Consider the following 65367-nt stretch of genomic DNA (forward strand, 5'->3'; position numbering starts at 1 on the left):
AAAACTGATTCAGTTCTTTTTCCATAGCCAGAATCCAGTCCTTGTCTTGAAGAGCTTCATCAATTGACTTGGGTTCAATAAAGGACACCAATCCTTTCAGACTGAGCAAGGTCTCTTCAGAGGGTCTGAAGGCTGATCTGGTTCTGACTGGTTCATCTTTGTTACCCAGAATCAATTCCTTAGGATGAGCTGCAGTGATTCTGCTTTTCTTCTGAGATTGTGAATCAGAGGGATCAGCTTTTTCTGGTTCATCTTCCTCTGGCTCAGCTTCCTCTGGAGCTTTGCCTTTGTCAGAAACATTTATACTTAAATCTGCAAATTTCTCAATTAGCTTTGACTGATCAGAGTCAAGCTTATCATCAAATCTAACATGAATAGATTCTTCAATTGTTTTAGCATCAGTATTATAAAATCTGAAACCTTTAGATCGATCAGAATAACCAAGTAATAGACATTTAGAAGACTTAGCATCAAACTTATGCAATCTATCCTTAGTGTTAAGAACATAACAAACACAACCAAAAGGATGAAAATAAGAAATGTTGGGTCTTATTTTCTTCCACAATTCATAAGGAGTCTTATTCATAATTGGTCTCACAGAGATTCTGTTCTGAATGTAACATATTGTGTTTACTGCCTCTGCCCAAAAGTGCTTAGCCATGCCAGTTTCTTGGAGCATGGTTCTAGCCATCTCCTGAAGAGTTATGTTCTTCCTCTCAACAACTCCATTTTGTTGAGGAGTTCTGGGACAAGAGAAATCATGTGCAATTCCATAGGAATCAAACAGACTCTCAAACTTGTCATTCTCAAACTCTCCACCATGGTCACTCCTGACACGCACAATCCTACAAGCCTTCTCGTTTTGCACTTGGGCTATGAAGGTAGAGAACACAGAATGAGACTCATCCTTGCGGGTTAGAAATTTTACCCATGTCCAGCGGCTATAGTCGTCAACAATGATCATCCCATATCTCTTGCAACCTATAGACTCAGTTTTCACTGGTCCAAACAGGTCGATATGCAGAAGTTCCAACGGCCTTGAGGTAGAGACAACATTCTTTGCCTTAAAATGGACTTTTGTGAATTTGCCTTTCTAACATGCTTCACAAAGGGCATCTGAAGAGAACTTCAGAGTGGGTAAGCCCCTGACAAGGTTGAGCTTACTTAGCTGAGAAATCTTTCTCATACTGGCATGCCCTAACCGTCTATGCCATACCCATTGCTCTTCATTAACAGAAAGAGGGCACTTCACATTCTGAGATTCCAACTCAGATAATCTGATCTTATAAATGTTGTTCTTCGTCTTGCTGTTAAAAAGAACAGAGTCACCGATCTGACTTACAGCCCGACAGGACTTTTGATTGAAAATAACATCATAACCCTTGTCAGCTAATTGACTTATAGACAATAAGTTATGAGTTAATCCGTCTACCAATAAAACATTATCAATGCATGGACTTCTATCTACACAAATAGTACCAGTACCAACTATTTTACCCTTCTCGTTGCCACCAAAGCCAACTTTGCCTCCAGGCTTAAGTTTTAGCTCTTGGAACATACACCTTTCTCCCTTCATGTGACGCGAGCATCCACTGTCCAGATACCATGATTGGTGTTTCAGTGGAGCTATCAAGGATATCTGCAACATAGATAATCTTATCCTTAGGTACCCACTTTCTGGGTCCTCTCTTGTTAGTTCCCTCAGAGGTTTTGATCACCTTGGGTTTCTCAACATGATAGTGTAAAGGAATTTTTGCATGATATTTAGACATGGAGAAGGTTCCTTTTTTGAGAAGGGGGTTAGCAACTTTAACAGGTAATGGTTCAGGTAATATAGTACCAGAGGGTACAAAGAATTCATATAATGATTTAGCCTTAGGCATAGGAGGCTCATTTATATTAGGTCTAGAATAGCCAATGCCATGCATTCCATTTCTGCTTACGCCATAGATCATTGAAGCCATTAAGCTTTTGTCTACGCTTTTAGCCAGGAGTCTTTGAAATGATTTTTCATATTTAGATTCATGTTTACTATCAGAGGCATCACAAGCAATTATTTCTTCTAACTTAGCAATCTGGTTCTTAAGTACAGAGTTAGAATTCACTAAAGCATGATTATCATTTTTCAACTCAGAAATAATTTTCTCATGTTCAGAAGGAGTCTTAGAAGCAGCAGAGAAATCATTTGTCCACTTTTTATGCTTAGTCAATAAGGAGTTATACTTATCCATAATATCAGACAACGCATGTTTTAGTTCAGAGGTTGAGAAAGAAGCGGATACCTCATTTTCATCGTCTGAGTTAGGATCTTCTTCTGATGCTGAGTCAGAGTCAGTTGCTTCTTTTGACTCTGCTTCTTTGTCTTTGACAATAGCCATGAGTCCTTGGACTTCACCATCAGAGTCAACATCTTCTGACTCTGATTCGTCAAAAGTCACCATCAGACTTTTCTTTGTCTTGAAGTGCTTCTTTGGCTTCTTGTCCTTTTTCAGCTTTGGACAGTCACTTTTGTAGTGCCCTGATTCTTTGCACTCGAAACATGTGACTTCCTTGATTGAGGACTTCTTCTGGCCTGATGAGGATTCAGACTTTCCTTCGGCCTTTCCAGAGCCTCTGTACTTGCTCTACTTGTGCTTCCAGATGTGGTTGAGCCTTTTTGAGATCAGAGTCAGCTCATCTTCATCAGAATCTTCTGATGCTTCTTCAGATTCTTCTGCTTCAGCTTGGAGAGCTTTTGAATTCTCAGATTTAGCCTTCTCAGATTTGGATTTCAAGGCTATAAATTTCTTCCTCAGATCCTGCATCTCTGAGCGCTTCAGCTCATGACATTTCAGTATGCTCATGAGTTCTTCTAAACTCATATGCTCAACATCTCTTGTAAGCTCTATTGAAGTCACTAAAGGCATCCAGCTTTCAGGAAGACTTCTGATGACCCTTATGACATGATCTTTTGTAGTGTAGCTTTTGTTTAGAGGTCTTATTCCAGCTACAAGCAACAGAAATCTGGAAAACATGTCCTCAATGGACTCGTTAGGCTCCATGATGAAGGATTCATACTTCTGGATCAAAGACAGCGCCTTTGATTCTTTCACTTTCTTATTTCCTTCATGAGACATCTTCAAGGAATCAAAGATGCCCTTGGCAAACTCACGATCTGTAATCTTCTGGTACTCTTCATAGGAAATAGCTCTAAGAAGAATAGCTCTAGCTTTGTGGTGCTGTGAGTAGAGCTTCTTTTGCTCAGGAGTCATCTCTGATCTGGAGATCTTCTTGCCATCTGTATCAACTGGACGCTCATAGCCATCCACAATGATATCCCAGAGATCTGCATAGAAGCCCAGAAAGAAACTTTCTATTCTGTCTTTCCAATATTTGAACCTTTGACCATCGAACATGGGAGACTTTGCATTGTAGCCATCTTTTTGCGTTTCACTAGTGATAGCCATTTGTTTTTCACACCGGCCCGGATCACTAAACACTGTTAGGTGTGGTAATCAGAACTTGCGCTCTGATACCAATTGAATGTATGAAAAACGGTAGAAAGGGGGGGTTTGAATAACATTTTCAGAATAAAACTTCCACCTTAAGATTTTAGCAAATCTTTCGAGACACAAGTAAGGTGCTTAAGATAAGAGATTAGAAAAGCACACAAGGATTTTATCCTGGTTCACTTGATGAATCACTCAAGCTAGTCTAGTCCACCCGTTAAGGTGATTTCTTCCTTCCTAGAATGAAGGCAATCCACTAATCAGATAATTGTTACAACTGCACTTGAAACCTACAAGTGACTAACAATACACTGACTTAGCTCACACTAAGATTCACTCTCTTAGTCTTCTCTAGGATCCGATCAACCTTGATCTCCTAAAGGTAAACTAAACAACTGTTTAAGAAATATTGTTTACAAAGAAATTGCTTCTTAAAAGCTTGTAGTAAACACAATGAATTCAATGAAGAAAGAATGCTTAGAAGATTTGAATATAGCCAGCGCGTATGAGATTCTTGCAACCACATCTTTCAATCTTCAGCCTCTTTATATACTCCAAGGATTAGGGTTTGAACATTGCATGGGAATGCTACCGTTGGAGGGCAGATCTGGAATTTCTAGCTTCTGCTGTGGCTGAGAATGTTAGGTAGGTCGTCAGGATAGTACATTTGCTTTTGTACCTTGGATAGTGACTTGACCTTTAACCTTGTAGACTTCTGATCAGAGGAATGCTTCGTGTTGGAACTTGTGAAGCTTGTTGATCAGAGTCAGAGGGAAGCATGGATCCTCTGACCGTTGTATCTTCTGATTCTGAACTCAGAGGAGAAGTACTTGGTCTTCAGAGCCATTTTGCTTCTGGACTTCAGAGTCTTCACTTTTCAGCTTCTGGATCTTCAGAGTCTTCTACACCATCAGAACATCTGAACCTTCAGAGTGTCAGGGTTGTCAGAACGTCTGGATCTTCAGAACTTCAAGTGAGCTGAGTCCACATCAGAGCTTGATTGACTTTGGATCTTCTGAAGCTTTTCTACTATTCAGCTTGAACATAGAGATTGCGAAAGCGTTGCTTGGGTCACCCTTTAAGCACAGTGCTTCTGATTTGTGTGAGATTGTGTTAAGGTCAGAGCCTGTTAAGAGCACACTCAGAAAACACGTTAGAGTACCATAATTGTTCATACTAAAAAGTTAACTTGTAATCATCAAAATATAGAGTTGTACTACACGATCAAAACTTGATCTTACAAACCAATCCACTAATTTTCTTGGAGTCCCTGTAAGTCATTTCGGTGGTCTTAGGAATTGCTCCAAGCCTACAGAGGTGTGTTTTGGTTCCCTTTTGTTGGATAGTGGCGGATTTCTTGTCTTCATTTGGCTATATTTGAGAAATTGAAGATTGTAAACTGTCAAAGGCAGGGTCCTTTTGCTGTTGTTTTCGTTTTGTTGTTTAGCTGGGTGTGAATTAGAGATTGACTTATCACTATTTCTTGTGTTGGGCTCTCTCTAGTTCTGTCTTACTTGCTTCTTTTCCACTGTACATGGGTTGGGGCACCCCTTGTGCACCCATTTTACTGAAATAATTTCATTCACCAAACACTTTTATAGAGCTTTTAAGCTAGTCAAATAAGCTATAAGCTAGCTGAAATGGTATGCCAAACATAAGCTAGTCTTGAATTTTCTTAATACATGGTCCTTTTCCTTTTATAAGAGGCAAAAACTTAAATTACAATAAAATTCAGATTGCAAAAATCATTTGATGAAGCAAGCTAGGTTGTAACGAAATTATTATGTTTGGGTTCTATGTTGACAGACTACAACTAAAGGATGACTAGAGGCGGTCATTTTGCTCATTTAGCAGCAAAGTGGTTCAACAACTCACACCAGACTTGGCGCCACAAAGCAAACTACCTACGGTTATAAGCAACCGCCGGAACAGCCATCACTAGATGCGTCCAAAAAACTAACGGCTGCTTAAATTGCCATAAAACCAACTTTGTGATATGTTGTAATAGGTGCTACTTCATGACATCTAACACACACCACAAAGTAATTTATAGAACCACTATAAAAATATGTCCTATAGGAACTTGCATTCAGAATTTCTCTAATTAAAAATTCCAAATAAACTCAAACCTCTGGATTTAAAGAATTCTTCAGTGTAATGACACTATAGTGCCAACAAACAATTTAAGTTGTCTTTCTCATCTTCTCAGTTTGTAATGAATACACACTTTGACTAATTTTATCACATAACTTTTGGTTTCCAAATAGTTTTTTTGGGACTAGGTTGCCGTTTAGGTCGGCTGAGAAGGCAACGTAACAATTCTCTAATCAAGTGATTACTTGAGGAAGGGACTTTTTTCCTCAATGCAGGTTCCTAAGGCACTCCAAAAAGATCTTAATGATCTCTATTGAAGATTTTGTATTGAAATGGTGCCTACTAACTAAGGTGAGACGAAAACGGATAAAGAAAGACCTAAATCGGCTAAAAGTAAATGGCATACAAATACAACTGAATAAATAAAGTGTGGGAAAGGTGAATGGTTGGAAGACTATAAATGAATCCTAAAGGCTGAAAATTAAAGGCACTGAAATGTAAAGAAGAAAATAAATGCGGGAAATTTGTAGTTTGATTGATTGACGAGTAGATTTTCTGTAAAATGACATTTCCTCTATTTATAGAGACAAATTCGGCGAACCTACAACGTTTAATAACTCCCACCACTACTCGTCTTTACCGGCATAATTACATTTCATGGGGTGTTGAAAGTTTCTTCCTCTAATCAGCCTAGAAGCTTTGGTTAAGCCGAGCTTCTTGCTGCGGCTGGTTCTTCAAGTGTTAACCGCTTTCCCAATTTTCAAGGGACGAACCATTTGTTAAATTTTTTTGCTCGTATAGACCTTCTAGAACCTTTACAAAATATCTCCATTGTGAGTCTGAGGCCTATGTACCTCTCTCTGATCCTATTCAAGTTCAAACCTTTAGGCGATTTTTGTAAGACCCGGAATTAAATAGACTGTTTATTTATTTAATTTCCATTAATTATAGCAACGTGTACTATTTAATTAATTTTTTTTTTGAAAATGTAAGATATATTATTGATATAAAAGCCTGAGCCAAAACAGCAACATGCAAGGTACATGGTACAAGAGTCTGAGAAACAAAAACTCACCACCAACCCGCAAAATGGCAATAGCGTAATCCCAAGAAAGAGTCTCATAAAACATTTACTAGGAAAAATCCAATGAGATAAAAACCTAACAAGAAAAAAGAGTAACACAATCCTAGATAGCCATTTTGCAACTAAATACAATTATCAGACAACCCCTACTCTCAATAAAAAATCCAATGTCTCAGAGCAGGGTCAATCACAAAATTAATCCATCTTCAGAAATGGCAGACGCAAAATTTTCGTAATACAGGAAACAACACCAGCAAACAGCAACAACAACAGCACCATCAAACTGCATCAGCAACAGCAAATTAGAAACAGCAACAACAAAAAACAAACAAACAGCAGCAACAACCAACAACATCACCAGCAACATTAATAGTAACAACAACAACACCAACAGAAAATCCTATAGCAGGAAACAGAAACAGCAAATGGCATCCTTCAAAACGACCATTGCCTCATCAGACACCAACCAGCAATCCAAGCGACTCCGCAAACCATCATTGCGACCCGAATACCAAGTGAACTGTCCATTAACTAGAGGAAAATCAGATAAATTACTCTCATGCACAAACTGCTGAAAAGCTACATCACCAGCATCCAACGCCCCACCTGAGGAGAGTTCCGACCCCAACAAGACAGCATTAAAATCACCACCAATCCACCATGACTCAACACATGAGTTTTCAACGCCTCAAAACATAGCCTGCGCTCCGGAAAAGTACGAGGACCATAAACATTTCCCACCAAAATTGTATGTTCAAAGTTTGGAATTTGCACAGTCAAAAATATAAACCATGTGTCTGACACCACTACTGTCAGAACACGAATGGAGCTCTCCCGCCACAAACACGTAAGACCACCCGTTGACCCAACAGACTGAACTTCAACATGTCTCATATGCATACCTTGCGTCCAAATGTCAATAGTACGCTGTCGCTGTTCATTTAATTTTGTTTCCTGAAGCAACATAAGTTGCGGTTTCAAGTGCAAAACTGCTTTTTTCACAGCCTCCCTTTTCGTTGTTCCTCCTAACCCCCGCTCATTCCATGTAAGCCAAGGCCCTGGCCTGTTGATTGAGATGGGGGTGATTTTCACGAATCTAAGCTTCTAGACCTCTCATCATCAAAGCTTCTGATCCTCGTTGTTTTAGCCCCAACTGCTTTCCAATCAGCCAAGCTCTTTGCGCACGTGTTGTCACACCATCTTCTCCTGTCACAGGCTCATGAAATCCGCAAGCAATGATTGAGGTTTGTTTTTGATACCTTTTGGATGCCCCCGCTGTGAACTCTTCTTAGAAGAATTTGTATTTGAGGAAACCTCAACTACAGGCGACGCCGGATCAACATACTCCACGCACATAAGAGGCAAAGAAAGCTTTTGAGGCGTTTGAGGTGGATTATTTTCACACACAAGAGGGGGAGCTAAGGCACAAGGCTCTACTGTCGACAGTAAATAATATGGGGTTGGATTGGAGAGTCAAGTGAATATGCTGATATTACGAAAAAGTTGGGCATGAGGCACTGCACCTGATTTCGCTTGGTTACGTAGTATTTAAATGGTTCATCACCATTCATGATCATTTAAATCTTTCCTGGTGGTGGGATGGTTCATGGTTGAGGAAGCTTTCATAGAAAAGAAGAGGAGGTTGGACTTTGGAGCATTGGTTAGTGGAGACTATTAACCGTTATAAAATTATTACCTTTTTTTTCAAAAAAAAAACTTTGTTCTTTTTTATTTGCAAACATCACATTACCTTAACACAATGCTTGTTTGCACATAACTAAGGCCCAACCTCTGCTGTCAAGAATCAAGATACTCACTTTTAATACTGTGTATATTTTGTTTATCTTTAGGATTGATGGATATAAATTAGGAGATTGTGTTGTAAATTCCTTGGTGGGATTTCAAAAGTTGCTGACAAAGTTCTTAATGAATCAGATTCTCCTATTTATTCTGAAATCGCAAACCTTCTTATTCACTTATATTCACTTTGTAGGAAAAATTGGTATTCTTAGTTTCAAGAGATGTCTTTGCAATTCTGAGATTTAATTATGTCCTGCGTTGTACAAGAATAATATGAGAAAATCTACTTCAAATATGGTTACTGTTTAAAAATTGAGTTGTGGTTGAGGACAAAAATTGTGCACAAGCCTAAAAAAACACACAAATAAACTCATTAGAGACAAGGTACTAAAGGTACGATGGGTAGTTATAGAGTTAAAAAAAATAACTATACCCTGATGATGTAGAAAAAGTTGTGCAAGTTAATGTTTTCTTAGTTTCTAAATAATATTGTTTGAGAATTAATTTTGTTTAGTTAAAAGTATTGGATTTTCCATGCCTTTAATCTTGTTGATGTAGTATAGCTACACGTTCTTTTTGGTGTGATCCAAAATTGGAGGATCAACATATACTGAGGACGAGAGTGGGGACAAATTTTTTCATTTCATTCTTCCAGCTCCATGGCCCCAAATGGCAGCAGCAAAAAAACCTGACTATACACCTGTACGCGGCAACATGCTCCACCTGGTATGCGTGCTCCAATTGGCTTGGAATGGTGTCATCCGTGCTGCTTACACCGCGGGATCATCTCATGCAATTCTTCAACATTGGGGTCAAAAAGCACAACGAGCTGGAGAGTATGTGATTTGGATGGCGATTATGTACATTATTTGGCTTGCCTGAAACAAAGCTATTTTTAGTGGTGAAGAATTTGACAGAGGCCAAGTTTTGGAATTGGCACAACTGAAAGCATGGAAGTGGTTGAGAGCAAAAGCAGACGGGTTCAATTATTCCTGGTTTGAATGGCAACAGATACGGCCATGTGTATTCTGTCACTTTGATGAGAAGAAGGGCACTACGAGTTCTGTATGGTTTGAGGGGTGGCATTGCAAAGGCTATTGGTTTGGAAGTTCAAACGAAATTTACTGGCAACATGCATTTGGATGGCAAAGTTTGGTGGTGGTATATTATATCAGTCAAGGGTGCTATTCTTATGATTATTGGGACATGAGTAATGTATTCCTTATCAGACCATCATCATCACGGAATTTGGCTTGTGAGGTGTCATATATTCCATGTTTCTGAATTCTTGGTAGTTCCATGTGCACATGAGTCGTGGATGCCTCTTGCTGGATATGAGGTTGATTGAGCTGTACTACTTCATGACTATACTTTGTCTATTTGTATCAATGTGTCTTTTATTTTGGGGGTCCTCTTGGACGTTTATCCTGTGCTATCTAGTTTCCAAGTAGGTTTGTCAATTGTATTTTAGTTGTATTTTCTTTTTTCCTCTCATTTGTATTGGGTTGAAGTACCCTTTATGCTTCATTTCAATATATTCTTTGGCTTATAAAAAACCTCCATGATAGAGAAGTTTGGATATGTGAAGGCATTTAATCTCAGCCAAATTTCACGAGTGCGGATAATCTCGAAAACAATGCATGTTATCCCCAAGAATTTGAAAACACTGAGTGCAGACAAACTAGAAAACAATGCAAGTTTTCAAAACTTCAAATTTAATTTTTTTTTCTTTGAAGCAAATGATCACATCTATAGTGAAACATAAATTGGAATTTAAGTGAATATGATATATCTTTCATAATGGTTACAATTAAATATATTAGGATAGGTAATAAAAAAAAAGTAATCAAATCAGAATAGCACAAAACACATTATTTGGTAGAATGTAGTGGATATTGTAATGGAAAGGCAGTAGGATGACGGGAGGGCGACAACGACTCAAAAATGAGGCGACAAGAGTGGATTGGTCGTGGCACAATAATGGGGTGGCGGGGTGAGGTGGCAGAGGCATAACAATGGGGCGGCGTGAGTGGATCTACAACGACACAACAATGGAGCGACCAGAGTGGGGCAGTGGTTCAACAATGGGGTGGTGGGAGTGACGTGGATGGAGAGGGAGAGACTAAGAAAGTCAAATATGGTGGTCGATGGAGAGGGTAAAGGTTGTGGAGGAGGACGAACGAGGGCAGAACAAATAGCTTCGCTGGATGGAGGGTGACAATGAAGGAGGAGGACGGACATGGGCAACTCTTAGCGGTAGAAGAGGGTGATGAGGATAATGGGCAGACGAGGGAGAGGGGTGGAGGAGGAGGATGGGGACCATGAGAGCAAGGCGGCGAAAAGAAAATGGGCAGAGTAAGAAGAGATGAATTAGGAAAAACATGGAGAGGTCGGGAGCATGGGCAGATAAACATATGGATGTTAGCGTCGTCCAGGCCGACACTTATGTGCGATATCGTAAAATTGGTTTCAACTTGATGTATTACCATTTGTCAGAGTCGAGGCTAAGCCATGAAGCCCGTGTAATTGGCCATACACTAGCAGCATCGCGTTGGTCTAAGTCGACGCAACAATCAATGGCAAATTTAGCGTCACTTAAAAGTCGCCGCTACATATCCGCAAGTGAAAGCAATGTTGGTCGATCTCGCCAGTGCAAATTAGCATCGATTAGTCAAACTCAAAGTTCACACGGTATTTTTTTTCATTTTGAGTCGGTGTTGCGTTTGTTAAGCCTACGTTAGCGCAACATAATTAGCGTTGCTATTGGGATTGACGCTAAGTTTGGACATTAATATCATCGTTTCTTGTAGTGACTCAAAGTTCTTTGAACATGACATGTTTTTCCAAGCTATGTTTTACTGTTTGTTAAAACAAAATCTATACTTGAAAATTTGAGTTAGGTATAATATCTATTTTTTTATGGAAAAAAGAGGCATTCATTAAGAATTAATCGGAGTAATATCCGAGAGAATACAAGATTGGACACCCTGAGGAATACAATTATATCCCCATGTGTCAATGAAAATTTTACAAGAGAATGTGCAACATGTTTAAAACTAACTGAACTAAAACTAGGAACCAAAGCTAAAAGCTCATTCACCACAGCACCTCTGTAGGTAAGACTAGCAACTCCCGTGTTGATTTCTGCAATAATCCTGCTGCAATAAGACTCTACTGCAACGTGAGGAAGCTGCATAACCCTTGCCAATCTTAAACCTTCAAGAATTCCCATTGCCTCATCCATCTCTACTCCTTGTTGCATCAGAAATGACTTAATCACCACAACACGTCCACTTCCCATATGATCACGAAGGACAGCAGTCACACCCCACCTTCCCACATCCAAAGCAGCATCCGAGTTGATCTTTACCGTGCCCAACACCTCAGGTAACTTGGTCAAAACACAATTGATTACGAGCTCGCCAAGTATGGTAAAGAGTAGTGCAAACCATCTCTCACTACTACAGAAAAGGCCTTTCGTCACGGTTAAAACCGCCCATTCGTCACGGTTTAACCGTGACAATAGAAGGCGTGACAATTGCTCAATTGTCACGGTTAAAGGCGGAACCGTGACAATTGATACGCCTGTTATCACGGTTTGCAAAATGTAACCGTGGCAATAGAGGTCACCTATTGTCACGGTTACCTACTTAACCGTGACAATTGATTAGCCTGTTATCACGGTTTGTAAAGCGTAACCGTGACAATAGGTTCCCTCTATTGCCACGGTTCAGTAAATAACCGTGGCAATAGGTGGCCTCTATTGCCACGGTTATAACCGTGACAATAGGTCATACACCTGGTCTATGAAATTGATACAGAATTTTTGATTTTTTTTTTACCTGGTATGTGCATAAATTTTAGTACGTTTATATTGAAAAATAAATTGCATAAAATCACCAACATTCACATATTCTAGCCAAATTACTCAAATATTCCAACCTTGAATAAGAAAACAATACATTTACACTAATTTGTCCAAAACAATATTAATTGTTGTTGAGAACATACTCTCACAAGGAATTAAACCAAATAGCCCACACTAGCCAGTACAATACACTGCTTGAACCAAATATTCTAAAAAAACATGCAGTACAGTTCCATACCATAAGTAGCCCATACTCTCACAAAGAATTAAACCAAATAGCCCACACTAGGCAAAATTCTTTAACACATAAGTAGCCCACTCTTCTTTAATTTCATTTAGTTGATCCTCATCATAGAAGTCAAATTGACAATCAGAGAAGTACTGCAAAATGATGGTAAAAGTAACAAAATTTAGAGTCACACTTAAAAATAGGAAAAATTAAGAATTTAGTCAAAGTTCCATACCGCTTGTGGAATTGTAGATTTTTTGTGCGCAATTATCTCCTTTAGAAAGCTTAGTACATAGTTTAACCCGTGGCAATATATGACCTCTTTTGCCATGGTTTAACCCGCCCATTAGCCATAGTTTGTTATATATCCTTCTTCAATTAAGATGAGTGGATGCAATATTCTTTCTAATAAAGATGTAACTGAATTTCATCTAATTAGAAACCAAAAGATGTGACTGCAAGCTACTTCTATAAATCATTCCCTTAAATTTTGCAAGCTACTTCTATATGCATCTTATCTCAGGCTGTCATAGTGCAAGAATATAAAATGAAGCTATATGCTTTTTAACAAACATATGTGAAACAGGTCTATATCTCTATCCCTATTTCTAATGAAACATGAAATCAAAAATTAAAAGAGAAGGAAAGCAGTAATCACATGAAAACAAAAACCAATTTTGTGATCATAGGATTTGTATTTTGCTGTCACCAAAAACCATTTTTGCTTCCCCAAAAAAAAGCTTCAACCGCAGTCACTGCAATCATAACTCAGATGATTGAAAATGACATCACATTTTCAAAACCAATTGACAGCAACATAGTAAATATATTAATCTTTACTCAAAATTTCCATAACATATATAGAACACGCCTTTACAACAGATAAATATGAATCAGTCAAACCAAACATATTTTCCCACCAGTAAATTTCAAAATGATCTCATTCTCATGTACAATATTTCATGAAAAGTTTAGAAAGAGCAATGCAAACTACACATATAGACATAGTACTAACGGATTCATTAAGATTATCATAGGAATCTGCCATCGCTGTCCATTGCTGTAAATCAGGAGGTGTGGCGCGGCTGAAAAAATTGTAAAAAGTGAAGTAGAATGATGTTTCCCATTGTCACTATATTTTTGAAGAGGAAAACAAGTAAAAGACAAATTAAGAACTCACTTGAGTAAGTTAAGCTGCTGTAGAATTGAATGGTGAGCATTTTGACTCTGAAAATAGCAGTCAATCATGAAGAGAGTTAAACAAAATATAAACTTTATTACAGACTCACTCTAAGTAAAAGGGGAATGTGCCAAATGTTTGGTACATCATGGATATTCAGAATATTATCAACCTGTGAAAAAATATACAGAAAATATCAATCAATAATAAAACAATGCTTGGTACTCTGCAGCAGAGGCTGCCACATTCAAGCCAATGTACTTTTACTCAGAAGTTAAGATTTGTAGCTTCTAATTAGAAGTCATTATAGAGCATATCACAGTGGAAACAAACATGTTAATAGTCTGTCAACATGTATAATTATGTTTATTGGTAATTAAGGATACTACTTTGATTGTGCAGTTATACTACAGCAGGACTTGTTAATTTGTTATCTAGACCCGTTACATTTTATTACTTATCTAGGTGTAACTCAGCTTTATATAATTGATTGTTAATTAATCACTTCTTGATGAATGAAGAATGCTAATTTTGATAAGGTGCAGGGAAAACTCCAGTGTTTAGTACAGGATGTTGTATATGTTTCCAAAGCTTCTTTAATATTATATTGATCCTTGACATCTATATTCTAAATTTTATCTACATGTAGACATTTGAGGAAATCATTATATACAACTGCTGAAAAGTTAATCCGATATAATATTTTCTTTCTTTAGAATCAGTTATGTAAAGCAAAAGCTACTCACAAAAGCTTTTCCCTATAATTGATTCTGGTTTTAAAATCAATTGTAGAAGAATTATAAATCTTTAAATCCAAAGCTGTTAGTAAAGGGAAATGAAATCTGAAGAAGAAAAAAAGAGATCATTTTGGGGACCAACTAAAAAGAGAATAGCCAAGCTCAGTTCACCAACTAACTTTCTGGAACTTGGCAAACTGTGAGACTTTTCCTTGGTACTCTGCAGCAGAGGTTGCCATATTCAAGAACAAATATTTTAGCTACTAATATGTAACCAAGCCAGCAATTAAAATAAATGTAAAATTCTCCATTAAAATAATGACAAGTGGATTAGAACCTACGATGTCGGAGATTTTTTTGTTCTTTCACGACTCATCTAACTTATACTATCCAAGACCACCACAATCCCACTAATCACAAAATTTATGAAAATTAGCTTGGTAAAACTAGCATGACAGTAAGCTAAAACTAGCATTGTCAGTATGCTAAAACTAGCATTGATATAAGCATGGTAAAATTTATCATGTGGAACAATACCTCTTGAGCTAGATGATTGGTTTACAGTGCCCTTGACAACTTCAACCAGCTCTTTTAGTGCTTTAGCACGAACTTTTAGAGCCTCAGATTCTTCTGTTTGTTGTTTCTCCAAGAGCTCTATGCATTTATCCCCCACTGCTGATGCCAAATCACCCTATATATGAAAATCAGAGTAAACATGAATGATTCTGGCTAGTAGGCAAGTCAAGGGTTGATAGCAACCCTTGGATTGTTATTGCACCACCCTGCAGTTGTTGTATTATAACTCATAGGCAGGGCCAGAGCACTTACAGGAGCTAGAGCTAATGCCCTTAACATCAATAATGCACCAAATATATCCATTACAAAACCTGTCAGCCATGTTCATAGCATATGACCTTAATACCTGCAAACAAGATGGAAAAATAACCCAAAAGAGCAATGTTAATACTTAATCAAACAGTCACACCCTACCCACTTAGCTTCAATGCAAAAAAATGGAACTTTTACCCAATTTTTCATAACCCAAAACCCCACCCTCATGCATATGTACCCAATTTCACAATTCCAAAAACTTCAATAAAAGATGCGTATGTTAGTAATCATATAGTTTTCTTGAAAGGAGAGATTTTGAAGCTGGAATCAGATCATAGTGGTAAAAGGGGTAGCAGAAAGAAAGAAAAAAGCAGAAAAGAGAAAGGGGAAAATTGAAAATGAGAAACATGCCTTGAACTTGAAAGAGAAAGGGGGAAGAGTGATTATGCCTTTCTTCTGAAGGATCTTGCCTACCAACATGCCCCAACTCGAGAGGAATCCCAGCCTCAGAATATTGCCCCCAAGAATCGCCGACACAGCCTCTGTCTCGCCGAGGTTCTTCAAGGCCTGAGCCACCACCCAGGCTTCTCTGATTCATAGGGAAATTGGGCGTGGGTTCAACTTCAAGAGGCAACGGATCAAGAGGGAGAGTGGGAGGGAAGGAGAGGGAAACGAGAGAGGGTGAAATTTGCAGAGTGTTGCGCGATGCATGCAAGCAGGTTGAGCTTTAGGGTTTTGATGGAGAGAACAGATCGAGGGTGAAATTCGCAGAGATGGAGATAGCAGATCGATGGAGAGGCAAAAATTGCAGTGTCAGGCGAAGGGGAGAAGGGGAGGGTTTAGGGTTTCTCTGAAAATTTTGGAGTGTGTGGGAGGGAGTGGAAAAATGTTGGGGGATTATGAAAACTCAACCTATTGCCACGGTTCCCCCAAAAAATAATAAAATACTTCTCTCTAATGCCACGGTTCCGCCTAAAACCGTGGCAATTGAGCTATTGCCACGGTTCCGCCTATAACCGTGGCAATTGGGGCGTGGCAATAAGCTAATTCTGTAGTAATGTCTGCAACAAGTTTAGGGGCCGACAAGATAAGCTCCTCAAGCCAAGAAGACAGCGGCGCATCCAAATTTGAATCCCATACGAAACCCAACGGCGAACGGAACTATACTCGACGGTACCAGTCACAATCCCGAAAAGCATGTTCCAGCGTTTCATCCTCACACCGAGGACAATTTCGATCACAGTTCGCCCCTTTGTTCCACAGCCTGGTTCTCACCAGCACCACATGCTTCAAAATTCGCCAAGCTAAGTGAGCCACTCTTGGAAAAACCTCTAATTTCCACAGCTTCTTCCACAAAACCAATGATAGCGCGCGCTTCAGAATTAGAAGCGGCACTAGTAGCCCCCACTCACGAATACAATGATATGCAAAGCAAACCGTGAAAAGCCATTATCATTAGCTGCCCAAACAAGCTTATCATTCGTCTGTAAATTGAAGAGTGGCAAATCCAAGACCAAGATCTATGCAGCTTCAAAGGGGAGAAACAAACCATTAACCATTTCAGTACTCCAGCAACCTCTCGGTCAATAAGTTCAAAAACAGTGGAAACATCATGCATAGGTTGTCTCGGAGACCAAACCTTAAATCCATTATGAGCAGGCAGCCACCCATTTTCCCATAACATTAAAAGACTTGAACCTCCAGAAACCCATACCACCATCACATTTGGGTTGACACAGTGCATTCCAATTAACCCAGTGAATCTCCCGCTCACCCTGATTACTCCCCCACCAAAACCTACTAATCATGATCTCAATGTGATCACACAAGCCCACCGACAATGAAAAACACCCCATGATATAAGTAGGGATCGCTTGTACAATTGACTTAATAAAACCTCCCTCCAAGCACTAGATAAAAATTCCTCCTTCCACCCTTTCAACTTTTTCCACACTATTTCCTGATTGAAGTTGAAAACCTGTTGCTTGGATCTTCCCACAAAAGTTGGCAAACCTAAGTACTTGGAATGACTCTCCACCGCCTTAATTTGCAGCCTGCCCTGAAGGGCTAATTTCCTATCCTCAAGCACATTTCGGCTAAAAGAGAGTTCTGATTTGTCCAAGTAAATTAGTTGACCTGAGACCTGCTGGTAGACAGAAATACTCTGTACCATCACATCCGCCTCCTGAACATTTGCCTGAAAGAACACCAAGCTGTCATCTGCAGAAAAGAGATGTGAAATTTGTGGCACGCGCGCCCACCGCAATGCGAACACCATGAATAGCACCCCGCTCATGTGCATGAGTGATCAGGCCAGAAAAATTCTCTGCACAAAGAATAAACAGGTAGGGGGATAAGGGATCACCCTGGTGAAGTCCTCTAGTCGCTTGAAAATGCCTACCCGGTCTCCTATTAAGTAGCTCTGAGAAACTAGGTGTCGTCACACACCCCATAATTGTATCAATAAGGCGTAGAGGAAAGCCCATAGATGCCAAGACAGAATGCAGGAAGCTCCACTCAATGCGATCATAGGCCTTCGGCATATCAAGTTTGAGACCCACCACACCCTTCTTACCCCTCCCCTTCTTTCGCATGTAGTTAAAAGTGTCAAAAGCAATCAACGCATTGTCTGTAATCAATCTGCCCGGCACAAAAGCATTCTGAAAGGGATGGACAACATCTGGCAGCACAATCTTCATCATATTCGTAATTGTTTTCGTAACAATTTTGAAGAAAACATTGCACAAGGATATAGGCTGGAACTCGCTGGTATGCATAGGCTTCTTCATCTTCGGAATCAGGTAAAGAAATGTCTCATTATATATGCTAGGATCCTCCCCATCATTAAGCACCGCAAGTACAGTCCTCCTGATATTATCTCCAATAACTGGCCAGCACCTCTGATAAAAAAGCGCAGGTAACCCATCTGGTCCTGGTGCAGCAGTTGGTTTCATTTGCTTTAGCGCTGCCCAAACCTCCTCCCTACTAAAATCACCAGCTAACAACTCCCTCATCCCCACAGTAACATAATCCCTCACCACCTCACAAGCCTCCGTAGCATCCCTAGGATTTGAAGAGGTAAACAAAGACCCAAAGAAACCCGCCATAATCTCTACAATCTCCTCCTCCTTCTCAAACACAACACCCGCATCATTTTTAATTTTATCCACCCAATTCCTCTCCTTCCTCTGAGATGCTTTCACATGAAAGAAACTTGAATTTTTATCGCCATGTTGGAGCCATAAAGCTTGAGATCTCTATGCCCACCACACTTCCTCGCTCTCAAGCAAAACAGCTAGCTTATCCTCCAACAACTGAAGCCTGCGAATCACACCTTCTTCATCCTCTCGACCCACTAGCTGCTCCATCTCCTCTTTAGCCCGAACCTCAATTTAGCCCACCTAGCAAGTTCACCCAAGCATGTAGTAGCCTTACCATGCAGTTCCATTTGCAGCCTCTGCCAAACCTCACCAACCACCTCATCACAACCCTCATCCAGTCATCCCGGAGCCACACTTGCTCAAACCGCTGCACCCTTCTCCCTCTTCTCACCACATGCAGTCTAGGATTTAAACTCAACATAATAGCCATATGATCGGAACCAAAATGGGCTAAGTGCTAAACCTTGGCACAAGAGAAGCGCTCCATCCAAGACGCAGAGGCCAAAAAGCGGTCAAAATAAGCCATAATCGTCGTATCCTCATGGCCATTGCACCACGCAATAGCGGAACTATGTAGAGACAGGGGAGAGCCATGGCCCTCCCAAACTTTATACCTGTTTTTATATATGTACTTTTAATATGCATCCTATAACAAAATACTCAACGTGCCCCAGTGGTTAGTGCTATTCCCTATTACCTCTAGGAACCAGGTTCGAATCCTGGCCTATTATTATTTTTAATTATTTAAGATTTAACCAGTATATTTTTTGGTCTAGTATTTGACAGCTTAGACAATAGTATAGAAATTTAAAACTTGTTTATATACTTTTCTTTAAAAATTTATTTTAAATTTCATATACATCTTTTTACTTGTCATTAATTTTGATTATAATTTTTATACTATTAGCTATTAGTACATCTATCATACCAATTTAAAATGAATTGCATTGACATTTTTTTCTTTTCATAAAAAGTTTAGGAGTTTGAAATATTCCAATTTTAGAATTAAGAATTATATATTAATGCAATATGTTTAATTTTTACCATAAAATAAATCATGAGAAGTAAAAGAATAATTTTCAAAAAAAATAGTAAAAGAAATTTATTTCTTTCAAAAAAAAAGTCTTGTCAAAATAATTAAAAATAATGTTTAAAGGTAAAAAAAATATTGAGAATATTTTTTTTTTAATATAACAACATTTGAATGTGATGAATTTCTCTCAAATATTAATAACTAAGTAAAAAATACATTATGTTTTCAAATAAAAGAGTTGTGAGAACAGTTATAAAAATGTTATGTAAAGGTATAAGAATATAATTAAAATCACTATATTGTAATGGAAAAAGAAACCTAAATATTCATGTATAATCTTAATTTTTATGTTATAGTATATACATCAATTGGAATCTTATTTATTTTGGCCCCCTCAATTTTTATATCCTAGTTCCGCCACTGGCACCACGTGAACTGGTTCCCCTCATATCCCAAATCAAGAAGGCTACAGCGGTGTAAAGTTTCCCTAAAAAGTTCCATCAGTGCATAATTTAGATTAGCACCACCCCTCTTCTCATAGCCCGCAAGAATCAAATTTAAATCACCAAAGAGGACCCATTCACCTGGTTTTTGCCGAGCTGCTAAGTCCTACAGTAGTTGGCAGGTCAAGTGCTTCCGCAAAGCTTATGGGAAACCGTAAACACCCGTAGCTCTCCATTCTCTCCCACTTTCCCCTTCATGCGATATCGACAAATCTACATGATTCAAAGAAGTTGATAGCAGCGTAACATCCTAACCATCCTTCCAGAAACAAGCCAATCCACCCGATCTCTCCTTCCCCTCTCCACTATAGCTAACAAAAATTACATTTTTTAAATCTTTCACACCACGTAATCGGTTAATTTCAAAATCCTTTCTTCTAGTCTCCATCAGAAACAACAAAGAAGGACTATGGGAGTGTGGGGAAGCAATAAAATTGAACATTTTTATGAGAATTTGCTCTAACTAAAAACAAACCGATCTCAATACCGTTGTTTCTTAAATATCAATCAATATATATTAGAAAAGAAGAACTTTTATTAGGCTGATTTAGTGACGTGTCATTCTCACGTTAATTCTCGATGACGTATCATTCTCACGTTAATTCTCATAAAAAAATTACACGTGTCATTCTCAGGTTAATTCTCATAAAAAAAATACATTTTTAAATTTTAGATTTGATTAGGATTTAGTTTGTTTATTTGTTGATTTTATCTTAATTTATTTTTGATTTATTTTTAGAGTATTAATTAATTTTTATGACATTTTTATTGAATTTTCGGAATTTTAATTAATTTAGGATTTTATGAGTTTTTATTGTGATTTGCTAGATTTTGATAGTTTTTATCTATATTTATTTAGTATCTTTTTAAATTTTAGATTTGATTAGGATTTTTTAAAGGTAATTTTAAATCTGAATTTTTTTTCATAAAATATTAAAAATTTAAAAGATTGACCCTAATTATCTAAGATTTACCTAAATTAAATAAAAAACTAAAAATTCAATAAAAATACCTTAAAAATTAATTAATAAAAACTATCAAATTACAAGAAAAATTCATAAAATCCTTAATTAAATAAAAATTCAAAAATTCAATAAAAATAACATAAAATTTAATTAATACTCTAAAAATAAACTTTTTTTCACCTAAAATTTATTTTCATAACAAATCTTGAAAACGATTTTTTAAAGTTAATTTTAAATCTGAGAAACTTTTTCATAAAATATTAAAATCTTAAAAGATTTGCCTTAATTATCTAAGGTTTACCTAAATTACTCCTTACTAATACTGCATCAGCGTTCTCCTCCCCTACATGCCTCCACTGTGAATCGGTTGACATGGAGGGAAAATGAGGAAGATCACTCGAGTATACAACTTGCTTTATGTGGTACTGATAATTGTGTAAGTGTTTGACATAAATGTTTATGCTTCACTTTTTAAAGGTTAATTTTTGTTGCTGAATTTGATTGACTTAATTAGTGAGCACTATATTTGGCAGTGTTGATTCAATTCCTAAAAGCCATGGCCTTTAATTTTCTCTTAATTTTTTCATTGTTCCCTATTTTGTGATTGCTTTGTTTAATTTCATATATGCTTTAGTATTTGTTGATGGATTATGTGATGCTTCCATATCTCTTAAATAAACTAATGATGTGATGCTTCCTCTTATGCAACCCTTATTCTCAATGTACCTAATTGGCCAATTGATAGCAGACTTACATGCTTTTATCCATCCCATTGTAAATTTATTTAATTGCATCATTGTCTTCCAGTTTTGGCTGCCAAAACTTCATCTACAATGTCAGCATCATGAAAGAAGAGAAACTCTTTCAGAAGAAGGGACGTCCAACAAATTTGACACAGGATCCCAGTTAAGGAAATGATATTTAGGTAAGATACTTATTCATATGATTGCTTTCAATTCCAGATTTTGCTATTTTTCTTATTAATTAATAGTTTTTTTTGTTGTCAATTGTAAATCGCTTTTAGACATAGCTATAGTCTCTTTTATTTTGCTTTACTATCTCAATAGTGGAAGCTTTTTTTCAATTAGTACATGAGTTAAAATTCTAAATTTGCTTAACTAAAGGTCTGATTCTATTTAATTTTCAGGCAGCTTCCTATTTGGCTCAAGAATGTTTGGGGTTATGGTCCGGGAACTGCATCCTTATACCTGTCACATGCATGGGTATTAGTTGTACTCATAACTGCATCTTTATAAATCATAAGTTATATTTAGTTTGCCTTCATAACTGATACTTGAACTTTTGCTTAGTGAGAAGCAAGCCTTAACACAGTTAATGAGTTGAATGGAAAGGGAATGTGGGTAAGGAGAATGAATCATATAGCTATTGATTTGTGTTGATTTTGGATCTTAGAATTATGAATCTGATGTAAATAAGTAACTTTTCCAGCATGTGGTTCATTCTCCTTTTCGTCTCTATTTTGTTACTGCAATTCTTGATCTGATGTGGAATGGGGTTAGTATATAAGATTGGTGGCAGAATGAACAGTTCTGGGTTCATATAATGAGGATAGAGACTTTGCTGAGCTCTATAGACATCACTTCTCATCAAATCTTAGGTAAGAGAAGAAATTTATTATAGCCTTCACACATTCTGATTGCTTAGTATAAAAAGATTATTAACTCTTATCCGGGTTTTATGGGCTTGCATGTCTGCTACTCACCTTTTTTTGGTAATTCAATTGTTTTCCACTACCTAAACATTATTTCATTGTTCCTCTCAATATGTTTTGTCCATCTCACATGTGTAATGTAAGCTCTTACTTGGTTTGCAATTTGGTTTGTATTTTTCTTATAATAGATGCATCATATTGCACAATTTAAGATCATTCCCAATAATGTAGAGTAAAAGAAAGACATTGATGCTCCCAACTACCAAAGAAGAATGACGATGATTGATGATCTGTGATGGATTTGCAAGAAAAGGAGACTGAGTTCTACACCAAGGATAGTATAAAATGTGTTATTCTAAATACAATTAGTGGCTACTATACAACTCTAAGGGACCACACTTCTTGATAAATGGTGGCAAAAAAGAGCATGCAAAGATCAATGTTTGTTGTAATGATGTTTCAAGGTGTTTCCACCTATTTATAAGTAAATCCTTCTCCTATTTTGACACGTGTACACTGAAAATTTTAAAATCTTCTTTTTAACTTTAGAGATTTCTTTATGCATATGTAACGTGAGATATTGTTTTATATAAAAAGTATCATAATATTTTTTTTAAACAATCATTATATTCTAAACTAATTGATTGATATTGTGTTAAATTATAAATAAAATCAAATGAGATACCAACCGAATGCATTCAGTTATAAATGGAGAGGAGAAATTTCTGCACCAAAAATTTATTACTAAAACAAATCTATGTTGGCTTTTTAAAAATTTTAAATATGAGAAATTTTTTTATAAAATCTTCTTTTTAATTTTATAGATTTCTTTATGTATATGTAACATGAGATTTTGTTTTATATAAAAAGTATCATTATATTTTTTTAAACAATCATTATATTCTAGACTAATTGATTGATATTATGTTAAATTTCAAATAAATCAAATGAGATACTAACCGAATGCATTCAGTTATAACTCTATATTCTAGACTAATTGATTGATATTATGTTAAATTTCAAATAAATCAAATTAGATTAAGTGAGAACTCTCTTTACTGTGAGAAATGTAAACGACTAATACTAATCCTTAGATTAAAAATTTTAAGATTCAAGCTTCACTTTAACTACCTTTAATAAAAAAAGCTTCACTAATCATGTGAGACTCGAATCCTTATTCACCGGCGTCTTTGTGCTCCTATCTCTCACAACACCTTATTTTCCTTTTCGTTGCAATTGGTGTGTGTGCACGCGCACACGTGTGTTAATCCTTTTAATCAACGTGACAATGATTCAAGAAATTTCTAAACACGAAAGGCTCAAAGCATATGACTGATCAGATCTATAGAGAATGATCAATTGAAATTTTAAAACGATTTTTAATATGATAGATTTTTGGCTTAAACCTCATATTAGTCCCTGTCTTTGTGTCGCCGTCTGAGGTAGGTCTCTGACCGGAAAAATTTGTGGAATAAGTCCTCTATTTTGTAAATCGTCTGGAGCAAGTCCTCCCCGGAGTCTGGAGCTCCGACAAGTGATGATATGGCTTGCTGACTGTATTAATGAGGCTTACGTGGATTTAAAAAATAAATAGATAATATTAATTATTAATTAAAAATAAATAAAAAATCTAATTAAGCATTAATTAAAAAATAAGTATTAATTACACCAACTTTTTTGACAGTAATTACAACAACTTGATTTCAAAAAAAAAAAAATTACAACAACTTAGTCTTAATTTAAAAAACAAACAAGAACCCACTGGAATTTCATTGAAGCTACTTGAAATTCACACACTAGTATCCATACAAAATGCAACTACGGGAAATTCACACACCCACTCATGTCTCAACAATATAAAATCCATACAATATCAATATAGAACTCACAATCAAAGATTAATTCATTGAAGCCTAATTCATTTACCATAAAGGAATCCCACACCCACCCACGTATTAGCCTAATTAGAAATTTTAACTTTAAGAACCCAACCGAACTGGAAACTACAGCAAGCCACTACTGGGACAGTACTGGGCAAACAAGGACGACCAGCAACACCAATTGAAGAGGGATTTCAACCCAGAAACCTCAAATCCCCTTTCAACCTAGAAACCCCAAACCAAAACCCTAACCCAAAAACCCCAAACCCAAATTTCTGGTTCTTCTTCAATCTGAGAGAGGAAAAGGAACGACTTCGGAGCTCCCTGGTGTTGGTGCGAGGCCGAAGAAACCATGGAAGAAGAAACTCAGATCCAAACCCTCTTCTCCTTCTCCTTCTTAGATCCAAACTCAGATCCATGCCGAAGAAACCATCGCGAACCTCGTTCTCTGTTCCTCTCTCACCCTCTTTTGCTTCTCTCTTCTCCTTGGGTTGTTTTTTTTATTTCTTCTCCCCTTTCTGTTGTTGGATTGAGGTTGGGGTTGAGGTTGGTGGTGGGGTTGAGGGTGGGGAGTGGGATGTAACGCCCCGATTTCTCGAGTGTCACACAGTAAACCAAACATCACCATTTTTGTAAAGAATTTTCATCGTTCCATTATTAATCTTGAATTAATGACAGAAGTTCATTTATTGCGAAACTCTTGAAACTTTACGAAATAAATTTGCGGAATAAATAAGAAATGCATTCCTGAAAAAAATAACTCGTAATTAAAAGAAACCATAATTCAAGTACATAAATGAACCCTTGGGCTAAAGCCCTACATCAAAAGAAATCCCTGAAAATAAAGACTGATAAAAGATAGCTCAGCACTACGAAACACTCAACCCCCAACAAGGCAACATCAGTCACTCGTCGAGCCAACCGCACTATCTCTGGCGCTTCTTCTCAGGAGCCCTGACCTCTGGTGCATCTCCATTTCCCTCCGTCTCGACATCCCCAGGTGCATCAGCTACTGTAACGTACCGTGGGACAAAGTCCTCCATAGGCTTAGTAGGAGCTGGAAGGGACTCTGGAGGCGGAGCTGGAAAATCGCCAATGCGTGCCCACCAATCTGGTGCCCCGAACGCCCGTGAAGAACCCTCCTCTCCTACAACCCACTGTGGAGAGTTCGAGCACGAACCCTCATCTCCTGGATGCAAGAAGCGACATGGTGCGAAGGGCATCTTGACCTTGCCCCATTCCATGATCTGTGTCTCGACGACGTTCCCGTGCCGGTCACGTCCCGTGATCGTAGCGCTGCCGACATAAAGGCGATGTACCTTGGCAGAGTCGGTCTGCCAGGCATTGTCCTTGTGCTGATCATGTAAGTCTATCGTCCACGAGGTCACTGCGCTCTTGACCTTCACCATCTGGCCCCCCCCAGAATAACACATAAACAAATAACAGGGTCAGATCTCATGTTCTCATATAAACATTCACATATCCATATAATTCTCATAAATAACAAGATATAATAAGCATAATCTTTAGGTTATATCTCAGTTAGTCACCTAAGTTCAGTTAGGCTAGCAACCTCACCATTCACACAACCACCTCAACACCAATGGCCAATATCACGATCATCCGCAGATGATCAATTCTCGGAGGGGACACACCGTACAACCCTCGATCATGTGGGGGACACACCGTATGTAACGCCCCGATTTCTCGAGTGTCACACAGTAACCAAACATCACCATTTTCGTAAAGAATTTTCGCCGTTCAATTATAAATCTTGACTTAATGACAAAAGTTCAATTATTACGAAGCTCTTGAAAACTTTACTATAAAAATCTGCGGAATAAATAAGACATGTTTCCTGAATAAAATAACTCATAAAGAAACGGAACCATAATCAAATACATAAATGAATCCTTGGGCTAGAGCCCTATGTCAACAATACATCAAAAACCGGAAAACAAAACTGATAAAGATAGTTCAACACCACGAACACTCAACCCCCAGCATGGCGATATCAGTCACTCGTCGAGCCAGCCGCACTGTCTCTGGCGCTTCTTCACTGGAGCCCTGACCTCCGGTGCATCTCCACGCCCCTCCGTCTCGGCATCCCTAGGTACATCAGCTGCTGCAACATGTCGTGGAGTAAAGTCCTCCATAGGCTCAGCAGGGACTGGAAGGGACTCGAGAGACGGAACTGGAAAGTCACCAAGGCGTGCCCACCAATCGGGTGCCCCGAGCGCCCGTGAAGAAACCTCCCCTCCAGCAATCCTCTGTGGAGAGTTCGAGCACGAACCCTCGTCTCCTGGATGTAAGAAGCGACAAGGTACAAAGGGCATCTTGACCTTGCCCCACTCCATGCTCTGAGTCTCGACGACGTTCCCGTGCCGGTCACGTCCTGTGATCGTAGCGCTGCCGACGTAGATGCAACGTGCCTTGGCAGAGTCGGACTGCCAAGCGTTGTCGTTATGCTGGTCAGGTAAGTCTATCGTCCATGAGATCACTGTACTCTTGGTCTTCATCATCTGCCCCCCCCCCCAGAATAACACATAAACAAACAACAGGGTCAGATCTCATGTTCTCAAATAACATCCACATATCCAGGTAATACTCATAAATAACAAGGTACAATAAGCATAAACTTGTAGATATACATATAAGTTCTGCATTGTATCAAATCTCTAATACAATTCAATCATCAATACCTCAACAAATATAGTTAGAGTGCATGATATGTCAATGCAACGTCAATTAAGAGGGTTCCGGAGGAAATAGGCTGGGCACGATCGAGTCGGTCCTAACACTGGCATTGTGTCGACCATAACCCTCGGGTGTCACTTACAACCTTGACATAGTCGGATCAGTCCTAACCCTGCGAGTCGACTTTTCCCTCCGCTATGCCTGACATCAACAGGTCGATCCTAACCACACAGTCGATCATATCCCCCATCGAATGGCCGAGTTACCCGAAGGCATGCTGTACCCGAAGGTATATACTGTACCCGAAGGTATATAGATATACTGTACCCGAAGGTATATACTGTACCCGAAGGTATATAGATATACTGTACCCGAAGGTATATAGATATACTGTAAATATATACTGTACCCGAAGGTATATAGATATACTGTACCCGAAGGTATATACTGTACCCGAAGGTATATAGATATACTGTACCCGAAGGTATATACTGTACCCGAAGGTATATGTCGATTCGGCGACAAAAGACAATTAATTATGAAAGGAGTGCGATCACCCTTGATGACTTCTTGAGTCATCTGACTCATCAAATCTCGATGGTCAAAAACTGCTCCGACCCAAACTCAAAACAACCCAAGAGTTAGTGTCGGTCAATACAACACAACTCCACCAACAAGAATACACGAGGGTCTAGTGTCGGTCAATACAACACAGCCCAAACAAAACCCAGAGTCTGTGCCGGTCAATACAACACGACTCGAACAACACTACCAGGAGTACTAGAGTACTCGGTGACTTTCAATCATCACCATAGCCCACCTTGATGGCTTTCCCAATTCCAAACTCTCCAAACCCACAACATAAGTCGACTTTTCCCCGCCTTTCATAAATATTTTTTCCCTTCAGTTCTCCTATGCTTAAACGTTAATAAAAATGATTTCAATTCAAATTAGTCAAATTATGAGTTTATTTCTCAAAGTCTAAGTTTCCCAAGTCTTTATTTTTCGAAAGCTCTATCATTCTAAGTTTCCAAAAAATCAACCACCCAAAATACATTTCCCGGGGAAAGTCTAGGAATTCCAACGAATCCTAACAAATGGCTAAGTCTCAAACCCCACATTCGGACTTGCCTAGGGTTGTTCATCCAACCCGAAATGTCAAAGATCACCAGATCAATGAACCTCCACTCCGAAGTTGCGTCGAAACGCTCAATTCAACACATCATCAATATCATAAGTTATGAAAACAATCATAACAATAAATCATCATCATAAACAACATCAGATAAAGCATAAGTCGAATTTATCGACGCCTATCATGCAATCATAGCTAAATATAGCAAGTTGCCCTAACCTCGAGCTGTTCCAGCTTCGCAAACAAAGTTCTCCTCAAACAATTGCTCTGAGTATTCCAAAGTTCCTTCAACTGAACCTCGGAGGAAAACAAAGCAGAAACCAAACAAAATCGATTAGTTCGATCGCAAAACAATACATAAACGATAGACAAAGCATTAAAGCTTCAGAATACGACAATCGAGTACGAAAGGACAAGTTTTCGAAAACGAAAAACTCCCCCTAAAGGTAATAACCCACGGCCTCAAAGGAAAAAGGGCTTCGACTCTTTTTCTTCGATCAAATCAATTCACAAGGTAGTTTTAGGGTAAAACTAAGGCAAAGAAACTGTCAGAACAATTTTCGGACAATCGGGCCGAAATACGACTATCCAGGGGCATTTTGGTCCAAAATAAAGGCTCAAAACTTCAAAGTTATCAGTTCTGAAAACAAATTTGACAGCAATGATCCTCATGACATCCGTGACAACAAATCCTAAAGGCACGAAGTCAGATTAAGTCTTTTCGACAATAAAGTTTCGAAATGTGAGACAAAAAGGGTTTTGAAACAGTTTTTCAGATCCTGGACAACTGGATCACAATCAGCGTTTACTGACAGAGGTTTTAGACTCAGGGGAACGTAAGGAACATAACCCAACCAAGAAATCGAAGAAATCGGACCATTTTAGAAAAAGCTCAAAACTGTGAGCACAGAAACGACTTCAGAAACGCAACAGAAACAACAATCAGAGGTAGGTATCATGTTAGTTACCTCGATACCTAGAAGTAGGGACGAACTGCACGAAGATTGGTCAAGTTTTCGCGAAAATCTCCTCCCCCCTTGCTCTCCACGAAATTCAGCCACAAAAGGAAGAAAATGAAGGAATTTTTGCTTTTTGAGCTATTTATAGGCAGGCGAAATCGCGGGAAAATGAAAATTTCGCGATTCCGATTTTTGCAGCACGATCACCATGGAATTCTAAGAGAGATTCTGGCGTCAGAATTCCAGAACTCAAAACAAATATCTAAGATTTGGGAAAAACGATATCCAAAACGCCAAAAGCGGTGTAAGTTAGTCTGTCCCGAAAAACTACTTTTTGCTGTGATGCTCAGACGACAAAACTTCCAACAGAAGAAAGATTGGAAATGTCGAAACAAGTCTGGCAACGCGGACGGAATCTTCGTTAGATGTCCTGAATAGAAAAAGTCTTCATCCTTCGCTCAAAACTAAGGTTTCGAAGCAAAGAAATTAGCGTCGGCGGACATCCGAAAAGTTAAACCTATCGTGCGTACAGTCCAGAGTTCCGAAATGAAACGCTGGTCGATGGAAAAATAAAGAGAAACTTTAAATTTTCCAAGAGTTCGAAATCTCCCTTAAAACGTTGCTTTAAGAGCGAAATAGCCTATTCTGGACATGCTCGCCATAAGGCAGGTGTGCAGACGACTCGCACTAGCTCCGAAAGAAACAACGCCACATTCCTCGAGCAATTCCTGAACTTTCTTCTTCATTAATCTTTCTCAAATATCAAACTTCTGTCACGCTTACACTGATTCCACGCGTGAGTCGGAAATTAACTTGTTCCGAAAATCCGGGTCTTACAACGGTGGCAACGGTGGACTACCCAGTTACGGTGCCGGAGGCGTTACAACTTACAATTTTTGAAAGAGGCGGGATATGGGGTGCAAGAGTTAATGGGATTAAAGTGCTTTGAAAATTTGTTAGAAACGGAAGAAGCATTGATGAAACAACAGGAAGAAACTAACGTCATGGGACGTGATTTCAATTTGCAATTTTGGAAACCAAATAATTGGGTCTTAGTAAATGCTTTTAATTCACGCTACTGGCAGGGAGATAGTGTTGCCGGAAATTGGGGGCGTAAGTTTTGGAATTGGAATGATAATATGCTGAAAAATTCCAATTCAAATTCTCTGGTGGTGAGGCAATTTTTGAAGAAAGGGACCCATGATGCAAATGAGGATACTGAGGTGGTTTTAAACAAAGCTTTAGTGACAAGGGCTCACGTTTTTAATTATGATGGTGTGATTCAAAGCATGTTGAATGAAAGGAGATTTTCATTACGTCAAATAAAAGCGGTGGCAAGATTAAAGGGGACAAATCGGATCACGGAAGTTGTAGAACCTGTAATTGAGGAGGGCTTGATTCAACAGACCGCCAGTGAGAGGGAAAGAAACAACAGTGACGTAAAAGACTTTGACAACGCAGAGAAGGATGGAGTAAATGTTGCTAATGATTTGTTGTTTGATGAGCTGATAACAGTGGATCAAAGAGAAAGAAAAAAAGGTCCAAAAAAATACAAAGAACCAAAGCTCGAGAACCAGAGGAAAGGAAGGTTAAGAGGAAGCGAGGGAGACCAAAGGGAAGTAAAAACAAGCCTAAGGTTGCGGTAACTCCTGAGTTCGCTTGGGATGACGATGATGGTTTTGTCCTGGACCTTAAAACAAGAGCAAAGGAGACTTGGCAGTTAGGTAAGGAGTTGGGTTTGGTGTTTAGAGGGGACGAAGAGGTGGCAATACAGGGACTTCAAGATCAAATCGCAAAGAACCATCCCCATCTGGCAAAACACTGACTTAAGATGGGGGCACCATGTATTCACGGAATGGCATGGCAGATTGTTTGGCAAAAAGGGGGAGGGAGAGAAATATTGCTTTTATGGAGTAGGATTGAAGAGGTCGCGTAGTTGATGTTTTCTGAAAAATAGGGGTGTTACGTTGCAGCTATCTTTCCCTCTGGGTCTTTGACAGTTATTGAATTTTTGGTTTCGGTGACATTACTTATGGTGCATGGGATTGATACCATGGGCTCTGCTAGGAGATGGGGGAGTATTTTGATTATTGGCGTGCTGGTGCAGGGGAGTGTATACCTCTTTTGGGTGTTATAATTTTAGCTTCTGGTGCTTTTAATTCAAGCCATTGGTTTAGTTCTTTTACCTTCGTGATTGCAGGGGAGAGTTTTAATCCAAATTGGTTTGACAAGGTTTTGTTTTGGGAATTAAAGGTTCAAGGTTGCAGGAAGGATTGTTGTATTCGAATGCAGGGGTCTTGACTACATGGAGGAAGTCTGTTGGGATATGCTAATTTGGTGTAATAGTGTGCTAGAAGGAAATGTATTGGGCATAGTACTGAGGGGTTACTAGTTTTGTGGTTTTTATGTTTTGATATGATATTGATATTAGATTGTGGGTTGTGTGGTTCCCTTAGGTTTAATAGAGTTTTAAGTACTCTTTTTCCTTCACTAGGATTTTTTCCCATTGGGTTTTTCCTAGTAAGGTTTTAATGAGGCACATTCTCTATGTTTTGGCCTTAACGATGGGTTTGGGAGATGATTTTGTAGGGACTTAATAGAGAGGGTTGTCCTCATGCTTTCTTTCCATTTAATAATATTCTTCTGTTTTCAAAAAAAAAAATATCCATATCTGTAATAATAGGAAATTCCAATTCTTAAATGTTGTATAATTTTTTAAATATTATAAATTGAATTAAAATTTCAAATTATAAAATTTTCCTTTAAATAAATATATAAACAAGCCTTTTTCATATGCACCTAAAACAAGCCTTTAAATACATATTATACTTTTAAGAAAATTCAGTTCCACTCTTTTTTAAATCTTTTCACAGTATTAATATTTAGAAAACATAGTAAATAATAATTTTTATTTAAAATCTTACAGTATATCAAAACCAAAAAAATATTTAAGTATAAAAGGTGTTTAAATTTTACTTAATAAGTTAAAAAAATTAACTAAATTTATAGTCATACATTTTACTTTAAAATATATGTTCTCTTTTTTTTTTCAAAAACTGAATATATATTATTGAAAGGAATATTACATGAGAACAAACCCTCTCATGAAATGGGTCATTTTCAATCCAAATATAGACAAATAGAAAAATGGCTTATTTCCCATATTACCAAAAGAAATCATGAAAAATGGCAACAGAGAGGAAGGCGCAGAATTTTGGAACATTTTACGCAGATTCACAACCCTCACTTAAGAAATGGATCATTGGGGATTGCATGAGAAACTTTCACTCTCCTTAGGGAAGTCAATGACCTCGACACTTCAGGCATTTTCGCCATTGCTAGAGCTCTTCCCATTAGGCCCTCTTGCACTCTTCACCTTCTGTGCATCCTTCTCAAGAAATATGCGATACACAACCCAATTTGATATCTAGATTTGAGTCACAAAGTTTAGCAGTCATATGATATTGGTGATGAGTAAAACAAAACGATCATAAGAACTCAAAAAGACAATACTCTAAACCGACTCAATTTTGGAAACAATCATTGTTCTATTCTTTTTTTTTACCTTAGATTGTTTAGCTACTAACACAAGGCGGAACTCATGCATCACCCATTTGGTCATCTTAGCTGAGGCTCCTTGCAACTCCCAGAAAATTAATGTAACACCCCGAATTCCAGGTGTCACTTTAGTAACCAAAAATAAACTTTAGGCGGAAAACAGGTAATTTTTTTTTGTTTTTGTTTTCTTTCCTTTAAATCAAAGTGATAAGAAAGTAAAGACAAACCCCAACAACTAACTAACCGATATACAACATATATACATGTACAGCCTCAGCTGCACTCCATGTCACGCGCACTCGCAGTGACTCCAAAGCAGTGTGCCCGTAGGCAAATATATACAGACCCAGAAGTGTAAGTGAGAAAATTATAATTACAAACCACTAGGAGAAAGTCGGCCTCAATATGGCCTAAGCAAAGACCCCTATGGTCCGACTGACTCACTGTGATCCCTCCGTAAGAGAACCACACAAAAAGCCATGCGTCGGGAACCTACCCTGTCCCAAAAGCAAAACGAATCAGAGCTATTACAGTAACAACCAACTCCAAAAGACTCTAACCACCCATACCCCATACTACTATCATCGACCCTCCCTCGATCAGGCATGAAGTCCGGGTCCTCGTCGAAAGCTTCAGTAATAGTCGTTCCGCTCCGGGTCTTTCCCGCACAACAAATCATCACGAACCGGCTGACAGACGCCTGGCAGCAGGCCGACCGCCCAAACACAAACATACAAACAAAGCCAAGGCGCTAGGGTCAACTTACAGAATACAATAGATATACAATCAACTTGTGATAAAGGGGATATATACATATGTTGTATATATATACATATAAGTTATGTATTGCCTACTCTAAGGTATATACATAGCATGTTCTCGAATCTCCTACACAGTTCAATCATTAATACCTAACGATGTTCATCAACATCAAATCATCATAATCTCAACATAGGGAGTTAGGTGATAAGGTGAGTCAAACAATGTATCGTCCTCCCAACACACACGTATCCAACTAAACCAATGTTCCCTGTCGTTGCCCTAGGGTAAACGACGATGAAATCTCACGCTTCCATGAAGTCTCACGCTTCAATGGGGTCTTACGCTTTCACGAAGTCTCACGCTTCAGTGAAATCTCACACATTCACGAAGTCTCACGCTTCAGTGAAGTTTCGCGCCTTCACGAAGTCTCACGCTTCAGTGAAGTTGCACGCCTCCGCAAAGTCTCCCGCTTCAGCGAAGGTTCCCGTCTCCACGAGGTCTCCCGCCTCAGTGAAGTTTCTGCTTTCACGAAGTCTCACGCCTCAGTGAAGCTTACTCACTTTCACGAAGTCTCACGCTTCAGTGAAGTTCCATGCTTTCACGAAGTCTCACGCCTCAGTGAAGCTTCCCGTTCTTCACTATGGATGGGCCATTCCCGTTATCCATCCTGGATGAACCATTCCCGTTATTCATCCTTGGTGAACCATTCCCGTTATTCACCATGATATGCACAGGTGAACCATTCCCGTTATTCACCCGATTGATGCAATATGGTTAGCCAAACAACGAATCGCCCTTACCACGAAAGTGTGTAGCTCACAACCCAATCTCAACAAACCCATGAGTTAGTGTCGGTCAATACAACACAACTCGGAGTAAGTGTCGGTCAATACAACACAACTCCATCCACAGAATACACAAGGGTCTAGTGTCGGTCAATACAACACCGCCCAAACAACAAGAGCACTAGGTGTCGGTCAATACAACACGGCTCCACAACACTCCCCAAGAGTACTAAAGTACTCGGTGACTTCAATCATCACCATAGCTCACCTTAGTGGCTTTCCCCAATTCCGATAACTCTCCAAACCCACAACAAAGGTCGACTTTTCCCCGTCTTTCGTAAATGTTTTCCCCTTTAGTTCTCCTATAACTATTCATTTAGTAAAAACGTTTCGAATTGAATTAGTCAGGTTATGAGTTTATTTCTCAAAATATAGGTTTCCCAAGTGTTTAGTTTACAAAATTCTATTCATTCTAGGTTTTCCGAAAACCAACCACCCAAAAGAAGTTTCCCGGGGAAAGTCTAAGTAAACCAACGAATCCCAATAAATGGCTAAGTCCCAAACCCCTCGTTTGAACTTGCCTAGGGTTGCTCATCCAACCCGAAACATCAAAGATCACCAGATCAATGAATCTCCACTCCGAAGTCGTGTCAAAACGCACAATCCAACAAAGCACAACATCACAACATCAGTTCATCAACATAATCAACATCAAAGTAAAGCATAAGTCGAATTGATCGACGCCTATCATGCATTCATAGCTAATATATAGTAAGTTGCCCTAACCTCGAGCTGATCCAGCTTCGAAATCAAGGTTGTCCTCAAACAGTTGCTCTGAATATTCCAAAGTTCCTTCAACTGAACCTCGGAGAAAAACAAAGCAGAATTCAAACAAAATCGATTAGTTCGATCGCAAAACAATACATAAACGATAGACAAAGCATCAAAGCTTCAGAATACGACAAACGGGTACGAAAGGACAAGTTTTCGAAACCGAAAAACTCCCCCCCCCCCCTTAGGAAAAACCCACGGCCATAAGGAGAAAAGGGCTTCGGCTCTTTTTCTTCGATCAAATCAGTTTACAAGGTAGTTTTAGGGTAAAACTAAGGCAAAGAAACTGTCAGAACAATTTTCGGACAATCGGGTCGAAATACGACTACGCAGGGGCATTTTGGTCCAAAATAAAGGCTCAAAACTTCAAAGTTATCAGTTCTGAAAACAAATTTGACAGCAACGATCCTCATGACATCCGTGACAACAAATCCTAAAGGCACGAAGTCAGATTATAGCTTTTCGACAATAAAGTTTCGAAATGTGAGACAAAAGAGTTTTGAGTCAATTTTTCAGATACTGGACAACTGAATCGCAATCAGAGTTTACTGACAGAGGTTTTAGACTCAGGGGAACATAAGGAACATAACCCAAGCGAGAAATCAGAGAAATCGGACAATTTTAGAAAAAGCTCAAAACTGTGAGCACAGAAACGACTTCAGAAACGCAACAGAAACAACAATCAGAGGTAGGAATCGTGTTAGTTACCTTGATACCTAGAAGTAGGGACGAACTGCACGAAGATTGGTCAAGATTTCGCGAAAATTCCTCTTCTCCCTTGCTCTCCAAACTCGCGGCCCTTTGAGGAAAGAAATGAGAGGATTTGTCTTTTTCGCGCTATTTATAGGCGGGCGAAATCGCGGGAAAATGAAAATTTCGCGATTCCGATTTTTGCAGCACGTTCACCGAGAAATTCTAAGAGAGATTCTGGCGTCAGAATTCCAGAACTCAAAACAAATATCTATGATATGGGAAAAACGATATCGAAAAACTCAAAAGCGGTGTCGGTTAATCTGCCCCGAAAAACTACTTTTTGCTGTGATGCTCAAACGACAAAACTTCCAACAGAAGAAAGATTGGAAATGTCGAAACAAGTCTGGCAACACGGACGGAATCTTCGTTAGAAGTCCCGAATAGAAAAAGTCTTCATCCATTGCTCGAAAATAGGGTTTCGAAGCAAAGAAATTAGCGTCGGCGGACATCCGAAAAGTGAAACCTATCGTGCGTACAGTCCAGAGTTCCGAAATGAAACGCTGGTCGATGGAAAAATAAAGAGAAACTTTAAATTTTCCGAGAGTTCGAAATCTCACTCAAAACGTTGCTTTAAGAGCGAAATAGCCTATTCTGGACACGCTCGCCATAAGGCAGGTGTGCAGACGACTCGCACTAGCTCCGAAAGAAACAACGCCACATTCCTCGAGCAATTCCTGAACTTTCTTTTTCATTAATCTTTCTCAAATATCAAACTCCTGTCACGCTTACACTGATTCCACGCGTGAGTCGGAAATTAACTTGTTCCGAAAATCCGGGTCTTACAATACTCCTCTCCAAAAAGAAAGTTTCGTCCTCGAAACTCAGAGTTCTGAGAAAGTCCGGAATACAGTTCCTCGATCTTATCTTCCAATTCTCATGTAGTAGTGCCTGTGTCATTGTTCCTCATAACCCTTACTTAAGCAATCTGTTTTGCCCTTGATTGTTCCACGCTTCTATCCCCACTGCTAACTGTCGGCGTCTCAAAAGACAAAACATCATTCAACCTCATGTCATCTGACTCGATTACTTGCGTCGGACCTCTGCTTGAAATGATACCGGTTGGCATTCCGTGCAGTCGCACCATCTTAGCCACTTACTTCTTTACTTTCGGTCGTCCGAAATTCTTCTTAAACTCGGTGCCTCTCTGTCATCTTAAAGTAAATACTCAACTCGTCCTCGTGATCTTCATCTACAGTCCAAAACTCCACTTGTCCGTTCGATAACTCCTAGACGAAATATTGCGTTGGAATCTAATAGTCCATTAACGTCACATCCAACTTCGTAACTATCATCACTCGCACAATGAAATCAATCTCCTACTTAGTCACCATTCGAATTAAAAAACGACTTATGTCCTTATTTCTTGTCCTTCACTAATCTTATCCTCTTCAACATCAAGTTATCAACAACTTATAAGATAATCCTCTTCTTAATATCTAACAATCCATTATTATCGTCTTCTTCCTTAGAACTTCCCTCACTCAAACCTATTTACACTTACTGAAATCCCTAACACTTCGCACCAATCGAGACTTATCCTCTAGAAGATTAAATCATAACTATACCTCAAGGGACTTAACTAGCCATCTTATCATCCGATCCTTCAACATTCTGAGATTTAACTCTTACCGTAACCGCTAACACCACCAAATCTCTTATGTGTACAGGAATCTCAGCTCTCTAGGACAACCTTAGCCCTAGGATTCTTATTCAACTTTAGCAAAATTCACTTGTTACCCGTAATGTGCACCATCAAAATCCATAACAAAGTTTCATTCCCTCTTAGACTCCGAGGAACTTGTCCAAACATAACAACTTCAAGTATTCATCTTAATACTAACACTTTCCTTTTTGTCACTCCATCACCATCTCGTCACTCAACTTCTTAATCTCTCAATCAAATTCTGACAAACTTCGAGTCCTACACACCTTAGACAGACATTCATAGATTTAAAACCTAAACCTTCACCAAGTTTGGTCCTCTAATGACCTTTAATCCTTCAATACTTCTTAAATGAATATCAGTTTCTTAAAAACTATAACTCCTTCACTTACCCAAACGACCTGACCAGTGTCGTCATGCTTTCACATCCACAACTTATTATGCTAACATCATTCAAATCTTATCACATGGTCATTATGTCCGCAACCTCATAATCAACATCAATCGATCACCAACCTTAACACTCCACACAACCCAGAATTCCCTTACTTCAAGATCTCTCTTATACTACACCTCAATGGTCTTCACCCGAAACTCACCTTCTGGTCTTTAATCTTCTAAGATTCAACTCCTATTGTCACACCTACAACCATAAGATCTCCTACTCGTACGTGATTCTCGGCTCTCAAGATTCAATCTTAACCCTAAGATTTCAATCCAACTTAGTATATCTCACTTAGTAATCTCAGCATATTTCTTTGGAATCCATATCAACAACCTCAAGTATTCAACTTATGCTAAAACTTTCTTTCTCCAACTTAATCATTAATTCAACACTTTTCAAGCGAAAATTCATCTCTTAAGACTATAATGTCTCCACATATTAATCAAACGCTTAGCAAAACTTATTCCTCGAACTCGACTATAACAATCTAGTTCAGAGCTAATTCTTCTCAATCTCGCTACCATCAAGGTATCATCTAAAACATGATTAAATCCAACTTATTTAGTCTCTAACAACTCCCCTCAGCAATCACATAACCTATGACTTCATAACTTCCGAGAAACTACTTAATACTTTTCCAGCACTAAATCTCTTGACTTGGTCTACCTCTACTTGGAGTAATCACACGAACTAACCAATCAATGTCTATACGACACTCATCGACTTCCACAGATTCAAATCTTAATCTTTTACAATCAAATGCTTAACACGAACTTTCCTCCCAAATCCGACTAATCCTCAATCAATTCAAATTCATCTTACCCGTCCTTCTATCAAAGTCCATAACCAGCTGTGATTCCGAATATCACCCCCTCAATATTAGGTGGATCAGGCCTAATACATCGAAGGTGGAAATTTAGAAAAACCCACTGGAACAGTCAATGAGTTCCTATCCTCCAGTAGTCACAAATATCCTGATACTAAATCCTTTAATGATCCCGCTACGGAACTACACACCCTCAACATGACACGTATACTACCCATACGGAATCTCCCTAAGATTCGTTCTTCAGCTACTAGCTTCCTCATAATCGCATCGGTGGAAGACTACTTTCTAAACTTAGTGTGTTATTCTAAACCTCGTGTAACTTCTATAGTTAAAACACGAGCGGCAGTCAAATAAATTCTTAGTAGGTGTAATAACTGTAAGGTCAAAGCTCAAACAGTATAACTAAGTTAGGTGTGTTGCACATTCTACGAGAGTAATGATGAGCATGTTGTACTAGAATGAGAAAGAATAGTTAGAAGGTTACCATCGTTCTTGCACTCACCTCTGGCTAACCCCTCAGCTCCTTCACCGTCCATGATATAAACCCTTCCTCTAGCAGCAGGGCGCTTTCCCCTTGCAGCATTGACAGACGGCTCCGCCTTGGGTGCCCTACACTGACTAGCGTTGTGCCCCGGTTGGTTGCAGTTGAAACACTTGGGCCTCGGTTCTGAGCACGCACTTGCATAGTGTCCCAACTTTCCACACCTGAAGCATTTCACATCTTGGATTGCAATCTGGTTTCCCGTTCCTCCAGCAGCAGCCGTAACCATAGGCTTGTACGATCCTGGGGTAAACCTTTCCCCCACAGGACGCTGATAAGGCTTCTTCATCTGAAACTTTCCTTTTCCTTGATAGCTCCGGGAACTCGACCTCATTGGTCCCCCAGTTCCAGCCCGGTCCATCCTCCTATTCTTCATCAGTTCCACCTCGGTGGCCTTCTCAACCAAAGCTTAAAACCTCATAATCCCCAACGGTCTCACTGAGTCCTCAATGTCAGCTCTCAGTCCCCTCACAAAGCGCTTGCACATATAGGGTTCATCAACCTGATCACGGAAAAATCGGAAGTGTTTGGCCAAAGATTCTAACTTAGCAGCATATTCCGGAATAGTCATGCTCCCTTGACGAAGAGTCAGAAACTGCGACTCACGCTCGTCACGAGCACTATCAGGAAAATACTTCTCCAGAAAGGCGGCACGAAAAGAATCCCAGTTCACCTCAACATGGTTTGCCTCCATCATCCCTCTGGTGCCCCTCCACCAGTACTCAGCATCGCCCAGTAGTAGATAAGTTGCCAGGCCCACCTTAGCCCCTCCACTAGTCTGTAGTACTTCGAAAATCTTCTCTACCTCTTGGATCCAGAGATCCGCCTCGTCCGGGTAAGTCCCGCCCGTGAACTTGGGTGGATTCTGTCTTCTGAAATCATTCAATCCCCTGTTCTGGTCCAGGGCTGCTTCTCTCTGAAGCCGGTATAGCTCGCGTGCATCCTTAGTAGCACGCCTATGTGCATTGTCATTCGTCTGTACAGTCATAGCTTGGACCAAAGTGGCCACCATCTCAGCAAGTTGGTTCGCGTTCACCATGTTCTGTATTCGTTTAGCAAACAGTCAGTACCAATCATAAGATAGTATTATGCATAACTATACAATATGATTAGGTAGCAACTTCAATCAATCAAAGCGAAGATCGCTTGGCAGACAATCAATTTTTTTACTCTTTGCAGAGTCACACAACCTAGCACAGAAGACCTATTCCCCAAGGACTCCCAAAAGACTCGACTAGGCTCTGATACCACAATGTAACACCCCGAATTCCAGGTGTCACTTTAGTAACCAAAAATAAACTTTAGGCGGAAAACAGGTAATTTTTTTTTTTTTGTTTTCTTTCCTTTAAATCAAAGTGATAAGAAAGTAAAGACAAACCCCAACAACTAACTAACCGATATACAACATATATACATGTACAGCCTCAGCTGCACTCCATGTCACGCGCACTCGCAGTGACTCCAAAGCAGTGTGCCCGTAGGCAAATATATACAGACCCAGAAGTGTAAGTGAGAAAATTATAATTACAAACCACTAGGAGAAAGTCGGCCTCAATATGGCCTAAGCAAAGACCCCTATGGTCCGACTGACTCACTGTGATCCCTCCGTAAGAGAACCACACAAAAAGCCATGCGTCGGGAACCTACCCTGTCCCAAAAGCAAAACGAATCAGAGCTATTACAGTAACAACCAACTCCAAAAGACTCTAACCACCCATACCCCATACTACTATCATCGACCCTCCCTCGATCAGGCATGAAGTCCGGGTCCTCGTCGAAAGCTTCAGTAATAGTCGTTCCGCTCCGGGTCTTTCCCGCACAACAAATCATCACGAACCGGCTGACAGACGCCTGGCAGCAGGCCGACCGCCCAAACACAAACATACAAACAAAGCCAAGGCGCTAGGGTCAACTTACAGAATACAATAGATATACAATCAACTTGTGATAAAGGGGATATATACATATGTTGTATATATATACATATAAGTTATGTATTGCCTACTCTAAGGTATATACATAGCATGTTCTCGAATCTCCTACACAGTTCAATCATTAATACCTAACGATGTTCATCAACATCAAATCATCATAATCTCAACATAGGGAGTTAGGTGATAAGGTGAGTCAAACAATGTATCGTCCTCCCAACACACACGTATCCAACTAAACCAATGTTCCCTGTCGTTGCCCTAGGGTAAACGACGATGAAATCTCACGCTTCCATGAAGTCTCACGCTTCAATGGGGTCTTACGCTTTCACGAAGTCTCACGCTTCAGTGAAATCTCACACATTCACGAAGTCTCACGCTTCAGTGAAGTTTCGCGCCTTCACGAAGTCTCACGCTTCAGTGAAGTTGCACGCCTCCGCAAAGTCTCCCGCTTCAGCGAAGGTTCCCGTCTCCACGAGGTCTCCCGCCTCAGTGAAGTTTCTGCTTTCACGAAGTCTCACGCCTCAGTGAAGCTTACTCACTTTCACGAAGTCTCACGCTTCAGTGAAGTTCCATGCTTTCACGAAGTCTCACGCCTCAGTGAAGCTTCCCGTTCTTCACTATGGATGGGCCATTCCCGTTATCCATCCTGGATGAACCATTCCCGTTATTCATCCTTGGTGAACCATTCCCGTTATTCACCATGATATGCACAGGTGAACCATTCCCGTTATTCACCCGATTGATGCAATATGGTTAGCCAAACAACGAATCGCCCTTACCACGAAAGTGTGTAGCTCACAACCCAATCTCAACAAACCCATGAGTTAGTGTCGGTCAATACAACACAACTCGGAGTAAGTGTCGGTCAATACAACACAACTCCATCCACAGAATACACAAGGGTCTAGTGTCGGTCAATACAACACCGCCCAAACAACAAGAGCACTAGGTTTCGGTCAATACAACACGGCTCCACAACACTCCCCAAGAGTACTAAAGTACTCGGTGACTTCAATCATCACCATAGCTCACCTTAGTGGCTTTCTCCAATTCCGATAACTCTCCAAACCCACAACAAAGGTCGACTTTTCCCCGTCTTTCGTAAATGTTTTCCCCTTTAGTTCTCCTATAACTATTCATTTAGTAAAAACGTTTCGAATTGAATTAGTCAGGTTATGAGTTTATTTCTCAAAATATAGGTTTCCCAAGTCTTTAGTTTACAAAATTCTATTCATTCTAGGTTTTCCGAAAACCAACCACCCAAAAGAAGTTTCCCGGGGAAAGTCTAAGTAAACCAACGAATCCCAATAAATGGCTAAGTCCCAAACCCCTCGTTTGAACTTGCCTAGGGTTGCTCATCCAACCCGAAACATCAAAGATCACCAGATCAATGAATCTCCACTCCGAAGTCGCGTCAAAACGCACTATCCAACAAAGCACAACATCACAACATCAGTTCATCAACATAATCAACATCAAAGTAAAGCATAAGTCGAATTGATCGACGCCTATCATGCATTCATAGCTAATATATAGTAAGTTGCCCTAACCTCGAGCTGATCCAGCCTCGAAATCAAGGTTGTCCTCAAACAGTTGCTCTGAATATTCCAAAGTTCCTTCAACTGAACCTCGGAGAAAAACAAAGCAGAATTCAAACAAAATCGATTAGTTCGATCGCAAAACAATACATAAACGATAGACAAAGCATCAAAGCTTCAGAATACGACAAACGGGTACGAAAGGACAAGTTTTCGAAACCGAAAAACTCCCCCCCCTTAGGAAAAACCCACGGCCATAAGGAGAAAAGGGCTTCGGCTCTTTTTCTTCGATCAAATCAGTTTACAAGGTAGTTTTAGGGTAAAACTAAGGCAAAGAAACTGTCAGAACAATTTTCGGACAATCGGGTCGAAATACGACTACGCAGGGGCATTTTGGTCCAAAATAAAGGCTCAAAACTTCAAAGTTATCAGTTCTGAAAACAAATTTGACAGCAACGATCCTCATGACATCCGTGACAACAAATCCTAAAGGCACGAAGTCAGATTATAGCTTTTCGACAATAAAGTTTCGAAATGTGAGACAAAAGAGTTTTGAGTCAATTTTTCAGATCCTGGACAACTGAATCGCAATCAGAGTTTACTGACAGAGGTTTTAGACTCAGGGGAACATAAGGAACATAACCCAAGCGAGAAATCAGAGAAATCGGACAATTTTAGAAAAAGCTCAAAACTGTGAGCACAGAAACGACTTCAGAAACGCAACAGAAATAACAATCAGAGGTAGGAATCGTGTTAGTTACCTTGATACCTAGAAGTAGAGACGAACTGCACGAAGATTGGTCAAGATTTCGCGAAAATTCCTCTTCTCCCTTGCTCTCCAAACTCGCGGCCCTTTGAGGAAAGAAATGAGAGGATTTGTCTTTTTCGCGCTATTTATAGGCGGGCGAAATCGCGGGAAAATGAAAATTTCGCGATTCCGATTTTTGCAGCACGTTCACCGAGAAATTCTAAGAGAGATTCTGGCGTCAGAATTCCAGAACTCAAAACAAATATCTATGATATGGGAAAAACGATATCGAAAAACTCAAAAGCGGTGTCGGTTAATCTGCCCCGAAAAACTACTTTTTGCTGTGATGCTCAAACGACAAAACTTCCAACAGAAGAAAGATTGGAAATGTCGAAACAAGTCTGGCAACGCGGACGGAATCTTCGTTAGAAGTCCCGAATAGAAAAAGTCTTCATCCATTGCTCGAAAATAGGGTTTCGAAGCAAAGAAATTAGCGTCGGCGGACATCCGAAAAGTGAAACCTATCGTGCGTACAGTCCAGAGTTCCGAAATGAAACGCTGGTCGATGGAAAAATAAAGAGAAACTTTAAATTTTCCGAGAGTTCGAAATCTCACTCAAAACGTTGCTTTAAGAGCGAAATAGCCTATTCTTGACACGCTCGCCATAAGGCAGGTGTGCAGACGACTCGCACTAGCTCCGAAAGAAACAACGCCACATTCCTCGAGCAATTCCTGAACTTTCTTTTTCATTAATCTTTCTCAAATATCAAACTCCTGTCACGCTTACACTGATTCCACGCGTGAGTCGGAAATTAACTTGTTCCGAAAATCCGGGTCTTACAATACTCCCCTCCAAAAAGAAAGTTTCGTCCTCGAAACTCAGAGTTCTGAGAAAGTCCGGAATACAGTTCCTCGATCTTATCTTCCAATTCTCATGTAGTAGTGCCTGTGTCATTGTTCCTCATAACCCTTACTTAAGCAATCTGTTTTGCCCTTGATTGTTCCACGCTTCTATCCCCACTGCTAACTGTCGGCGTCTCAAAAGACAAAACATCATTCAACCTCATGTCGTCTGACTCGATTACTTGCGTCGGACCTCTGCTTGAAATGATACCGGTTGGCATTCCGTGCAGTCGCACCATCTTAGCCACTTACTTCTTTACTTTCGGTCGTCCGAAATTCTTCTTAAACTCGGTGCCTCTCTGTCATCTTAAAGTAAATACTCAACTCGTCCTCGTGATCTTCATCTACAGTCCAAAACTCCACTTGTCCGTTCGATAACTCCTAGACGAAATATTGCGTTGGAATCTAATAGTCCATTAACGTCACATCCAACTTCGTAACTATCATCACTCGCACAATGAAATCAATCTCCTACTTAGTCACCATTCGAATTAAAAAACGACTTATGTCCTTATTTCTTGTCCTTCACTAATCTTATCCCCTTCAACATCAAGTTATCAACAACTTATAAGATAATCCTCTTCTTAATATCTAACAATCCATTATTATCGTCTTCTTCCTTAGAACTTCCCTCACTCAAACCTATTTACACTTACTGAAATCCCTAACACTTCGCACCAATCGAGACTTATCCTCTAGAAGATTAAATCATAACTATACCTCAAGGGACTTAACTAGCCATCTTATCATCCGATCCTTCAACATTCTGAGATTTAACTCTTACCGTAACCGCTAACACCACCAAATCTCTTATGTGTACAAGAATCTCAGCTCTCTAGGACAACCTTAGCCCTAGGATTCTTATTCAACTTTAGCAAAATTCACTTGTTACCCGTAATGTGCACCATCAAAATCCATAACAAAGTTTCATTCCCTCTTAGACTCCGAGGAACTTGTCCAAACATAACAACTTCAAGTATTCATCTTAATACTAACACTTTCCTTTTTGTCACTCCATCACCATCTCGTCACTCAACTTCTTAATCTCTCAATCAAATTCTGACAAACTTCGAGTCCTACACACCTTAGACAGACATTCATAGATTTAAAACCTAAACCTTCACCAAGTTTGGTCCTCTAATGACCTTTAATCCTTCAATACTTCTTAAATGAATATCAGTTTCTTAAAAACTATAACTCCTTCACTTACCCAAACGACCTGACCAGTGTCGTCATGCTTTCACATCCACAACTTATTATGCTAACATCATTCAAATCTTATCACATGGTCATTATGTCCGCAACCTCATAATCAACATCAATCGATCACCAACCTTAACACTCCACACAACCCAGAATTCCCTTACTTCAAGATCTCTCTTATACTACACCTCAATGGTCTTCACCCGAAACTCACCTTCAGGTCTTTAATCTTCTAAGATTCAACTCCTATTGTCACACCTACAACCATAAGATCTCCTACTCGTACGTGATTCTCGGCTCTCAAGATTCAATCTTAACCCTAAGATTTCAATCCAACTTAGTATATCTCACTTAGTAATCTCAGCATATTTCTTTGGAATCCATATCAACAACCTCAAGTATTCAACTTATGCTAAAACTTTCTTTCTCCAACTTAATCATTAATTCAACACTTTTCAAGCGAAAATTCATCTCTTAAGACTATAATGTCTCCACATATTAATCAAACGCTTAGCAAAACTTATTCCTCGAACTCGACTATAACAATCTAGTTCAGAGCTAATTCTTCTCAATCTCGCTACCATCAAGGTATCATCTAAAACATGATTAAATCCAACTTATTTAGTCTCTAACAACTCCCCTCAGCAATCACATAACCTATGACTTCATAACTTCCGAGAAACTACTTAATACTTTTCCAGCACTAAATCTCTTGACTTGGTCTACCTCTACTTGGAGTAATCACACGAACTAACCAATCAATGTCTATACGACACTCATCGACTTCCACAGATTCAAATCTTAATCTTTTACAATCAAATGCTTAACACGAACTTTCCTCCCAAATCCGACTAATCCTCAATCAATTCAAATTCATCTTACCCGTCCTTCTATCAAAGTCCATAACCAGCTGTGATTCCGAATATCACCCCCTCAATATTAGGTGGATCAGGCCTAATACATCGAAGGTGGAAATTTAGAAAAACCCACTGGAACAGTCAATGAGTTCCTATCCTCCAGTAGTCACAAATATCCTGATACTAAATCCTTTAATGATCCCGCTACGGAACTACACACCCTCAACATGACACGTATACTACCCATACGGAATCTCCCTAAGATTCGTTCTTCAGCTACTAGCTTCCTCATAATCGCATCGGTGGAAGACTACTTTCTAAACTTAGTGTGTTATTCTAAACCTCGTGTAACTTCTATAGTTAAAACACGAGCGGCAGTCAAATAAATTCTTAGTAGGTGTAATAACTGTAAGGTCAAAGCTCAAACAGTATAACTAAGTTAGGTGTGTTGCACATTCTACGAGAGTAATGATGAGCATGTTGTACTAGAATGAGAAAGAATAGTTAGAAGGTTACCATCGTTCTTGCACTCACCTCTGGCTAACCCCTCAGCTCCTTCACCGTCCATGATATAAACCCTTCCTCTAGCAGCAGGGCGCTTTCCCCTTGCAGCATTGACAGACGGCTCCGCCTTGGGTGCCCTACACTGACTAGCGTTGTGCCCCGGTTGGTTGCAGTTGAAACACTTGGGCCTCGGTTCTGAGCACGCACTTGCATAGTGTCCCAACTTTCCACACCTGAAGCATTTCACATCTTGGATTGCAATCTGGTTTCCCGTTCCTCCAGCAGCAGCCGTAACCATAGGCTTGTACGATCCTGGGGTAAACCTTTCCCCCACAGGACGCTGATAAGGCTTCTTCATCTGAAACTTTCCTTTTCCTTGATAGCTCCGGGAACTCGACCTCATTGGTCCCCCAGTTCCAGCCCGGTCCATCCTCCTATTCTTCATCAGTTCCACCTCGGTGGCCTTCTCAACCAAAGCTTGAAACCTCATAATCCCCAACGGTCTCACTGAGTCCTCAATGTCAGCTCTCAGTCCCCTCACAAAGCGCTTGCACATATAGGGTTCATCAACCTGATCACGGAAAAATCGGAAGTGTTTGGCCAAAGATTCTAACTTAGCAGCATATTCCGGAATAGTCATGCTCCCTTGACGAAGAGTCAGAAACTGCGACTCACGCTCGTCACGAGCACTATCAGGAAAATACTTCTCCAGAAAGGCGGCACGAAAAGAATCCCAGTTCACCTCAACATGGTTTGCCTCCATCATCCCTCTGGTGCCCCTCCACCAGTACTCAGCATCGCTCAGTAGTAGATAAGTTGCCAGGCCCACCTTAGCCCCTCCACTAGTCTGTAGTACTTCGAAAATCTTCTCTACCTCTTGGATCCAGAGATCCGCCTCGTCCGGGTCAGTCCCGCCCGTGAACTTGGGTGGATTCTGTCTTCTGAAATCATTCAATCCCCTGTTCTGGTCCAGGGCTGCTTCTCTCTGAAGCCGGTATAGCTCGCGTGCATCCTTAGTAGCACGCCTATGTGCATTGTCATTCGTCTGTACAGTCATAGCTTGGACCAAAGTGGCCACCATCTCAGCAAGTTGGTTCGCGTTCACCATGTTCTGTATTCGTTTAGCAAACAGTCAGTACCAATCATAAGATAGTATTATGCATAACTATACAATATGATTAGGTAGCAACTTCAATCAATTAAAGCGAAGATCGCTTGGCAGACAATCAATTTTTTTACTCTTTGCAGAGTCACACAACCTAGCACAGAAGACCTATTCCCCAAGGACTCCCAAAAGACTCGACTAGGCTCTGATACCACAATGTAACACCCCGAATTCCAGGTGTCACTTTAGTAACCAAAAATAAACTTTAGGCGGAAAACAGGTAATTTTTTTTTTTTTGTTTTCTTTCCTTTAAATCAAAGTGATAAGAAAGTAAAGACAAACCCCAACAACTAACTAACCGATATACAACATATATACATGTACAGCCTCAGCTGCACTCCATGTCACGCGCACTCGCAGTGACTCCAAAGCAGTGTGCCCGTAGGCAAATATATACAGACCCAGAAGTGTAAGTGAGAAAATTATAATTTCAAACCACTAGGAGAAAGTCGGCCTCAATATGGCCTAAGCAAAGACCCCTATGGTCCGACTGACTCACTGTGATCCCTCCGTAAGAGAACCACACAAAAAGCCATGCGTCGGGAACCTACCCTGTCCCAAAAGCAAAACGAATCAGAGCTATTACAGTAACAACCAACTCCAAAAGACTCTAACCACCCATACCCCATACTACTATCATCGACCCTCCCTCGATCAGGCATGAAGTCCGGGTCCTCGTCGAAAGCTTCAGTAATAGTCGTTCCGCTCCGGGTCTTTCCCGCACAACAAATCATCACGAACCGGCTGACAGACGCCTGGCAGCAGGCCGACCGCCCAAACACAAACATACAAACAAAGCCAAGGCGCTAGGGTCAACTTACAGAATACAATAGATATACAATCAACTTGTGATAAAGGGGATATATACATATGTTGTATATATATACATATAAGTTATGTATTGCCTACTCTAAGGTATATACATAGCATGTTCTCGAATCTCCTACACAGTTCAATCATTAATACCTAACGATGTTCATCAACATCAAATCATCATAATCTCAACATAGGGAGTTAGGTGATAAGGTGAGTCAAACAATGTATCGTCCTCCCAACACACACGTATCCAACTAAACCAATGTTCCCTGTCGTTGCCCTAGGGTAAACGACGATGAAATCTCACGCTTCCATGAAGTCTCACGCTTCAATGGGGTCTTACGCTTTCACGAAGTCTCACGCTTCAGTGAAATCTCACACATTCACGAAGTCTCACGCTTCAGTGAAGTTTCGCGCCTTCACGAAGTCTCACGCTTCAGTGAAGTTGCACGCCTCCGCAAAGTCTCCCGCTTCAGCGAAGGTTCCCGTCTCCACGAGGTCTCCCGCCTCAGTGAAGTTTCTGCTTTCACGAAGTCTCACGCCTCAGTGAAGCTTACTCACTTTCACGAAGTCTCACGCTTCAGTGAAGTTCCATGCTTTCACGAAGTCTCACGCCTCAGTGAAGCTTCCCGTTCTTCACTATGGATGGGCCATTCCTGTTATCCATCCTGGATGAACCATTCCCGTTATTCATCCTTGGTGAACCATTCCCGTTATTCACCATGATATGCACAGGTGAACCATTCCCGTTATTCACCCGATTGATGCAATATGGTTAGCCAAACAACGAATCGCCCTTACCACGAAAGTGTGTAGCTCACAACCCAATCTCAACAAACCCATGAGTTAGTGTCGGTCAATACAACACAACTCGGAGTAAGTGTCGGTCAATACAACACAACTCCATCCACAGAATACACAAGGGTCTAGTGTCGGTCAATACAACACCGCCCAAACAACAAGAGCACTAGGTGTCGGTCAATACAACACGGCTCCACAACACTCCCCAAGAGTACTAAAGTACTCGGTGACTTCAATCATCACCATAGCTCACCTTAGTGGCTTTCCCCAATTCCGATAACTCTCCAAACCCACAACAAAGGTCGACTTTTCCCCGTCTTTCGTAAATGTTTTCCCCTTTAGTTCTCCTATAACTATTCATTTAGTAAAAACGTTTCGAATTGAATTAGTCAGGTTATGAGTTTATTTCTCAAAATATAGGTTTCCCAAGTCTTTAGTTTACAAAATTCTATTCATTCTAGGTTTTCCGAAAACCAACCACCCAAAAGAAGTTTCCCGGGGAAAGTCTAAGTAAACCAACGAATCCCAATAAATGGCTAAGTCCCAAACCCCTCGTTTGAACTTGCCTAGGGTTGCTCATCCAACCCGAAACATCAAAGATCACCAGATCAATGAATCTCCACTCCGAAGTCGCGTCAAAACGCACAATCCAACAAAGCACAACATCACAACATCAGTTCATCAACATAATCAACATCAAAGTAAAGCATAAGTCGAATTGATCGACGCCTATCATGCATTCATAGCTAATATATAGTAAGTTGCCCTAACCTCGAGTTGATCCAGCTTCGAAATCAAGGTTGTCCTCAAACAGTTGCTCTGAATATTCCAAAGTTCCTTCAACTGAACCTCGGAGAAAAACAAAGCAGAATTCAAACAAAATCGATTAGTTCGATCGCAAAACAATACATAAACGATAGACAAAGCATCAAAGCTTCAGAATACGACAAACGGGTACGAAAGGACAAGTTTTCGAAACCGAAAAACTCCCCCCCCTTAGGAAAAACCCACGGCCATAAGGAGAAAAGGGCTTCGGCTCTTTTTCTTCGATCAAATCAGTTTACAAGGTAGTTTTAGGGTAAAACTAAGGCAAAGAAACTGTCAGAACAATTTTCGGACAATCGGGTCGAAATACGACTACGCAGGGGCATTTTGGTCCAAAATAAAGGCTCAAAACTTCAAAGTTATCAGTTCTGAAAACAAATTTGACAGCAACGATCCTCATGACATCCGTGACAACAAATCCTAAAGGCACGAAGTCAGATTATAGCTTTTCGACAATAAAGTTTCGAAATGTGAGACAAAAGAGTTTTGAGTCAATTTTTCAGATACTGGACAACTGAATCGCAATCAGAGTTTACTGACAGAGGTTTTAGACTCAGGGGAACATAAGGAACATAACCCAAGCGAGAAATCAGAGAAATCGGACAATTTTAGAAAAAGCTCAAAACTGTGAGCACAGAAACGACTTCAGAAACGCAACAGAAACAACAATCAGAGGTAGGAATCGTGTTAGTTACCTTGATACCTAGAAGTAGGGACGAACTGCACGAAGATTGGTCAAGATTTCGCGAAAATTCCTCTTCTCCCTTGCTCTCCAAACTCGCGGCCCTTTGAGGAAAGAAATGAGATGATTTTGCTTTTTCGCGCTATTTATAGGCGGGCGAAATCGCGGGAAAATGAAAATTTCGCGATTCCGATTTTTGCAGCACGTTCACCGAGAAATTCTAAGAGAGATTCTGGCGTCAGAATTCCAGAACTCAAAACAAATATCTATGATATGGGAAAAACGATATCGAAAAACTCAAAAGCGGTGTCGGTTAATCTGCCCCGAAAAACTACTTTTTGCTGTGATGCTCAAACGACAAAACTTCCAACAGAAGAAAGATTGGAAATGTCGAAACAAGTCTGGCAGCGCGGACGGAATCTTCGTTAGAAGTCCCGAATAGAAAAAGTCTTCATCCATTGCTCGAAAATAGGGTTTCGAAGCAAAGAAATTAGCGTCGGCGGACATCCGAAAAGTGAAACCTATCGTGCGTACAGTCCAGAGTTCCGAAATGAAACGCTGGTCGATGGAAAAATAAAGAGAAACTTTAAATTTTCCGAGAGTTCGAAATCTCACTCAAAACGTTGCTTTAAGAGCGAAATAGCCTATTCTGGACACGCTCGCCATAAGGCAGGTGTGCAGACGACTCGCACTAGCTCCGAAAGAAACAACGCCACATTCCTCGAGCAATTCCTGAACTTTCTTTTTCATTAATCTTTCTCAAATATCAAACTCCTGTCACGCTTACACTGATTCCACGCGTGAGTCGGAAATTAACTTGTTCCGAAAATCCGGGTCTTACAATTAAAGTGTTCTTCTTTCCAATCACCTCATTGTTTTGACGGATAGGAATGCATTTTCCTTTCTCCACAACCTTCCATTGACCACTCCCTGCAATTCTTATGTCAAGGCTTTCTAGGTCACGACCCATAGTGTTGTAGAAGAAGCACTTCCTTTCGTTGAAAATATTTCCATCTACAAAGATACGCAAACCCAAATTAAATTTAAAACACCATATTTGTTCAATTCCCACTTGTCAACAACACTTAAACATTTCCTGGGACATGGAAAAATTGAATTAAAATTGAATTTTCTATGATAAAAACAATGCTCTCCAACTAGTACAAAAGCCACAAAAAATTAAATGGATATTTTGAAAAATAGAGAGAATTCAAAAAAGTAAAAATTTATTGACCTCCTCCAGGTAACCCCCATGGCTCTGTCTGAAACACATTGAAATTTGGGATTATTTGAACAGGAAGAGGTTGAGCGAAGGCCCTCCTCTTCAGGTAGAAATTCACAAGAACCTCATCAGTGGGATCAAACTTGTAACCAGGTAGCAACCGAACACTCCCATCCTTGTCACAAGTTATGAGGGCCTCCATCTCAAATGACGTCATCGCAAGTGTGTGAAACTCTCTAAATGGATTAGTGTAGTAAACTTGTGCGGCTAGAACATCAATTTATAGCTACAAGATATGCATTGCCATCCGTGTTTGTGTGTGTGTGAGAGAGAGAGAGGTTTAGGGTTTAGGGAAAGGAAGTGACAAAGCACTATTCGAGCACTTTAGTCATGTAAGTGAGGGCATTTTATAGGGGAAATTATTTTATGCACATCCTAAAGGGGAATGAGTCAAATGCTTTGAATGATAATGAATAATTTTTTTTGACGGGATAATAAATAATTATAAAAAATACTGTAGTTAAAAAATTTATAATAATAAATGCTAAATTTAGAGAACTTCTACTTTTTATTTCCTTATCATTTTCCTTAATAGATTAAGTCATATTATGGCCTTCAACTTTTTAAAGTATATAAAATAGCACTTATGTTAACCTTTAGAAGAGTATGTTTGTTGACAAGCACATTACAAGAGTAATGAGAATGTATATGAATAGTCAAAATAATTTTATTTCATCAATAGGAATCCAAAATGTAACTTTTCTAATTGAACATACGTAATTTATTTATGATGAAAGGATAAAAAAAATTATTGAGAATTACTATTTAAAATATAGTTATTATATAACTCCAATTCATTATACCTTAATACTTTCTAAAATATAATTTTTCTAATAGTAATTAAATTTTAAGTTATTGAATCGATAAAAATTCTTCAATTCCAAACTTTTCTAATTGAACATATGTAATTTATTCTTTCAAAAAAAAAATATGTAATTTATTTATGATGAAAGGATAAAAACAATTATTGAGAATTACTATTTAAAATATAGTTATTACATAACTCCAATTCATTATACATTAATACTTTCTAAAATATAATTTTTTTGATAATAATTAAATTTCAAGTTATTGAATTGAATAAAAATTCTTCAATTGCATAATTTCAATATAGTGGCCCATTAAATGGAAATAATTGTGGAGTGGCCATATTCTTTTGGGGTTCAATTATTTCCTTGTATTGGCTTTAGTAGTTTTCTGTTTTATTAAGTACTAGTACTTTTTACCCGTGCGATGCACGGGGATATTCATTTTTATTTAATTTGTGTGTTTATATGATTTTTGCGTTAATTTCTTAAATATATTTTGTATTAATATATAATTTTTATATTAGAATTTTTAAGTTTTGTTTTGTGATAAATGTGTTTTTTTTTTTGTCGTAGCATGGTGATGGGTTTAGTGTGTATGTGGTGTCTTATCTCCATTGAGACGACACACCACACACTTTTAACTTGTCTTGTTTTACAATCCTTGTCATTTGTGTGTTTCCTTGGAATATAGTGGATTGTATTACCAATATGCAGGATTTTATGTGATTTTTTTTAACCTTGACTCATGTTGGTAGTGCAGGTATCCTCATGTCTCTTTTCTACTCCATTTGGGAGGATTAAAATGACATATTTCGTCACCATCTTGTCGCTTCATTGGGTTCTTTGTTGTGACATGTTGTTGCATTGCATCCATCTTTGGTGACAACAAATACCTCATATGCGCCCAACCTCCAGGGAGCTTCCTCCGGGCTGGGCTCGACCTCTCCAGATGTGGTGAAGGTCAATTTTGATGTTTCTGTTTCGGCATCTAGTTCAGCTCGTTTAAACTTTTTGTTATGAATTAATTTTTTTCTTGAAAATTGTGATACAATATTTTCATGGAGGTTAAAACTTTCAGTTGCTCTTGTCATTTCACAACAATAGCTTTTCTACATAACACAACAACTTCTTCTTCAAAAGGTTAGATGAAACTGTTCTTATTAGTAAATATTATAGTTGGTGTGTTTTGATCTCCAAGTCGTCAGACTAACTTCTCCTAAGTCTTTACATGAGAGACACGCACTTGTGTGTTTTGATCCCCTTCCGTGTTTCCTACAAATATTTATATACAAAAACAATATACTTAATTGAATTCTGGCATAATATAACTAAAATTTAATTTGATGATTTTTTATTTGATACATACCATTAGTAATATTAATTTGTTGAATGCTTGCAGAGGCTCCATTGCTTCAAGGATTTGATTCTCTAATTGAATTCTAAGTTATGTCAAAAGGCTGAATTTTGAAATATTACAACTAATAATTTGTAATGTGAAATTTAATAATGATATGAACTAAACTTACTTCTGTGGTTGGAAGAAGATCACGACTAAATGAATTCTACGTGCGAGCTTTATCTTTAAGTCATCTTCAATGTTAAATTTTGATGAAGGTGTTTGATTGATAAATATTTTATGTGAGATAATTTTTTTCCAGATAGCACGGAGTCATACGTACATCAAGATGGATGAACAATCTCAGTCATTTACATAGTAAGCAAATGGAAATGAAGTTATAAAAGAGAAATGATTTTTGTCACTTGGACTTAATCCTTAAATTTGGTGTCATGATTTGACACTTTGATGTGAGATTTAAATACAGTTTTGAAGGTTATAAACTTCTCAACTTCTATATAACTACTTCTCAATTTGGAAGGTTATAACCAGTCTTTTTTGTGGGTAAAGCCAATAAAACATATTTATGTTTATGATAATGATGAGTAGCCTATATATATTTTTTAGATGAATTTCAGAAACATTTCTATATATTTTAAATTTTAAATTAAATTAAAATCTTAAATTAATTTATTGTTATATTTTGTTTTGTAATTAACAAATAAAATGAAGTATCATGGTAAGAATAATTTTTTATTTTATAAATTTTTCTTTGCTCCATCGGAAAAATTTATAAATTATATATAATAATAAGCACATGTAAATGGAATTGTAGAAGTGGAAAAGTTTTTACCTCATGGATTTAATTGTTGAATTGTGTCATGATTAAGCACTTTGAAGTTGGATTTAAATTCAATCTTTAATATTTATAACTTTTGAGCTTCTACATAACTTCTTAATTCTATCAATGCATAATATATAACTATTATTTGTATGCTTACATTTTTTATTTTATATATTATAATCAATTATATGTTCTCAAAATTTTTAAAAGTTTATAACATCCTATGGAATACCATAGCTAATATTTTTTATTTTGGTGAGTAATTTTTGCATATATATAAAATTTAATGTCAAAACATTCACCTTCATTTTCTTTTATTTCAAACATGAAAGACAAACAGTTGTAGGGAAAAGTGTTAATGGAATGTTTTTTCCGCAATATTGATATGAAATTTAATGTGAAAACATCGAATAACAAAATTTGTTATATGATGGACCCTTTGAAAAAAATATCATCATCTTAGATAAAACAAATAGTTGTATATATGAGATTTTAATAGATGCAACATATTATAGAGTGCAAATGCTTCATTAGAATTTACTATATTAATTTATCATTAAGGCATACAAAAAGTGCAAGAAACTTAAATGTTTTCAAAATAATACATTGGAAGAATGGAAACAATAGCGGCAAAGTCTGAGAGAAGAAAACATTGAAACAAAATCAGTTAAATGTAAAAGGAGAACGAAGGCTTCATTGTATTAGATTAGAAGAAAAGACAATCATTTGGTTGATTTAGTTGATAATAAAACAATGAAAATGGATAGAAAAAAAAGCAAGAAACTTACATTAACTGGACATTCAACTATCAAAGAAAGGGAAGCAACATCATGAAGTTGAGAGTGAAAAACAATGAAACTCGATTAGAGAATGATAAAGGAGATGACTTTAACCGTTTAATGTTACAATTGACAGTGAAGAAAGCACATTATTAAAACATAATAGAAGTTAATACAATAACATAATAATGTTAATAATTCATAAGAACAAAACATCCATCAATGACGAAAGTAAAATAAAATGGATAACTTTCACCGATTGAATTAGCGATAAAAACATGAAATTATGAATAAACACTGAATTTTACCGCAGTGGAAGATTAGGAATGAGAAGAATGAATGAGAAAAGAAAGTTCAGCTAAAAAAAACATACCCTGAGAATGAAATGTGAAGAAAAAATGATGGTGAAATCAAAATAAATAAATCAAAAGAGAGAAAAAATGGGCTTTTACCTGATGGAAGAAGTTGGTTGAGAAATTTTCAAAGCCTAAGAATGAAAATTGAAGAAGAAGAAGTGGTTGATGAAGTAAAAAAAGACGAAGAAGAAATTTTTCTAACCTGATGGAAGATCATCTTGTGGAGGGATCATGCTATTGGAGAATCCAAACGGGAGAGATTTCTTGCATAGGAATAGAGGTTATGGAGATCAAGATAAGAAAGATGAAAATATTTAAAAGGAGAATGGAAAGACGTTTCATATATGTGAGAAAAGGAAGAGACTCTTGCACTTATTTTTGTGACCACAATAAAGAGTTACAAAAGTAACAAAGAAAACAACTAAGAATGTGAACAGACAGAAGATGATGAAGGTATGAAAAACGGTAGAAAGGGGGGGGTTTGAATAACGTTTTCAGTATAAAACTTCCACCTTAAAGATTTTGACAAATCTTTCGAGAACTTAAGTGCTAAAGATAAGAGATAGAAAAGCACACAAGGATTTTATCCTGGTTCACTTGATAAATCACTCAAGCTACTCCAGTCCACCCGTTAAGGTGATTTCTTCCTTCTTAGAATGAAGGCAATCCACTAATCAGGTAAGAGTTACAACTGCACTTGAAACCTACAAGTGACTAACAATTACACTGACTTAGCTCATGTAAGATCAAGTTTTGATCTAGTAGTACAACTCTATGTTTTGATGATTACAAGTTAACCTTTTGATATGAACAATTGTGGTACTCTAACGTGTTTTTCTGAGTGTGCTATTTACAGGCTCTGACCCTGACTCAATTTCACACAAATCAGAAGCACTGTGTATAAAGGGTAACCCAAGCAACGCTTTCGCATTCACCATGTTCAGTATGAACAGTGGAAAAGCTTCAGAAGATCTGAAGCTATACAAACTCTGATGAGGACTCAGTCGCTAGAAGCTCTGATGATCCAGAAGTTCTGACAACCAAGAAACACTGAAGGTTCAGATGTTCCGATGGTGTAGAAGACTCTGAAGATCCAGAAGCTGAATAGTGGAAACTCTGAAGTCCAGAAGCAAGAAACTCTGAAGGCCATGTACTTCCCTCTGAGTTCAGAATCAGAAGATACAATGGTCAGAGGATCTGTGCTTTCCCTCTGACTCTGATCAACCGGCTTCACAAGTTCCAATACGAAGCATTCCTCTGATCAGAAGTCTCCTAGGTTAAAAGGTCAAGTCGCTATCCAAGTACAAAAGCAAGTGTACCTTCCTGACGACCTACCTAACGTTCTCAGCCACAGCAGAAGCTGGATTTTCCAGAACTGCCCTCCAACGGTAGCATTTCCCATGCAACGCTCAACCCTAATCCTTGGAGTATATATAGAGGCTGAAGATTGAAAGAAGCGGCAAGAAGAAAAAAATATACAAGAAGCAATACACACGCGCAAGATATATTCTAAGCTTTCTTTCATCTTGTAATTTATTTTAGTTTACACTCAGCTTATTCAGAAGCAAACCCTTGTAAACACCAACCTCAAACAGTTGTTTGATTTTCCTTTAGGAGATCAAGGTTGATCGGATCCTAGAGAAGACTAAGAGAGTGAATCTTAGTGTGAGCTAAGTCAGTGTAATTGTTAGTCACTTGTAGGTTTCAAGTGCAGTTGTAACTCTTACCTGATTAGTGGATTGCCTTCATTCTAAGAAGGAAGAAATCACCTTAACGGGTGGACTGGAGTAGCTTGAGTGATTTATCAAGTGAACCAGGATAAAATCCTTGTGTGCTTTTCTATCTCTATCTTTTGCACTTAGTTCTCGAAAAGATTTGTTAAAATCTTTAAGGTGGTAGTTTTGTACTGAAAACGTTATTCAAACCCCCCCTTTCTACCGTTTTTCATACCTTCAATTGGTATCAGAGCGCAAGTTCTGATTACCACACCTAACAGTGTTCAGTGATCCGGGCCGGTGTGAAAAACAATGGCTGCCACCACCAGTGAAACTCAAAGAGATGGTTACAACGCAAAGCCTCCTATGTTCGATGGTCAAAGGTTCGAATATTGGAAAGATAGACTGGAAAGTTTCTTTCTGGGTTTCGATGCAGATCTCTGGGATATCATTGTGGATGGCTATGAGCGTCCAGTTGATGCAGATGGCAAAAAGATCCCAAGGTCAGAGATGTCTGCAGATCAAAAGAAGCTGTACTCACAACATCATAAAGCAAGAGCAATTCTTCTAAGTGCTATCTCCTATGAGGAGTACCAGAAGATTACAGATCGTGAGTTTGCTAAAGGCATTTTTGATTCTCTGAAGATGTCTCATGAAGGAAACAAGAAAGTCAAAGAATCAAAGGCATTGTCTTTGATCCAAAAGTATGAATCCTTCATCATGGAGCCAAATGAGTCCATTGAAGAAATGTTCTCCAGATTTCAACTGCTTGTAGCTGGCATACGTCCTCTCAACAAGAGCTACACAACAAAAGATCACGTCATAAGGGTCATCAGGTGTCTTCCTGAAAGTTGGATGCCTTTGGTGACTTCAATAGAGCTCACGAGAGATGTTGAGAATATGAGTTTAGAAGAACTCATCAGCATTTTGAAATGCCATGAGCTGAAGCGCTCAGAGATGCAAGATCTGAGGAAAAAGTCCATAGCCTTGAAATCCAAATCTGAAAAGGCTAAGGTTGAGAAGTCAAAGGCTCTTCAAGCTGAAGAAGAAGAATCTGAAGAAGCATCAGAAGATTCTGATGAAGATGAGCTGACTCTGATCTCCAAGAGACTCAACCGCATCTGGAAGCACAGGCAGAGCAAGTTCAAAGGCTCTGGAAAGGCAAGAGGAAAGTCTGAATCCTCAGGTCAGAAGAAGTCATCAATCAAGGAAGTCACTTGCTTTGAGTGCAAAGAATCAGGGCACTACAAAAGTGACTGTCCAAAATTGAAGAAGGACAAGAAGCCAAAGAAGCACTTCAAGACCAAGAAGAGTCTGATGGTGACATTCGATGAATCAGAGTCAGAGGATGTTGACTCTGATGGTGAAGTCCAAGGACTCATGGCTATTGTCAAAGACAAAGGAACAGAGTCAAAGGAAGCTGTTGACTCTGACTCAGAATCAGAAGGAGATCCAGACTCTGACGATGAAAATGAGATATCCTTGATAGCTCCACTGAAACACCAATCATGGTATCTGGACAGTGGATGCTCGCGTCACATGACGGGAGAAAAGCGTATGTTCCGAGAGCTGAAACTTAAGCCTGGAGGCGAAGTTGGCTTTGGAGGAAATGAAAAGGGTAAAATTATTGGTACTGGTACTATTTGTGTAGATAGTAGTCCATGCATTGATAATGTTTTATTGGTAGACGGCTTAACACATAACTTATTGTCTATAAGTCAATTAGCTGACAAGGGTTATGATGTTATATTCAATCAAAAGTCCTGCCGGGCTGTAAGTCAGATCGATGGCTCTGTTCTGTTTAACAGCAAGAGGAAGAACAACATTTATAAGATCAGATTATCTGAGTTGGAGGCTCAGAATGTGAAGTGCCTTCTGTCTGTTAATGAAGAGCAGTGGGTATGGCATAGACGGTTAGGGCATGCCAGTATGAGAAAGATTTCTCAGCTGAGCAAGCTAAACCTTGTCAGGGGCTTACCCAATCTGAAGTTCGCTTCAGACGCTCTTTGTGAAGCATGTCAGAAAGGCAAATTCACAAAAGTCCCTTTCAAGGCAAAGAATGTTGTCTCAACCTCAAGGCCGTTAGAACTTCTGCATATCGACCTGTTTGGACCAGTGAAAACTGAGTCTATAGGTGGCAAGAGATATGGGATGGTTATCGTTGATGACTATAGCCGCTGGACATGGGTAAAGTTTCTAACCCGCAAGGATGAGTCTCATGCTGTGTTCTCTACCTTCATTGCTCAAGTGCAAAACGAGAAGGCTTGTAGAATTGTGCGTGTCAGAAGTGACCATGGTGGAGAGTTTGAGAATGACAAGTTTGAGAGTCTGTTTGATTCCTATGGAATTACACATGATTTCTCTTGTCCCAGAACTCCTCAACAAAATGGTGTTGTTGAGAGGAAGAACAGAACTCTTCAGGAGATGGCTAGAACCATGCTCCAAGAAACTGGCATGGCTAAGCACTTTTGGGCAGAGGCAGTAAATACAGCATGTTACATTCAGAACAGAATCTCTGTGAGACCAATTCTGAATAAGACTCCTTATGAATTGTGGAAGAACATAAAACCCAACATTTCTTATTTTCATCCTTTTGGCTGTGTTTGTTATGTTCTCAATACTAAGGATAGATTGCATAAATTTGATGCTAAATCTTCTAAGTGTCTATTACTTGGTTATTCTGATAGATCTAAAGGTTTTAGATTTTATAATACTGATGCTAAGACTATTGAAGAATCTATTCATGTTAGATTTGATGATAAGCTTGACTCTGACCAGTCAAAGCTAGTTGAAAAGTTTGCAGATTTAAGCATTAATGTTTCTGACAAAGGCAAAGCTCCAGAGGAAGTTGAGCCAGAGGAAGATGAACCAGAGGAAGAAGCTGGTCCCTCTAACTCACAAACTCTGAAGAAGAGCAGAATCACTGCAGCTCATCCTAAGGAATTGATTCTGGGCAACAAAGATGAACCAGTCAGAACCAGATCTGCCTTCAGACCCTCTGAAGAGACCTTGCTGAGTCTGAAAGGATTGGTGTCCTTAATTGAACCCAAGTCCATAGATGAAGCTCTTCAGGACAAGGATTGGATTCTGGCCATGGAAGAAGAATTGAATCAATTCTCCAAGAACGATGTTTGGAGCTTAGTGAAGAAGCCTGAGAATGTCCATGTTATTGGAACGAAATGGGTATTCAGAAACAAGCTAAATGAGAAAGGAGATGTAGTCAGAAACAAGGCAAGGCTAGTTGCTCAAGGCTACAGCCAGCAGGAAGGAATAGACTACACTGAAACATTTGCTCCAGTAGCAAGACTGGAAGCAATCAGACTATTGATTTCTTTCTCAGTAAATCACAACATAGTTCTACATCAGATGGACGTAAAGAGTGCCTTCCTAAATGGTTATATCTCAGAGGAAGTCTATGTTCATCAACCCCCAGGTTTTGAAGATGAAAAGAAACCAGACCATGTGTTCAAATTGAAGAAATCACTCTACGGTCTGAAGCAAGCTCCCAGAGCATGGTATGAGAGACTTAGCTCATTCCTTCTGGAGAATGAGTTTGTAAGGGGTAAAGTAGATACAACTCTCTTTTGCAAGACTTATAAAGATGATATCTTAATTGTGCAAATTTATGTTGATGATATTATATTTGGTTCTGCTAATCAATCTCTATGCAAAGAATTTTCTGAGATGATGCAGGCTGAATTTGAGATGAGTATGATGGGAGAATTAAAGTACTTTCTGGGAATACAAGTTGATCAAACACCAGAAGGAACATATATCCATCAGAGCAAGTACACTAAAGAACTTCTGAAGAAGTTCAATATGCTGGAATCTACAGTGGCCAAGACTCCAATGCATCCAACATGCATTCTGGAAAAAGAAGATATAAGTGGTAAAGTATGTCAGAAGCTCTATCGTGGCATGATAGGTTCACTTCTGTACTTAACTGCATCTAGGCCAGACATATTATTTAGTGTTCATTTATGTGCTCGTTTCCAATCAGATCCAAGGGAAACCCACTTAACTGCTGTTAAGAGGATCCTAAGGTATCTGAAAGGCACCACTAACCTTGGCTTGATGTAAAAGAAAACATCAGAGTATAAGCTTTCAGGTTATTGTGATGCTGATTATGCTGGAGATAGAACAGAGAGAAAAAGTACTTCTGGAAATTGTCAATTTCTGGGAAGCAATCTAGTCTCATGGGCAAGCAAGAGGCAATCAACCATTGCACTATCAACTGCAGAGGCAGAATATATCTCAGCAGCAATATGCAGCACTCAGATGCTCTGGATGAAACATCAGCTGGAGGATTATCAGATCCTTGAGAGCAATATCCCAATCTATTGTGATAACACTGCTGCAATTTCGTTGAGCAAGAATCCTATCTTGCATTCAAGGGCAAAGCACATTGAGGTAAAGTATCACTTCATTAGAGATTATGTGCAGAAGGGCGTACTTCTTCTGAAGTTTGTTGATACTGACCATCAATGGGCAGATATCTTTACAAAGCCCTTAGCTGAAGATAGATTTAATTTTATTCTGAAAAATCTAAACATGGACTTTTGTCCAGAGTGAAGATAGATCAGAACCTCTGACTATGATACTTCTTGATCAGAAGATGTCTAGTCCAGAAGGTAACTCAATCAGAGTGTGTGTGCCCACTGGTACTGACTCTGAAGCTGAGACAACAACACGTGCGTCAGAATTTCTGATGCATAGTTCCTTGTGCCCGTGTGACAGTCTGTTGTGATTGCGTGTAGATATGCTTATCTCCTGTGTGTGATTGTGTATTTTACTGTTACTGTCTATCTTTAATTTTCAACCGTTGATCTTAAAGTGCTTTTTGAATCAACAACGGTTATTTGATAAAACCCACTATACACACACGTTCTCTCTCACTTCCGGTTTTCACTCTCGCACTCCCTGCTTTTCAAAACCGCCTCCTTCGTGATTTCTCTCTCGATCTCTCTTCATCCTTCAAACTTCATCTTCTACCTCAAACCTTCAACCTCTTCAAAATGGTGAGACAAACCAGAAGATCTACTGCAGATGCACCTCAGTTCCCTCACATGGTAGTCGGGTTGGCAACGGGTCAACGGGGCTCTGAGAACCCAGCACAAGAACAAGCTCAAGCTCAAGAGGAGATTGTTCCTATTGCAGAACGGGGCTGTGCCGTTCACTGTGTATTTCCTCCTGAGGAACTCCAAGTCCTTGCAGAATGGAGATTCAACCTCGACAACTTGGCTGCAAATGGGTTTGATCTCCGTCCTGAAGTCCAAGCTCAAGGTTGGGGAAACTACTTCAATCGACTTCGAGGACCGGTGTATGAGAAGCTGGTAAAGGAATTCTGGAAGCACGCTGATTGTGATGACACTCAGGTGGTCTCTTACATACTGGGTAGGAAGATCATCATCACGGAGAAGTCATTCGTGAATCTGCTAGGTGCAGAAACTGCTCATGGGTATCGGTTCTCACTGACGGAATCGAAGCTGAAACCCAGAACCAAGGACATCGTCAACAAGGCCCTGTACACCACCTTCAAACCGGGCAAGACGAGCTACAAAGTGATGGACCTTCACCCCAAACTCAGGGTCTGGCACAAGATCCTGCTCAACTGCATCAATCAACGACCAAAGGGCAGTTCTCCAGACTACATCAACTTCAATCAGAAGGCGATGCTGTTCTTCATTCAAGACAAGGAGAAGATCTGCCTTCCCTACTTCCTGTTCTCCTATTTGAAGGAATGCATCCGGAAGTCTCGCACCACCTCCTCCATCAAGTCAGCCATCAAATATATCCCTTTTGGGAGGCTGATCTCAGACTTTCTCATTGAAAGCAACTTGGTGCAAGATTTGATCAATGCTGGTTGCACAGAGGACTTGAGCACAATTGTTAGCGATGTCTTCACTGCCAACTCTCTGAAGAAGATGGGTTTGGTCCAGAAGAAGATTGCTCCTACTCATGAGGACACATCTTCTGAGATCAGAGGAAGAAGAATGCCTCTGAATGACTACCCTCTGTGGACTCAAGCAGACCATCCTGAAGCCATCAGATGCTATGTTGAAGACCTCAGGGCTCAAGGATTCGAGATTGACCTTGATGATTTCGTCAGCAGACTTCCACCAGCTCCAGAGTTTCCTTCTCCTCCAAGAAGAAACCAAGAGGAAGATGGTTCTGGACGAATCCTCAGAGGAATTGATGTCCCTCTGGTCAAGAAGGCGAAGAGCAAGCCTGATGATGATGATGGTGATGATAGTGAGGATGGTCCTCCAAAGAAGAAGAGAAGAAAGTCAGAATTGTGGTGAAGCCTACTCGGGTGGAACCAGCTGCTGCAGAGGTCAGAAGGATGAACCTCCTGCAGAGTGACTCGATCTCAGCACATCAAGTAAGCCTGCACTTACCTCTGATGATGATTTGAATTTATTTGATGCACTCCCAATTTCTGCCTTACTCAACACTCTTCAAATCCCCTCACTCCTATTCATGAATCCCAGCCAGCCGCACAACCACCTCTCCACCACATTCCCCAAGATCTTCATTCTTTCAACCTTCTCCTACTGAAGCACCACTCTGGAATTTGCTTCAGAACCAATCCTCTAGTCAGAAGATCCAACCTCTCTCTTACCATTCCATACGACCATTACTTCTGAACCCATCATCCCCAACCAACCAGAACCCAAACCAACAGAACCACAACCCAGAACGTCTGATCACTCTGCCCCAGAGCATCAGCACGTCCTGCTGTCAGAACCACGGATACAACTCTTCATCAGCCTTCACACCTGTATCC

General features: G+C 39.3%; 1 protein-coding gene across 1 annotated transcript; it reads right to left on the reverse strand.

Annotated features, from left to right (window-relative positions):
* Positions 1-32635: 32635 nt before the first annotated feature.
* On the reverse strand, positions 32636-52898 carry LOC130745174 (NAC domain-containing protein 83-like). Its single transcript, XM_057597323.1, has 3 exons — positions 52694-52898; positions 52328-52473; positions 32636-32743 (listed from the first exon to the last, which is right to left on the reverse strand). Exons 1-3 carry the CDS (start codon positions 52896-52898, stop codon positions 32636-32638), a joined length of 459 nt encoding a protein of 152 aa, XP_057453306.1.
* Between the last annotated feature and the right edge of the window lie 12469 nt (positions 52899-65367).

This window comes from Lotus japonicus, chromosome 1, assembly GCF_012489685.1.
Source record: "Lotus japonicus ecotype B-129 chromosome 1, LjGifu_v1.2".
Lineage (NCBI taxonomy): Eukaryota > Viridiplantae > Streptophyta > Magnoliopsida > Fabales > Fabaceae > Lotus > Lotus japonicus.

Coding starts and splice junctions, on each gene's coding strand:
- LOC130745174 (XM_057597323.1), bottom strand. CDS start 52,898: ATGACGTCATTTGAGATGGAGGCCCTCATAACTTGTGACAAGGATGGG. Junction 52,474..52,693: donor ATGGGGGTTACCTGGAGGAG/GTCAATAAATTT, acceptor GTATCTTTGTAG/ATGGAAATATTTTCAACGAA. Junction 32,744..52,327: donor CTATCCGTCAAAACAATGAG/GTGATTGGAAAG, acceptor ACTCAAATCTAG/ATATCAAATTGGGTTGTGTA.